The sequence below is a fragment of the Salvelinus alpinus genome, chromosome 2 (assembly GCF_045679555.1).
Source record: "Salvelinus alpinus chromosome 2, SLU_Salpinus.1, whole genome shotgun sequence".
Taxonomy (NCBI): domain Eukaryota; kingdom Metazoa; phylum Chordata; class Actinopteri; order Salmoniformes; family Salmonidae; genus Salvelinus; species Salvelinus alpinus.
The window spans coordinates 7,538,604-7,610,692 of record NC_092087.1 but is presented as its reverse complement, the minus strand read 5'-3'; the positions used below and the strand labels follow the sequence as shown (position 1 = coordinate 7,610,692).

The following is a 72,089-nucleotide window of genomic DNA, read 5'->3' as shown; positions in this document are numbered from 1 at the left end:
GTAAGGTCTACTACACCTGTTGTATTCAGCATTTCACTGTAAGGTCTACTACACCTGTTGTATTCAGCATTTCACTGTAAGGTCTACTACACCTGTTGTATTCAGCATTTCACTGTGAGGTCTACTACACCTGTTGTATTCAGCATTTCACTGTAAGGTCTACTACACCTGTTGTATTCAGCATTTCACTGTAAGGTCTACTACACCTGTTGTATTCAGCATGTCACTGTGAGGTCTACTACACCTGTTGTATTCAGCATTTCACTGTAAGGTCTACTACACCTGTTGTATTCAGCATGTCACTGTGAGGTCTACTACACCTGTTGTATTCAGCATTTCACTGTAAGGTCTACTACACCTGTTGTATTCAGCATTTCACTGTAAGGTCTACTACACCTGTTGTATTCAGCATGTCACTGTGAGGTCTACTACACCTGTTGTATTCAGCATTTCACTGTAAGGTCTACTACACCTGTTGTATTCAGCATTTCACTGTAAGGTCTACTACACCTGTTGTATTCAGCATTTCACTGTAAGGTCTACTACACCTGTTGTATTCAGCATGTCACTGTGAGGTCTACTACACCTGTTGTATTCAGCATTTCACTGTAAGGTCTACTACACCTGTTGTATTCAGCATTTCACTGTAAGGTCTACTACACCTGTTGTATTCAGCATTTCACTGTAAGGTCTACTACACCTGTTGTATTCAGCATGTCACTGTGAGGTCTACTACACCTGTTGTATTCAGCATGTCACTGTGAGGTCTACTACACCTGTTGTATTCAGCATTTCACTGTAAGGTCTACTACACCTGTTGTATTCAGCATTTCACTGTAAGGTCTACTACACCTGTTGTATTCAGCATTTCACTGTGAGGTCTACTACACCTGTTGTATTCAGCATTTCACTGTGAGGTCTACTACACCTGTTGTATTCAGCATTTCACTGTAAGGTCTACTACACCTGTTGTATTCAGCATTTCACTGTAAGGTCTACTACACCTGTTGTATTCAGCATTTCATTATAAGGTCTACTACACCTGTTGTATTCAGCATTTCACTGTAAGGTCTACTACACTTGTTGTATTCAGCATTTCACTGTAAGGTCTACTACACCTGTTGTATTCAGCATTTCACTGTAAGGTCTACTACACCTGTTGTATTCAGCATTTCACTGTATGGTCTACTACACCTGTTGTATTCAGCATTTCACTGTAAGGTCTACTACAGCTGTTGTATTCAGCATTTCACTGTAAGGTCTACTACACCTGTTGTATTCAGCATTTCACTGTAAGGTCTACTACACCTGTTGTATTCAGTATTTCACTGTATGGTCTACTACACCTGTTGTATTCAGCATTTCACTGTAAGGTCTACTACACCTGTTGTATTCAGCATTTCACTGTGAGGTCTACCTACACCTGTTGTATTCAGTATTTCACTGTAAGGTCTACTACACCAGTTGTATTCAGCATTTCACTGTAAGGTCTACTACACCTGTTGTATTCAGCATTTCACTGTAAGGTCTACTACACCTGTTGTATTCAGCATTTCACTGTAAGGTCTACTACACCTGTTGTATTCAGCATTTCACTGTAAGGTCTACTACACCTGTTGTATTCGGCATTTCACTGTAAGGTCTACTACACCTGTTGTATTCAGCATTTCACTGTAAGGTCTACTACACCTGTTGTATTCAGCATTTCACTGTAAGGTCTACTACACCTGTTGTATTCAGCATTTCACTGTAAGGTCTACTACACCTGTTGTATTCAGCATTTCACTGTAAGGTCTACTACACCTGTTGTATTCAGCATTTCACTGTGAGGTCTACTACACCTGTTGTATTCAGCATTTCACTGTAAGGTCTACTACACCTGTTGTATTCAGCATTTCACTGTAAGGTCTACTACACCTGTTGTATTCAGCATGTCACTGTGAGGTCTACTACACCTGTTGTATTCAGCATTTCACTGTAAGGTCTACTACACCTGTTGTATTCAGCATGTCACTGTGAGGTCTACTACACCTGTTGTATTCAGCATTTCACTGTAAGGTCTACTACACCTGTTGTATTCAGCATTTCACTGTAAGGTCTACTACACCTGTTGTATTCAGCATGTCACTGTGAGGTCTACTACACCTGTTGTATTCAGCATTTCACTGTAAGGTCTACTACACCTGTTGTATTCAGCATTTCACTGTAAGGTCTACTACACCTGTTGTATTCAGCATTTCACTGTAAGGTCTACTACACCTGTTGTATTCAGCATGTCACTGTGAGGTCTACTACACCTGTTGTATTCAGCATTTCACTGTAAGGTCTACTACACCTGTTGTATTCAGCATTTCACTGTAAGGTCTACTACACCTGTTGTATTCAGCATTTCACTGTAAGGTCTACTACACCTGTTGTATTCAGCATGTCACTGTGAGGTCTACTACACCTGTTGTATTCAGCATGTCACTGTGAGGTCTACTACACCTGTTGTATTCAGCATTTCACTGTAAGGTCTACTACACCTGTTGTATTCAGCATTTCACTGTAAGGTCTACCTGTTGTATTCGGCGCATGTACCAAATCAAATTTGATGTGACCTGACTTAATAAGGACAATATATGGTGTGAAACTTTTCTTCTTAGGTAAATCATCATGTCACAAACCCATTGACTGAAAAGGAACGTAATATCTGATAATGATTTGGGCTGACACTGTTAAAAGCTCCAATCTGGGAATTGTTTTTTGCCCCGACACTTGTTTTCGGTATGACGTTGAGGGATGGGGGAAAGAGAAAAATGTAACACCTCTCAAATTCCCAGATTGAATGTTTAATAAAAATCAATAAATTAAAAGTTTTTTCTTCTTAGAGAAAGTGTTGACAAGTCATCTCGTCACAAACCCTTTGACCAAAGTGTGATTGATGTGAGGATAGTGTGACAACCCGGCTGTTCAGGAGGCACAACACTCTGCATGAGTAACAGGACAATAACTCATTCAATGCAAATCAACTTCAAGATTAGAAAACAAATTGGGAGCAGACAAACTTTCAGACAAACTCATTTTAGTCACGCGCAGCACGGCGTGGACGCTCCTCTAAGGGTCATGATTATATGGTGACGGGACAGAGAGACTTTTCTGCATTAGCACTGCTGTTAACAGTACACAGTTGTAACAAGACAGACAGTACATCAGGAGGGTAATAACGTTTTGGAATCACACTTTAAAAAAAAAAAGCGATGGCCCTGCCTGAGACCTGTAAGCCCAAAGGTCGCCCCAACACACCGTTGAGGATGTTCTCTTGATCTAAATGGTTAAGACGGTGAAGTCGTAAGCGAGTACAAGACCAGCCAGAAGAGGACTGGCCACCCCTCATAGCCTGGTTCCTCTCTAGGTTTCTTCCTAGGTTTTGGCCTTTCTAGGGAGTTTTTCCTAGCCACCGTGCTTCTACACCTGCATTGCTTGCTGTTTGGAGGTTTTAGGCTGGGTTTCTGTACATCACTTTGAGATATCAGCTGATGTACGAAGGGCTATATAAAATAAACTTGATTTGATTTGAGTGACACTAACTAGCGCACTCGGAGAAAATGCTAGCAAGGCCAATGTGACGGTGAAGCATAACTTAAGCTTACATCATTTTAGGTTACGTAACTTTAGGTTACACGATGTGGCGGTGAAGACACGCTAGTCACCAAGGGGAACATTTCACACACACACACACACACACACACACACACACACACACACACACACACACACACACACACACACCTCAAAATGTAGCTGCATATGTGCCGATTCAAGTTGTTGTTTCTGAGGTAAAACGCTCACAGATTAGTATGAGCACTGCCATCATTAGCTTAATAACAGCTTGAAAACACTCATCTCTGAATTATAGCATTATGTGGATGCTGCTGGGAAAAGCACAATACAAAGAGAATCATCCTTAAACCCACACCAAGATAAACAGATTTCTACTAGGATTTGTTATGAGATGATAGTGTGTGACCCAGATTTTAGCTGCCGATCCACAGACTTCCTTTCCACCTTCCTCCCGCCAGAAGGGAGAGAGCTAACTATCTAACTGTGTTACATTACATTTACATTTAAGTCATTTAGCAGACGCTCTTATCCAGAGCGACTGTTGAGGTAATGATAAGAATTAGATTGGATGCCGTGTTTGGGTTAACAACATACATCAACATCATGTGTAGTTGATCAGATGATGTGTGGTATTAACTAAAACACTTATTCCCAGTGGTTCACCATATGAACTGTGGCTCTGGTGTAAACAGAAAGGCTACAGCCGGACTAAAAAAATATATCTACCAACAAAAAAATCTACCGTTATTTTCTAAAGACAATCCTGTATGCCTCTGCTCCTACTCCTACTCCATATTAACCAGACTCAGGGCTACGGAACAGAGTGAGTGTGTGTGTGTGTGTGTGTGTGTGTGTGTGTGTGTGTGTGTGTGTGTGTGTGTGTGTGTGTGTGTGTGTGTGTGTGTGTGTGTGTGTGTGTGTGTGTGTAGCGTCACAGGATGGATAACATTTCAGCTGACATGTCTGCCGAGAAAGAAACTCGAGGAAACCCAGCCTGTGCTAATACCTTTGTGTGAAGGCAGGCATTTAAGTAGAATAACACCATAGAGAAAGTAGAAGGGAGAGGAGGGAATGTATTTGGATGAGTGCAGACCCAGGAAAGCTACCTGACATTATCTCCGTTAGATTAGTTCAACGGTTGGAGCAGCCGACTGGAGAGATTAACTCAACACAGAACGTGTGTGAATCGACAGAGCAGGGTCGACTTAAGAGAAGGAAGCTAAGCTTGGTACCTTTGTAAAAACCTAATAACTCCAGTGGAGGCTGGTGGGAAGAGCTATAGGAGGACGGGCTCATTGTAATAGCTGGAATTGAATCGATGGAACGGAGTCAAACATGTATGTTTCCATATCGTTGACCCGTTCCAATAATACCGTTCCAGCCATTTACAAATGAGCCAGTCCTCCTATAGCTCCTCCCACCAGCCTCCACTGTCCTCCACACAGCTGAAATGACCTGCGCTGCCCGTGACAATGTTGCTTCTCGGACTGAGTCTGTATAGTGTGTGCTGAGTCTGAATCAAACGTGTGTCTAGGATACAGCTCCAGACTGGCTAGCTACAGGATCACAACACAGCAATCATTCCAGACAGCAAGTGTGTTACCGACGTCGTGTAGCAAACCAGACCTATGTAGACTACACCTCCATAGCTGACCTGTGTGTGTGTGTGTGTGTGTGTGTGTGTAGACTACACCTCCATAGCTGACCTGTGTGTGTGTGTGTGTAGACTCACTGCAGGTCCATAGCTGACCTGTGTGTGTGTGTAGACTCACGGCAGGTCCATAGCTGACCTGTGTGTGTGTGTAGACTCACGGCAGGTCCATAGCTGACCTGTGTGTGTGTGTAGACTCACGGCAGGTCCATAGCTGACCTGTGTGTGTGTGTGTGTGTAGACTCACTGCAGGTCCATAGCTGACCTGTGTGTGTGTGTAGACTCACGGCAGGTCCATAGCTGACCTGTGTGTGTGTGTAGACTCACTGCAGGTCCATAGCTGACCTGTGTGTGTGTGTAGACTCACTGCAGTTCCATAGCTGACCTGTGTGTGTGTGTAGACTCACTGCAGGTCCATAGCTGACCTGTGTGTGTGTGTAGACTCACTGCAGGTCCATAGCTGACCTGTGTGTGTGTGTAGACTCACGGCAGGTCCATAGCTGACCTGTGTGTGTGTGTGTGTGTGTAGACTCACTGCAGGTCCATAGCTGACCTGTGTGTGTGTGTAGACTCACGGCAGGTCCATAGCTGACCTGTGTGTGTGTGTGTAGACTCACGGCAGGTCCATAGCTGACCTGTGTGTGTGTGTAGACTCACTGCAGGTCCATAGCTGACCTGTGTGTGTGTGTAGACTCACTGCAGGTCCATAGCTGACCTGTGTGTGTGTGTAGACTCACTGCAGGTCCATAGCTGACCTGTGTGTGTGTGTGTAGACTCACGGCAGGTCCATAGCTGACCTGTGTGTGTGTGTGTAGACTCACGGCAGGTCCATAGCTGACCTGTGTGTGTGTGTGTGTAGACTCACGGCAGGTCCATAGCTGACCTGTGTGTGTGTAGACTCACTACAGGTCCATAGCTGACCTGTGTGTGTGTGTGTGTAGACTCACGGCAGGTCCATAGCTGACCTGTGTGTGTGTGTAGACTCACGGCAGGTCCATAGCTGACCTGTGTGTGTGTGTGTAGACTCACTGCAGGTCCATAGCTGACCTGTGTGTGTGTGTGTAGACTCACGGCAGGTCCATAGCTGACCTGTGTGTGTGTGTGTAGACTCACGGCAGGTCCATAGCTGACCTGTGTGTGTGTGTAGACTCACGGCAGGTCCATAGCTGACCTGTGTGTGTGTGTGTGTGTGTAGACTCACTGCAGGTCCATAGCTGACCTGTGTGTGTGTGTGTAGACTCACGGCAGGTCCATAGCTGACCTGTGTGTGTGTAGACTCACTACAGGTCCATAGCTGACCTGTGTGTGTGTGTAGACTCACGGCAGGTCCATAGCTGACCTGTGTGTGTGTGTGTAGACTCACTGCAGGTCCATAGCTGACCTGTGTGTGTGTGTGTAGACTCACGGCAGGTCCATAGCTGACCTGTGTGTGTGTGTGTGTGTGTAGACTCACGGCAGGTCCATAGCTGACCTGTGTGTGTGTGTGTGTGTAGACTCACTGCAGGTCCATAGCTGACCTGTGTGTGTGTGTAGACTCACGGCAGGTCCATAGCTGACCTGTGTGTGTGTGTAGACTCACGGCAGGTCCATAGCTGACCTGTGTGTGTGTGTAGACTCACGGCAGGTCCATAGCTGACCTGTGTGTGTGTGTAGACTCACGGCAGGTCCATAGCTGACCTGTGTGTGTGTGTTGTGTGTGTAGACTCACGGCAGGTCCATAGCTGACCTGTGTATGTGTCTAGACTCACTACAGGTCCATAGCTGACCTGTGTGTGTGTGTAGACTCACGTCAGGTCCATAGTTGCATGGATCTCAGCAAAGCAAGCGTGCACGTTAACACAGTGTCTGGATCCGTCTGTGTGTAAGTGTCAGTGGGCTGAATTATTGTGGATAGTAGCATGCACGATGGGGTTAACAGCCTCCGTGTTCTCCGTGTGTGACAACACAGCTGTAAGGCAGCAGAGGCCAGAGCTAGCACGGTGTCCTACCATCAGCACCACTGTACTAGACCCACATGCATTTCGCTACACCCGCAATAACATCTGCTAAACACGTGTATGTGACCAATAACATGGTATTTAATTTAGACCCACTGAACATGAAGGACACACACACAGTACATACTTATGATGGGCTACACCCCCACACACACACACCCCCACACACACCCCCACACACACACCCCCACACACACACCCCCACACACACCCCTAAAGAGATCATCATACAGAGACATGACATTTCCATGTGTGCTGCAGTGCAACTTCAGGACAAAACTGTACAAAAACAGGACAGAACTGTACAAAAACAGGACAAAACTGTACAAAAACAGGACAAAACTGCATAAAAACAGGACAAAACTGTACAAAAACAGGAGAAAACTGTACAAAAACAGGACAAAACTGTACAAAAACAGGACAAAACTGTACAAAAACAGGACAAAACTGTACAAAAACAGGACAAAACTGTATAAAAACAGGACAAAACTGTACAAAAACAGGAGAAAACGTTACAAAAACAGGACAAAACTGTACAAAAACAGGACAAAACTGTACAAAAACAGGACAAAACTGTACAAAAACAGGACAAAACTGTATAAAAACAGGACAAAACTGTACAAAAACAGTAAATGGATGAATGCTATTGGTTGTTTTAAAGAATCATCCAATAAAAGCGATGTAACTGCCCGGCACAGCGAAATCCTTCTTCCTGCAGGATAATAGCTTGAATTGATTAGAGAGGATGTGCTTGTGAAGAATTCTCCCATGTTCGGTATATATTGGTTTCCGTTCTAAACCCGAGTAGCAATCAGACGAGGGGAGATTGCCTGAGAGAGGCAGTCTTTGTGACAATAGGCACACACGTGTCTGTGTGTGTGTGTGTGTGTGTGTGTGTGTGTGTGTGTGTGTGTGTGTGTGTGTGTGTGTGTGTGTGTGTGTGTGTGTGTGTGTGTGTGTGTGTGTGTGTCTGTGTGTCTGTGTGTGTGTGTGTGTGTCTGTGTGTGTGTGTGTATGTGTCTGTGTGTGTCTGTGTGTGTGTGTGTGTGTGTGTGTGTGTGTGTTGTGTGTCTGTGTGTGTGTGTGTGTCACAAATATCTCTATAACCTCTCAAAGTGGCACTACTACAGAGTTTCACTACTACAGAGTTTCACTACTACAGAGTTTCCTTGTATCTCTCCTTTCAAATAATGGATGGCCTGGTCCTATGAGAAGTGTGTTCAGAACTTTATCCTGGTCCTATGAGAAGTGTGTTCAGAACATTATCCTGGTCCTATGAGAAGTGTGTTCAGAACTCTATCCTGGTCCTATGAGAAGTGTGTTCAGAACTTTATCCTGGTCCAATGAGAAGTGTGTTCAGAACTTTATCCTGGTCCTATGAGAAGTGTGTTCAGAACATTATCCTGGTCCTATGAGAAGTGTGTTCAGAACTCTATCCTGGTCCTATGAGAAGTGTGTTCAGAACTTTATCCTGGTCCTATGAGAAGTGTGTTCAGAACATTATCCTGGTCCTATGAGAAGTGTGTTCAGAACTTTATCCTGGTCCTATGAGAAGTGTGTTCAGAACTTTATCCTGGTCCTATGAGAAGTTTGTTCAGAACTTTATCCTGGTCCTATGAGAAGTGTGTTCAGAACATTATCCTGGTCCTATGAGAAGTTTGTTCAGAACTTTATCCTGGTCCTATGAGAAGTTTGTTCAGAACATTATCCTGGTCCTATGAGAAGTTTGTTCAGAACATTATCCTGGTCCTATGAGAAGTGTGTTCAGAACATTATCCTGGTCCTATGAGAAGTTTGTTCAGAACTTTATCCTGGTCCTATGAGAAGTTTGTTCAGAACTTTATCCTGGTCTTATGAGAAGTGTGTTCTCTAAAACATCTGAGAGGGCCTTGCTTACCTCAAGGATCATCCTGGCCATGCCTCAGTATTCAATGAATCAACAAACAAAGCCTTGTAGTCATTCACACCGCTGAGTAAACTAAACGTATAGTCCGGTAGTAGTTGTCATCCCCAAGAGACGGAAATGTCTGCAGCAGGCCTTTCCTGCCTCCGAGGTTCCTTTACTAGACTACTGCAGCAGGCGTTTCCTGCCTCTGAGGTTCCTTTACTAGACTACTGCAGCAGGCGTTTCCTGCCTCCGAGGTTCCTTTACTAGACTACTGCAGCAGGCGTTTCCTGCCTCCGAGGTTCCTTTACTAGACTACTGCAGCAGGCGTTTCCTGCCTCCGAGGTTCCTTTACTAGACTACTGCAGCAGGCGTTTCCTGCCTCCGAGGTTCCTTTACTAGACTACTGCAGCAGGCGTTTCCTGCCTCCGAGGTTCCTTTACTAGACTACTGCAGCAGGCGTTTCCTGCCTCCGAGGTTCCTTTACTAGACTACTGCAGCAGGCGTTTCCTGCCTCCGAGGTTCCTTTACTAGACTACTGCAGCAGGCGTTTCCTGCCTCCGAGGTTCCTTTACTAGACTACGAAACACACAGACACGACCCCGCCACACCCTACGGTGCATTGTCAGCGTATCATTCCCCTAGCTGGGTCCTCGTTTGTTACACCACCAAAAACGGCCCTCCACTGGGTGTGTGTGTGTCCCCTGAGAGGAGAAAAACTTCTCCCCATAATGTAAATGACAGATCTTTACTGTCGATGCCTAACAGGGACTGTGATTGGCTCTGCTGAAGAGTGGCTGCACACACACACACACACACATTTACATTACATTTAAGTCATTTAGCAGACGCTCTTATCCAGAGCGACTTACAAATTGGTGCATTCACCTTATGATATCCAGTGGAACAACCACTTTACAATAGTGCATCTAACTCTTTTAAGGGGGGGGGGGGGGGTTAGAAGGATTACTTTATCCTATCCTAGGTATTCCTTAAAGAGGTGGGGTTTCAGGTGTCTCCGGAAGGTGGTGATTGACTCCGCTGACCTGGCGTCGTGAGGGAGTTTGTTCCACCATTGGGGTGCCAGAGCAGCGAACAGTTTTGACTGGGCTGAGCGGGAACTGTACTTCCTCAGAGGTAGGGAGGCGAGCAGGCCAGAGGTGGATGAACGCAGTGCCCTTGTTTGGGTGTAGGGCCTGATCAGAGCCTGAAGGTACGGAGGTGCCGTTCCCCTCACAGCTCCGTAGGCAAGCACCATGGTCTTGTAGCGGATGCGAGCTTCAACTGGAAGCCAGTGGAGAGAGCGGAGGAGCGGGGTGACGTGAGAGAACTTTGGAAAGTTGAACACCAGACGGGCTGCGGCGTTCTGGATGAGTTGTAGGGGTTTAATGGCACAGGCAGGGAGCCCAGCCAACAGCGAGTTGCAGTAATCCAGACGGGAGATGACAAGTGCCTGGATTAGGACCTGCGCCGCTTCCTGCGTGAGGCAGGGTCGTACTCTGCGAATGTTGTAGAGCATGAACCTACAGGAACGGGTCACCGCCTTGATGTTAGTTGAGAACGACAGGGTGTTGTCCAGGATCACGCCAAGGTTCTTAGCACTCTGGGAGGAGGACCCAATGGAGTTGTCAACCGTGATGGCGAGATCATGGAACGGGCAGTCCTTCCCCGGGAGGAAGAGCAGCTCCGTCTTGCCGAGGTTCAGCTTGAGGTGGTGATCCGTCATCCACACTGATATGTCTGCCAGACATGCAGAGATGCGATTCACCACCTGGTTATCAGAGGGGGGAAAGGAGAAGATTAATTGTGTGTCGTCTGCATAGCAATGATAGGAGAGACCATGTGAGGATATGACAGAGCCAAGTGACTTGGTGTATAGCGAGAATAGGAGAGGGCCTAGAACAGAGCCCTGGGGGACACCAGTGGTGAGAGCACGTGGTGCGGAGACAGATTCTCGCCACGCCACCTGGTAGGAGCGACCTGTCAGGTAGGACGCAATCCAAGCGTGGGCCGCGCCGGAGATGCCCAGCTCGGAGAGGGTGGAGAGGAGGTTCTGATGGTTCACAGTATCAAAGGCAGCCGATAGGTCTAGAAGGATGAGAGCAGAGGAGAGAGAGTTAGCTTTAGCAGTGCGGAGCGCCTCCGTGACACAGAGAAGAGCAGTCTCAGTTGAATGACTAGTCTTGAAACCTGACTGATTTGGATCAAGAAGGTCATTCTGAGAGAGATAGCAGGAGAGCTGGCCAAGGACGGCACGTTCAAGAGTTTTGGAGAGAAAAGAAAGAAGGGATACTGGTCTGTAGTTGTTGACATCGGAGGGATCGAGTGTAGGTTTTTTCAGAAGGGGTGCAACTCTCGCTCTCTTGAAGACGGAAGGGACGTAGCCAGCGGTCAAGGATGAGTTGATGAGCGAGGTGAGGTAAGGGAGAAGGTCTCCGGAAATGGTCTGGAGAAGAGAGGAGGGGATAGGGTCAAGCGGGCAGGTTGTTGGGCGGCCGGCCGTCACAAGACGCGAGATTTCATCTGGAGAGAGAGGGGAGAAAGAGGTCAAAGCACAGGGTAGGGCAGTGTGAGCAGAACCAGCGGTGTCGTTTGACTTAGCAAACGAGGATCGGATGTCGTCGACCTTCTTTTCAAAATGGTTGACGAAGTCATCAGCAGAGAGGGAGGAGGGGGGAGGAGGGGGAGGAGGATTCAGGAGGGAGGAGAAGGTGGCAAAGAGCTTCCTAGGGTTAGAGGCAGATGCTTGGAATTTAGAGTGGTAGAAATTGGCTTTAGCAGCAGAGACAGAAGAGGAGAATGTAGAGAGGAGGGAGTGAAAGGATGCCAGGTCCGCAGGGAGGCGAGTTTTCCTCCATTTCCGCTCGGCTGCCCGGAGCCCTGTTCTGTGAGCTCGCAATGAGTCGTCGAGCCACGGAGCAGGAGGGGAGGACCGAGCCGGCCTGGAGGATAGGGGACATAGAGAATCAAAGGATGCAGAAAGGGAGGAGAGGAGGGTTGAGGAGGCAGAATCAGGAGATAGGTTGGAGAAGGTTTGAGCAGAGGGAAGAGATGATAGGATGGAAGAGGAGAGAGTAGCGGGGGAGAGAGAGCGAAGGTTGGGACGGCGCGATACCATCCGAGTAGGGGCAGTGTGGGAAGTGTTGGATGAGAGCGAGAGGGAAAAGGATACAAGGTAGTGGTCGGAGACTTGGAGGGGAGTTGCAATGAGATTAGTGGAAGAACAGCATCTAGTAAAGATGAGGTCAAGCGTATTGCCTGCCTTGTGAGTAGGGGGGGAAGGTGAGAGGGTGAGGTCAAAAGAGGAGAGGAGTGGAAAGAAGGAGGCAGAGAGGAATGAGTCAAAGGTAGACGTGGGGAGGTTAAAGTCACCCAGAACTGTGAGAGGTGAGCCATCCTCAGGAAAGGAACTTATCAGGGCGTCAAGCTCATTGATGAACTCTCCAAGGGAACCTGGAGGGCGATAACACACCCACCAACAGCGTGTGTATGAACACTTGTCTTAACACACACACGCACACCTGATGAATGGCTATGAACACTTGTCTTAACACACACACACACACACACCAACAGCGTGTGTATGAACACTTGTCTTAACACACACACGCACACCTGATGAATGGCTATGGACACTTGTCTTAACTTTTAACCTCCCACTCAACTCAGCTCGCAGGAAACAGCACCCCACTGACAGACAAGACAGATGACTGCTGGGGGTTTTTCTGTTTCTTCAGGAGGACAACTAGCCCCATAGCAAGATAGCATCTTTCAACAGCAGCTATGAAGAGTCAACCACTAGGACGAAATGACTGTAGTTCTGTCTCAAACAACAACAAAGCTTCTTCTTATGGGCCAATGGCTGTAGAGAAATGTATACAGATGCAACTCAGGTAGAATTACATTCCTAGCATATTGTACACCGTGTTCTGTTCTACCCTCTAAAGAGCAATAGCGGTGCGGATCTAGTAACAGAAGGAACAGATAGGTGGAGGAACAGTCTCCCCGGTACTCATGGGACCAGAGCTCTAAGAGGAGAGTTCTGGGTAGGTATTCCAGGACCATATGGTCTACCCAAAGCCTTGTGCAAATACAGTCACATAGGAACAGGAGGTCTGCCCGGTGCACATGGGAGTGGAGGTCTAGGAATCTCAGTAGACTGTAGTTCTGGGACTAAAGGCCCTGGCTCTAGGACATCCAGCAGGGTCGTAGGGTCACCCTGGCTCTAGGACATCCAGCAGGGTCGTAGGGCCACCCTGGCTCTAGGACATCCAGCAGGGTCGTAGGGCCACCCTGGCTCTAGGACATCCAGCAGGGTCGTAGGGTCACCCTGGCTCTAGGACATCCAGCAGGGTCGTAGGGTCACCCTGGATCTAGGACATCCAGCAGGGTCGTAGGGTCACCCTGGCTCTAGGACATCCAGCATGGTCGTAGGGTCACCCTGGCTCTAGGACATCCAGCAGGGTCGTAGGGTCACCCTGGCTCTAGGACATCCAGCAGGGTCGTAGGGTCACCCTGGCTCTAGGACATCCAGCAGGGTCGTAGGGCCACCCTGGCTCTAGGACATCCAGCAGGGTCGTAGGGTCACCCTGGCTCTAGGACATCCAGCAGGGTCGTAGGGTCACCCTGGCTCTAGGACATCCAGCAGGGTCATAGGGTTACCCTGGCTCTAGGACATCCAGCAGGGTCGTAGGGTCACCCTGGCTCTAGGACATCCAGCAGGGTCGTAGGGTCACCCTGGCTCTAGGACATCCAGCAGGGTCGTAGGGTCACCCTGGCTCTAGGACATACAGCAGGGTCGTAGGGTCACCCTGGCTCTAGGACATCCAGCAGGGTCGTAGGGTCACCCTGGCTCTAGGACATCCAGCAGGGTCGTAGGGTCACCCTGGCTCTAGGACATACAGCAGGGTCGTAGGGTCACCCTGGCTCTAGGACATCCAGCAGGGTCGTAGGGTCACCCTGGCTCTAGGACATCCAGCAGGGTCGTAGGGTCACTAGACCCACAGAGCGAAAGAGTCTCTCTCTGCATCTCTCTCACACACACTACATTTTCCTGACAGAGATCTAACTGCATAAATATGAGTCCTGTATTTTCATGTCAGACTTTCATCTCTTCCATCGGTCCAGTCAGTCTTATCTTTGCATGTCAAAGCAGGGAAACGTGAGTCATAGACAGATACCTATCTACTGTTGACTTACTACTGTACATAAAGGTACGTGCGTATTACACGGAAAATTGAATTAGTTATCCTGTGGATCAGAGTGCTGCATTATTCTCAGCACACATTAAGCCTGCCTGCCACAGTGTGTACCTACATACAGTGGGGAGAACAAGTATTTGATACACTGCCGATTTTGCAGGTTTTCCTACTTACAAAGCATGTAGAGGTCTGTCATTTTTATCATAGGTACACTTCAACTGTGAGAGACGGAATCTAAAACAAAAAATCTAGAAAATCACATTGTATGATTTTTAAATAATTAATTTGCATTTTATTGCATGACATAAGTATTTGATCACCTACCAACCAGTAAGAATTCCGGCTCTCACAGACCTGTTAGTTTTTCTTTAAGAATCCCTCCTGTTCTCCACTCATTACCTGTATTAACTGCACCTGTTTGAACTCGTTACCTGTATAAAAGACACCTGTCCACACACTCAATCAAACAGATTCCAACCTCTCCACAATGGCCAAGACCAGAGAGCTGTGTAAGGACATCAGGGATAAAATTGTAGACCTGCACAAGGCTGGGATGGGCTACAGGACAATAGGCAAGCAGCTTGGTGAGAAGGAAACAACTGTTGGCGCAATTATTAGAAAATGGAAGAAGTTCAAGATGATGGTCAATCACCCTCGGTCTGGGGCTCCATGCAAGATTTCACCTCGTGGGGCATCAATGATCATGAGGAAGGTGAGGGATCAGCCCAGAACTACACGGCAGGACCTGGTCAATGACCTGAAGAGAGCTGGGACCACAGTCTCAAAGAAAACCATTAGTAACACACTACGCCGTCATGGATTAAAATCCTGCAGCGCACGCAAGGTCCCCCTGCTTAAGCCAGTGCATGTCCAGGCCCGTCTGAAGTTTGCCAATGACCATCTGGATGATCCAGAGGAGGAATGGGAGAAGGTCATGTGGTCTGATGAGACAAAAATATAGCTTTTTGGTCTAAACTCCACTCGCCGTGTTTGGAGGAAGAAGAAGGATGAGTACAACCCCAAGAATACCATCCCAACCGTGAAGCATGGAGGTGGAAACATCATTCTTTGGGGATGCTTTTCTGCAAAGGGGACAGGACGACTGCACCGTATTGAGGGGAGGATGGATGGGGCCATGTATCGCGAGATCTTGGCCAACAACCTCCTTCCCTCAGTAAGAGCATTGAAGATGGGTCGTGGCTGGGTCTTCCAGCATGACAACGACACGAAGCACACAGCCATGGCAACTAAGGAGTGGCTCCGTAAGAAGCATCTCAAGGTCCTGGAGTGGCCTAGCCAGTCTCCAGACCTGAACCCAATAGAAAATCTTTGGAGGGAGCTGAAAGTCCGTATTGCCCAGCGACAGCCCCGAAACCTGAAGGATCTGGAGAAGATCTGTAGGGAGGAGTGGGCCAAAATCCCTGCTGCAGTGTGTGCAAACCTAGTCAAGAACTACAGGAAACGTATGATCTCTGTAATTGCAAACAAAGGTTTCTGTACCAAATATTAAGTTCTGCTTTTCTGATGTATCAAATACTTATGTCATGCAATAAAATGCAAATTAATTACTTAAAAATCATACAATGTGATTTTCTGGATTTTTGTTTTAGATTCCATCTCTCATAGTTGAAGTGTACCTATGATAAAAAATTACAGACCTCTACATGCTTTGTAAGTAGGAAAACCTGCAAAATCGGCAGTGTATCAAATACTTGTTCTCCCCACTGTATGTCCTAGGACTAAAAAGTGTTTTAATGGCTTAGGATAAATACAGCAGGCACAATGGCCTGCAGAGAGACACAGAGAGACACAGAGAGACACAGAGGCAGAGAGAGGCAGAGAGACACAGAGGCAGAGGCCCAAACAGAGACAGAGAGACACAGAGAGAAGGAAAAGTAGAGGCATAGAGACACAGAGAGACACAGAGGCAGAGGCCCAAACAGAGACAGAGAGACACAGACAGACACAGAGACAGAGACCCAAACAGAGACAGAGAGACACAGACAGACACAGAGGCAGAGACCCAAACAGAGACAGAGAGACAGACAGACACAGAGACAGAGACACAGAGGCAGAGACCCAAACAGAGACAGAGAGACACAGACAGACACAGAGGCAGAGACCCAAACAGAGACAGAGAGACAGACAGACACAGAGACAGAGACCCAAACAGAGACAGAGAGAGAAGGAAAAGTAGAGGCATAGAGACATGATGCTCTGAGTCCTCCAATCACATTATCACCCTCTAATGAGTGCTCCATGCGGACTAGCCCTAAACAGAGTGCTCCATGCGGACTAGCCCTAAACAGAGTGCTCCACATGGACTAACCCTAAACAGAGTGATCTACATGGACTAACCCTAAACAGAGTGTTCCACATGGACTAGCCCTAAACAGAGTGCTCCACATGGACTAGCCCTAAACAGAGTGATCTACATGGACTAACCCTAAACAGAGTGTTCCACATGGACTAGCCCTAAACAGAGTGCTCCACATGGACTAGCCCTAAACAGAGTGCTCCATGCGGACTAGCCCTAAACAGAGTGCTCCACGTGGACTAGCCCTAAACAGAGTGATCTACATGGACTAACCCTAAACAGAGTGATCCACATGGACTAGCCCTAAACAGAGTGATCCACATGGACTAGCCCTAAAGAGTGCTCCACATGGACTAACCCTAAACAGAGTGCTCCACATGGACTAGCCCTAAACAGAGTGTTCCACATGGACTAGCCCTAAACAGAGTGCTCCACATGGACTAACCCTAAACAGAGTGCTCCACATGGACTAGCCCTAAACAGAGTGATCTACATGGACTAACCCTAAACAGAGTGTTCCACATGGACTAACCCTAAACAGAGTGATCTACATGGACTAGCCCTAAACAGAGTGATCTACATGGACTAGCCCTAAACAGAGTGCTCCACATGGACTAACCCTAAACAGAGTGCTCCACATGGACTAGCCCTAAACAGAGTGATCTACATGGACTAGCCCTAAACAGAGTGATCTACATGGACTAACCCTAAACAGAGTGATCTACATGGACTAACCCTAAACAGAGTGATCTACATGGACTAACCCTAAACAGAGTGTTCCACATGGACTAGCCCTAAACAGAGTGCTCCACATGGACTAGCCCTAAACAGAGTGTTCCACATGGACTAGCCCTAAACAGAGTGCTCCACATGGACTAACCCTAAACAGAGTGCTCCACATGGACTAGCCCTAAACAGAGTGATCTACATGGACTAGCCCTAAACAGAGTGCTCCACATGGACTAGCCCTAAACAGAGTGCTCCACATGGACTAACCCTAAACAGAGTGTTCCACATGGATTAGCCCTAAACAGAGTGTTCCACATGGACTAGCCCTAAACAGAGTGATCTACATGGACTAGCCCTAAACAGAGTGATCTACATGGACTAGCCCTAAACAGAGTGATCCACATGGACTAGCCCTAAACAGAGTGATCTACATGGACTAACCCTAAAGAGTGATCCACATGGACTAACCCTAAACAGAGTGATCCACGTGGACTAGCCCTAAACAGAGTGCTCCACATGGACTAGCCCTAAAGAGAGTGCTCCACATGGACTAGCCCTAAACAGAGTGCTCCACATGGACTAACCCTAAACAGAGTGATCTACATGGACTAACCCTAAACAGAGTGTTCCACATGGACTAGCCCTAAACAGAGTGCTCCACATGGACTAGCCCTAAACAGAGTGTTCCACATGGACTAGCCCTAAACAGAGTGTTCCACATGGACTAGCCCTAAACAGAGTGCTCCACATGGACTAGCCCTAAACAGAGTGATCTACATGGACTAACCCTAAACAGAGTGATCTACATGGACTAGCCCTAAACAGAGTGTTCCACATGGACTAGCCCTAAACAGAGTGATCTACATGGACTAACCCTAAACAGAGTGATCTACATGGACTAGCCCTAAACAGAGTGATCTACATGGACTAGCCCTAAACAGAGTGCTCCACATGGACTAACCCTAAACAGAGTGCTCCACATGGACTAACCCTAAACAGAGTGATCTACATGGACTAGCCCTAAACAGAGTGATCTACATGGACTAGCCCTAAACAGAGTGCTCCACATGGACTAACCCTAAACAGAGTGATCTACATGGACTAGCCCTAAACAGAGTGATCTACATGGACTAGCCCTAAACAGAGTGCTCCACGTGGACTAACCCTAAACAGAGTGCTCCACATGGACTAGCCCTAAACAGAGTGATCTACATGGACTAACCCTAAACAGAGTGTTCCACATGGACTAACCCTAAACAGAGTGATCTACATGGACTAGCCCTAAACAGAGTGATCTACATGGACTAGCCCTAAACAGAGTGCTCCACATGGACTAACCCTAAACAGAGTGCTCCACATGGACTAGCCCTAAACAGAGTGATCTACATGGACTAGCCCTAAACAGAGTGATCTACATGGACTAACCCTAAACAGAGTGTTCCACATGGACTAGCCCTAAACAGAGTGCTCCACATGGACTAACCCTAAACAGAGTGCTCCACATGGACTAGCCCTAAACAGAGTGATCTACATGGACTAGCCCTAAACAGAGTGCTCCACATGGACTAACCCTAAACAGAGTGCTCCACATGGACTAGCCCTAAACAGAGTGCTCCACATGGACTAACCCTAAACAGAGTGTTCCACATGGACTAGCCCTAAACAGAGTGTTCCACATGGACTAGCCCTAAACAGAGTGATCTACATGGACTAGCCCTAAACAGAGTGCTCCACATGGACTAACCCTAAACAGAGTGATCTACATGGACTAGCCCTAAACAGAGTGCTCCACATGGACTAACCCTAAACAGAGTGCTCCACATGGACTAACCCTAAACAGAGTGATCTACATGGACTAGCCCTAAACAGAGTGATCTACATGGACTAGCCCTAAACAGAGTGCTCCACATGGACTAACCCTAAACAGAGTGATCTACATGGACTAGCCCTAAACAGAGTGATCTACATGGACTAGCCCTAAACAGAGTGCTCCACGTGGACTAACCCTAAACAGAGTGCTCCACATGGACTAGCCCTAAACAGAGTGATCTACATGGACTAACCCTAAACAGAGTGTTCCACATGGACTAACCCTAAACAGAGTGATCTACATGGACTAGCCCTAAACAGAGTGATCTACATGGACTAGCCCTAAACAGAGTGCTCCACATGGACTAACCCTAAACAGAGTGCTCCACATGGACTAGCCCTAAACAGAGTGATCTACATGGACTAGCCCTAAACAGAGTGCTCCACATGGACTAACCCTAAACAGAGTGATCTACATGGACTAGCCCTAAACAGAGTGATCTACATGGACTAGCCCTAAACAGAGTGATCTACATGGACTAACCCTAAACAGAGTGCTCCACATGGACTAGCCCTAAACAGAGTGCTCCACATGGACACATTACCATTCATTTAGGCTGATATGACGACAATATATATACAGTCAGAGTCAAAGGCTTGGACACCTACTCATTGCAGGGTATTTATTTTTACTATTTTCTACATTGTAGAATATTCGTTAAGACATCAAAACTATGAAATAACACATGATCATGTAGTAACCAAAACAGTGTTGCTTAATATGTACTTGGTCTTTTCCCAAATAGGGCTATCTTCTGTACACCCCCCCACCTTGTCACAACACAACTGATTGGCTCAAACGCATTAAGGAAAGAAATTCCACAAATGAACTTAGGCACACCTGTTAAATGAAAAGCATTCCTGGTGAATACCTCATGAAGCTGGTTGAGAGAATGCCAAGAGTGTGCAAAGCTGTCATCAAGGCAAAGGTTGGCTATAAAAAAAAAATGGATTTGTTTCACACTTTTTTGGTTACTACATGTGTTATTTCATAGTTTTGATGTCTTCACTATTATTCTACAATGTAGGAAATAGTACAACTAAAGAAAAACACTGCAATGAGTAGGTGTGTCCAAACGTTTTACTTGTACGGTGTATATACACACAGCATTCTAAAAGTATTCAGACCCCTTCACTTTTGCCACATTTCGTTACGTTACAGCCTTACTCAACAACAACAAAAATAGCTGTGCAGTGAAACTTCCCATCCAACCTGACAGAGCTTGAGAAGAAATGGGAAAAACTCCCCAAATACAGGTGTGCCAAAACTTGTAGCGTCATACTCAAGAAGAGTCGAGGCTGCAGTCGCTGACAAAGGTGCTTCAACAAAGTACTGAGGAAAGGGGCTGACCTTCTGTAAATGTGATATAATTTTTTTATTTTACATTTTTACTAAACCCGTCTTTGCTTTGTCATTATGGGGTATTGTGTGTAGATTAAGTAGTTTTTTCTCCTCATCAATCAATTTTAGAATAAAGGCTGTAACGAAATGTGATAAGGGGTCTGAATACTTTCCGAATGTCCTGTATATACAGTCCAAATTTGAGATTTTCGGTTTCTACACCGTGTCTTTGTGAGATGCAGAGTAGGTGAATGGATGATCTCTGCATGTGTGGTTCCCACCGTGAAGCATGGAGGAGGAGGTGTGATGGTGTGGGGGTGCTTTGCTGGTGACACTGTCAGTGATTTATTTTGAATTAAAGGCACACTTAACCAGCATGGCTACCACAACATTCTGCAGTGATACGCCATCCCATCTGGTTTGCGCTTAGTTTAGAATCTCAAATATTTTGATTTGTTCAACACTTTTTGGGGTTTTCTACATGACTCCATATGGTGTTACTTCATAGTTGATGTCTTCACTATTATTCTACAATGTAGAAAATAGTAAAAAATAAAGAAAAACCCTGGAATGAGTCGGTGTGTCCAAACTTTTGACTGGTACTGTGTATAATCACAAAGCACCACTACACACGCCATGTGCACTTAACTTGAGAACCTTAAATAAAAAGAATACCAGAGTATTTTAACCAACCAGAGTATTTAGAATATACAGTGCCATGGAAAGTATTCAGACCCCTTGACTTTTTCCACTTTGTTAGGTTACAGCCTTATTCTAAAATGTATCAAATCTACACATTACCCAATAATAACAAAGCAAAAGCAGGTTTTTAAAAATGTTTGCAAATGTATTAAAAAAAACAGATTTCACATTTACATAAGTATTCAGACCCTTTACTCAGTACTTCATTGAAGCACCTTTGGCAGCGATTACAGCCTCAATTCTTCTTGGGTATGACGCTACAAGCTTGGCACACCAGTATTTGGGAAGTTTCTCCCATTCTTCTCTGTAGAGCCTCTCAAGCTCTGTCAGGTTGGATGGGGAGCGTTGCTGCACAGCGAATTTCAGGTCTCTCCAGAGATGTTTGATCGGGTTCAAGTTCGGGCTCTGGCTGGGCCACTCAATGACATTCAGGGACTCATGCTGTGGGGATGTTTTTCAGCAGCAGGGACTGGGGGACTTGTCAGGATTGAGGAAAAGATGAACAGAGCAAAGTACAGAGAGATCCTTGATGAAAACCTGCTCCAAAGCACTCAGGACCTCGGAAAGTGAACCTTCTCCCCAGTCTAACAGGACACAACCCTAAGCACACAGCCAAGACAATGCAGAATTGGCTTCGGGACAAGATGCTGCCACCACCATGCTTCACCGTAGGGATGGTACCTGGTTTCCTCCAGACATGATGCTTGGCATTCCAGCCAAAGAGTTCAATCTTGGTTTAATCAGACAAGAGAATCTTGTTTCTCATGGTCTGAGGCCTTTAGGTGCCTTTTGGCAAACTCCAAGCGGGCTGTCATGTGCCTTTTACTGAGTGGCTTCCGTCTGGCCACTCTACCATAAAGGCCTGATTGATGGAGTGCTGCAGAGATGGTTGTCCTTTTGGAAGGTTCTCCCATCTCCACAGAGGAACTCCAGAGCTCTGTCAGTGACCATCAGGTTTTTGGTCACCTCCCTGACAAAAGCCCTTCTCCCCCCATTACTCAGTTTGGTCGGCTGGCCAGCTCTAGGAAGAGTCTTGGTGGTTCCAAACTTCTTCCATTTAAGAATTATGGAGGCCACTGTGTTCTTGGGGACCTTCCAAGCTGTTGAAATGTTTTGGTACTCTTCCCCAGATGTGTGATAGACACACTCCTTTCTCGGAGCTCTACGGACAATTCCTTCAACCTCATGGTTTGTTTTTTTCTCTGACATGCACTGTCAACTGTGGGACCTTATATAGACAGGTGTGTGCCTTTCCAAATCATGTGCAATCAATTTCATTTACCACAGGTGGACTCCAATCAAGTTGTAGAAACATTGTAGAAAACAGGACGCACATGAGCTCAACTTTGAGTCTCATAGTAAAGGGTCTGAATACTTATGTAAATAAGGTATCGTTTTTTTTATACATTTGAAAACATTTCTAAAAAACAGTTTTTGCTTTGTCATTATGGGGTATTGTGATGTCATTATGGGGTATTGTGATGTCATTATGGGGTATTGTGATGTCATTATGGGGTATTGTGATGTCATTATGGGGTATTGTGATGTCATTATGGGGTATTGTGATGTCATTATGGGGTATTGTGTGTAGATTGGTGAGGATATATTTTTTTGTTTATCCCCAAAAAAATTAAAGGCTGTAACATAAAATGTGGAAAAAGTCAAGGGGTCCTAATACTTTCCAAAGGCACTGTACATGTTGCCTTCATCAGCACATAGGAATGGAAACGTGTCATCGAGCACGACTACACACCACGTACACGTGTGCTCTTTGAGTAGTCTACATGTAGTCTATAACCCATAGAATATTTTGTCATTACCTCATTTATAAGCACAGCAGAAGGAAAGGAGAAAGAAAATGAAGTGTAAAATAAAATAAAATGTCTGCTTTTACTGAGCGATCATGCATGCCAACAGTGATCAGTCAGACATGACAGTCCCAAGCTGTGGTGTTATAGTACAAACCCATGTTGGGGGGGCTGCAATGCCCTCAGGGTAGTCAGGGCAACACGCACACACAAATGCACATACACACGCTTGAAACATACACACAAACGCTTGAAACATGTGCATGCATGCACACACACACACCATCTGTACAATAAACTGTTTGGAAAGCTCCATCTCACACAAACTACACAGCCGTGAGTACACAGACTACACAGCCGTGAGTACACAGACTACACAGCCGTGAGTACACAGACTACACAGCCGTGAGTACACAGCCGTGAGTACACATCCGTGCGTACACAGCCGTGAGTACACAGCCGTGAGTACACAGCCGTGAGTATACAGACGTGAGTATACAGACGTGAGTACACAGACGTGAGTACACAGCAGTGAGTACACAGCCGTGAGTACACAGACGTGAGTACACAGACGTGAGTACACAGACGTGAGTACACAGACTACACAGCCGTGAGTACACAGCCGTGAGTACACAGACTCCACAGCCAGTAATTAACACCTAAAAACACATAATAGTGTCAGCGTGTTATAGTGCAATTATGTTAATGTTCCCTGCAGGGATGAATGTACCGCCATAATTACTCTAGCATACACTCACGAATCTACGGACACGATTATCCGAATCATTCACACATGTTCATCAATATTATATTTTATAAAAATGGCATATTTAGTAGCATATTTAGAGAGCTTGATAAACGGAGTGTGAAACCGGGCAATAACAAAAGTGCATAGCTTTATTTTCACATTAAAACACTAACTCTTGGGTTGCATCCCTATGTGAGCCCTTAAAGTAGTACACTAAAGATAGGAAGCAGCCTTGGTATACAGACAATCTGGGTTACTTGAAAGGGGAAAGGGGGGATACCTAGTCAGTTGTATAACTGAATGCCTTCAACTGAAATGTCTCTTCCACATTTAACCCAACCCCTATGAATCAGAGAGGTGCGGGGGGGGGGGGGGCTGCATTAAATCGACGAAACCCAGGGAACAGTGGGTTAACGGCCTTGCTCAGGGGCAGAACAACAGATTTTTTTTTTACTTGCCAGCTCTGGGATTCGATCCAGCAACTTTTCAGTTACTGGCCCAACGCTCTAACCACTAGGCTACCTGCCACCCAATTTAGTTGTGTGTGTGTGTGTGTGTGTGTGTGTGTGTGTGTGTGTGTGTGTGTGTGTGTGTGTGTGTGTGTGTGTGTGTGTGTGTGTGTGTGTGTGTGTGTGTGTGTGTGTGTGTGTGTGTGTGTGTGTGTGTGTGTGTGTGTGTGTGTGTGTGTGTGTGTGTGTTTTTTATTTCACCTTTATTTAACCAGGTAGGCTAGTTGAGAACAAGTTCTCATTTGCAACTGCGACCTGGCCAAGATAAAGCATAGCAGTGTGAACAGACAACACAGAGTTACACATGGAGTAAACAATAAACAAGTCAGTAACATGGTAGAAAAAAAGAGAATCTATATACAATGTGTGCAAAAGGCATGAGGTAGGCAATAAATCGAATAATTACAATTTAGCAGATTAACACTGGAGTGATAAATCATCAGATGATCATGTGCAAGAAGAGATACTGGTGTGCAAAAGAGCAGAAAAGTAAATAAATAAAAGCAGTATGGGGGGTGAGGTAGGTAAATTGGGTGGGTAGTTTACAGATGGACTATGTACAGCTGCAGCGATCGGTTAGCTGCTCGGATAGCAGATTTTTAAAGTTGTTGAGGGAGATAAAAGTCTCCAACTTCAGAGATTTTTGCAATTCGTTCCAGTCGCAGGCAGCAGAGAACTGGAAGGAAAGGCGTCCAAATGAGGTTTTAGCTTTAGGGATGATCAGTGAGATACACCTGCTGGAGCGCGTGCTGCGGGTGGGTGTAGCCATCGTGACCAGTGAACTGAGATAAGGCGGCACTTTACCTAGCATAGCCTTGTAGATGACCTGGAGCCAGTGGGTCTGACGACGAACATGTAGCGAGGGCCAGCCGACTAGGGCATACAGGTCGCAGTGGTGGGTCGTATAAGGTGCTTTAGTAATAAAACGAATGGCACTGTGATAAACTGCATCCAGTTTGCTGAGTAGAGTGTTGGAAGCTATTTTGTAGATGACATCGCCGAAGTCGAGGATCGGTAGGATAGTCAGTTTTACTAGGGTAAGTTTGGCGGCGTGAGTGAAGGAGGCTTTGTTGCGGAATAGAAAGCCGATTCTTGATTTGATTTTGGATTGGAGATGTTTGATATGAGTCTGGAAGGAGAGTTTGCAGTCTAGCCAGACACCTAGGTACTTATAGATGTCCACATATTCTAGGTCGGAACCGTCCAGGGTGGTGATGCTAGTCGGGCGTGCGGGTGCAGGCAGCGAACGGTTGAAAAGCATGCATTTGGTTTTACTAGCGTTTAAGAGCAGTTGGAGGCCACGGAAGGAGTGTTGTATGGCATTGAAGCTCGTTTGGAGGTTAGATAGCACAGTGTCCAAGGAAGGGCCGGAAGTATATAGAATGGTGTCGTCTGCGTAGAGGTGGATCAGGGAATCGCCCGCAGCAAGAGCAACATCATTGATGTATACAGAGAAAAGAGTCGGCCCGAGAATTGAACCCTGTGGTACCCCCATAGAGACTGCCAGAGGACCGGACAACATGCCCTCCGATTTGACACACTGAACTCTGTCTGCAAAGTAGTTGGTGAACCAGGCAAGGCAGTCATTAGAAAAACCGAGGCTACTGAGTCTGCCGATAAGAATATGGTGATTGACAGAGTCGAAAGCCTTGGCCAGGTCGATGAAGACGGCTGCACAGTAATGTCTTTTATCGATGGCGGTTATGATATCGTTTAGTACCTTGAGCGTGGCTGAGGTGCACCCGTGACCGGCTCGGAAACCGGATTGCACAGCGGAGAAGGTACGGTGGGATTCGAGATGGTCAGTGATCTGTTTGTTGACTTGGCTTTCGAAGACCTTAGATAGGCAGGGCAGGATGGATATAGGTCTGTAACAGTTTGGGTCCAGGGTGTCTCCCCCTTTGAAGAGGGGGATGACCGCGGCAGCTTTCCAATCCTTGGGGATCTCAGATGATACGAAGGAGAGGTTGAACAGGCTGGTAATAGGGGGTGCGACAATGGCGGCGGACAGTTTCAGAAATAGGGGGTCCAGATTGTCAAGCCCAGCTGATTTGTATGGGTCCAGGTTTTCCAGCTCTTTCAGAACATCTGCTATCTGGATTTGGGTAAAGGAGAAGCTGGGGAGGCTTGGGCGAGTAGCAGCGGGGGGGGCGGGGCTGTTGGCCAAGGTTGGAGTCGCCAGGAGGAAGGCATGGCCAGCCATTGAGAAATGCTTGTTGAAGTCTTCGATTATCACGGATTTATCGGTGGTGACCGTGTTACCTAGCCTCAGTGCAGTGGGCAGCTGGGAGGAGGTGCTCTTGTTCTCCATGGACTTTACAGTATCCCAGAACTTTTTGGAGTTAGAGCTACAGGATGCGAATTTCTGCTTGAAAAAGCTGGCCTTTGCTTTCCTGACTGACTGCGTGTATTGGTTCCTGACTTCCCTGAACAGTTGCATATCGCGGGGGCTCTTCGATGCTATTGCAGTTCGCCACAGGATGTTTTTGTGCTGGTCGAGGGCAGTCAGGTCTGGAGTGAACCAAGGGCTATATCTGTTCTTGGTTCTGCATTTTTTGAACGGAGCATGCTTGTCTAATATGGTGAGGAAGTAACATTTAAATAATGACCAGGCATCCTCAACTGACGGGATGAGGTCAATATCCTTCCAGGGTACCCGGGCCAGGTCGATTAGAAAGGCCTGCTCGCAGAAGTGTTTTAGGGAGCGTTTGACAGTGATGAGGGGGGTCGTTTGACCGCGGACCCGTGGCGGATACAGGCAATGAGGCAGTGATCGCTGAGATCTTGATTGAAGACAGCAGAGGTGTATTTGGAGGGCAGGTTGGTCAGGATAATGTCTATTAGGGTGCCCATGTTTACGGATTTAGGGTTGTACCTGGTGGGTTCCTTGATGATTTGTGTGAGATTGAGGGCATCAAGCTTGGATTGTAGGACTGCCGGGGTGTTAAGCATATCCCAGTTTAGGTCACCTAACAGAACAAACTCTGAAGCTAGATGGGGAGCGATCAATTCACAGATGGTGTCCAGGGCACAGCTGGGAGCTGAGGGGGGTCGGTAGCAGGCGGCAACAGTGAGAGACTTATTTCTGGAGAGATTAATTTTTAAAATTAGAAGTTCGAACTGTTTGGGCATAGACCTGGAAAGTATGACAGAACTTTGCAGGCTATCTCTGCAGTAGATTGCAACTCCTCCCCCTTTGGCAGTTCTATCTTGACGGAAAGTGTTATAGTTGGGTATGGAAATCTCAGAATTTTTGGTGGCCTTCCTAAGCCAGGATTCGGACACGGCAAGGACATCAGGATTGGCAGAGTGTGCTAAAGCGGTGAGTAAGGCAAACTTAGGGAGGAGGCTTCTGATGTTGACATGCATGAGGCCAAGGCTTTTTCGATCACAGAAGTCAACAAATGAGGGTGACTGGGGACATGCAGGGCCTGGGTTTACCTCCACATCACCCGAGGAACAGAGGAGTAGTAGGATGAGGGTGCGGCTAAAGGCTATCAAAACTGGTCGCCTAGAGCGTTGGGGACAAAGAATAAAAGGAGCAGATTTATGGGCGTGGTAGAATAGATTCTGGGCATAATGTGCAGACAAGGGTATGGTGGGGCGCGGGTACAACGGAGGCAAGCCCAGGCACTGGGTGATGATAAGAGAGGTTGTATCTCTGGACATGCTGGTCTCAATGGGTGAGGTCACCGCATGTGTGGGGGGTGGGACAAAGGAGGTAACAGAGGTACGGAGAGTGGAACTACAGGGTCCATTGCAAACCAAAACAATGATAATGATAACTAGCCTGAACAACAGTATGCAAGGCATATTGATATTTGAGAGAGACATACAATAAGGCATAAAGTGATTGCAGGTCTTGATTGGGAGAGCTAGCTAAAACAACAGGTAAGATAACAGCAGCAATAACAGGGTGCTAGTCTAACACAGCAACAACAGGTAAAAATGGCGACGACTAGGCAGAGAGGGTCGGATTAACTACACACAGATCCTGAGTTAAAGCACAGAGCCGACAGATAAAACACAAATAAACAGAATGGAGTACCGTGAATTAATGGACAGTCAAGCATGCATCAGCTATGTAGCCAAGTGATCATAGTGTCCAGGGGGCAGCCGTAGATGGAGCAGGGAGGCCTCCACTAAGCTAGCACGCGGCGTTTAAAGTTAGTAGCCCGGGGGGTGGTCTGCTCAGACGGAGGGGGTCTGCTCAGACGTGGTCGTGTCGACAGAGAATCCAAGCCGGATGGCGAAAGAGAGGTTGTGAATCGTAGAATTGTGTTTGCTAACTGGTGCTAGCTTCGTGGCAGTGGCGCTAGCTGCGCTAGCTGCAAGCTAGCTGTGAGGATCAGAAGTAGTGGCTCAGGGATTACGGCAGGAATCCGGCGTTGTTGTCGAGAGACAGTCCGATGCTGGTAAATTGGTGAGTAATATCCAGGCTAATAACAGGGCTGGTGTCTGTGCAGAAGGTAAAAGCTACTAGCAGCGGCAAAGAAATGGCTAAATTAGCTTGTAGCTGATTTAGACCAGTTGTGATGGATTGGCAGGGCTCTGTTTCGGCAAAAAAAGGTCCAGTCCAATTGGCAAAAGAGGTATTGTAGCCCAAGAATTCGCTGGTAGACCTCTTCGGCTAGCCGGCAGATGGGCCTAGCTCGAGGCTAGCTCAAGGCTAACTGGTGCTTGCTTCGGGACAGAGGTGTTAGCCAGTAGTAGCCACTCGGTTGCAGCTAGCTAGCTGTGATGATACGGTGTAATTGTCCAGAGCTTGCGTCAGGAATCCGGTGATGTGGTAGAGAAAAAGCAGTCCTATATGCTCTGGGTTGATATCGCGCTTGCAGACTGGCAGGTATTGGCCCGGTATTGAAGCTGGCTGTGTCCGAGTTAAGGGCGAAGACCGCAGCAGTGGCTAACTGACTACTAGCTAGTAGCTAGTTATCTGGCTAGCTTCTGATTGGGGTTACGGTTCTAAAGTATAAAAAAAAATAGCAGGTCCGTACCACATTGGGTGAGGCGGAATGTAGGAATGTATATTCAGTTCCTAGACGGAAAGTGAAATTAAAATATATACGAAATGTATACGAAAAATACGAAGACTATTTACACGGGACAAGACAAGACAAAGACACGTCCTACTGCTACGCCATCTTGGATTCAGCAGTGTATCAGGGAGGGGGAACTAATGAAGTACATCTTCTCTTGTAATATCGAGCACATGAGTTTATAGAATCGTAATAGTATGTTTACAACATCATTGGGATGGAGAAGTGCCTGGAGAAATAACCTGCCGTGAAAATCTGCACAGTAGTTAACCTCCCTTTACTCTGTCTTGTAGCCAGACTACCATCCTGGTTTACCCGGCCCCCCACCCACCAACCCCCGGCCTGAACATAAGATCACGACACCTTCAGACAGTCCCCCACCTCTTGGCTCGGATTAGAAAGTACACTTAAAACGCACACACACACACACACACCAAAATGTGAAGTTTTATAGCGAACCTCATTCTATTTCTATACATTTTGCAATGAGGCTGATAGAATTTTGCATTTTTAAAGCTAATTTCCTGCTATTCTACATGTTTTTCCATGAGGCTGAGAGAACACGTAGCAGTTCAACAACTAATTTCCTGATTTTCAAAAAAAAACATTTGGCATGGTTTCTTACCTGTTCATATAGTATCTTGGTTTACAGACAAGATACTGGGACTGATTACCTGTTACCGGTCTTTCCTCAACTGAACCAGTTGGCTTCCCTGCATTCCTCCCATGATAATATTTATGCAGAGGCACAAGATAAAAGGTCGGGTTGAGCCTCTCCCTTTAAAATCCCACCTCTGACTCCAAATGCATTGCAAACTAGTAGGAGAGTTCAGGTGACCTACTGTATGCCTGGCTGGCACATAAACCCAAACATACAGTGATAGCAAAAGTTATTTCTCCAGTAATTCAAATGTATACTCATTGTCACGTCACATCCTTTAGAGGTAAAGCACTGCTACGGCACATCTACTGTAGCCCACGAAGTAACAGTGTTTCAGACTAAAATCCACGGACTCCATACATGTGCATAATGACAACTTATTGTAAAGTAGCCTAATTAGACTACAGAGTGAGTTGGAATTCTGCCAAGTCGAATAGACACACACACATCTGACCCAGAACCAGTTGACTACGGAACCACACAATCTGTGAACCCAAGGCTAGGCTACAGAACCAGTCATAATGAAAAACACATATTGTAACAACACAGCTGTAGCAAGAGGAAAGCGGGAACTAAAATCATAAAGACACGTGCTGCTATGAGCGGCGCGCAGCTTCCTAGTAGCGTTTGATTCCAGCCTGATACGACATCAAAACGACCCCTCATTTCATTCAACACAGCTTCCAATATTGTGCCTAAATATCTAAGATCATAAAGAAATGACAAACCTCAGCATCACAAGCAACATCGCCTTTTGCTTGGTTTTCATAATACAAAAACCCTCGGTCTTACCTTGTTCGTTCATTCTCTGCAGACATAAAGTCAGTTTTATTCTCCAGCCCGGCATGTTGGTAAAGATGAAAGCTGTCTCTGAACAGAGATAATGATGTTGTAATAAGGCAAACGATGATGACGGAGGAGAACGGTCGTAAACGGCTACTTCTCTTCGGATTATGTGTCAGCGAGCGCCGCAGTAAGTGTCTCTTTTCGGCACTTCAGAGAGAGTGCGAGTCCCGGGAAGTGTTAGCAAAAAAACATACCCTAAGCAGATGGACGTTGGTCCTTTTTGGCAACCTGCGCTCAGGGGTAGACGTAACATGGTAAACGTAAAACACATTTCACTCCATTTGATGATATGCTACAGTGCCTTGCAAAAGAATTCACCCCCTTGGCTTTTTTCTATTTTGTTTCATTACAACCTGTCATTTGGTTTCATGTAATGTAAATACACAAAATGGTCCAAATTGGTGAAGTGAAATGAAAAAAATTACTTGTTTAAAAAAATATATTATAATTACAAACGGAAAAGTGGTGCGTGCATATGTATTTCCCCCCTTTGCTATGAAGGCCCTAAATAAGATCTGGTGCAACCAATGACCTTCAGAAGTCACATAATTAGTTAAATAAAGTCCACCTGTGTGCAATCTAAGTGTTACACATGGAATAAATAAACGTACAGTCAGTAACACAATAGAAAAAATATATATACAGTGTGTGCAAATGACGTAAGATAAGGGAGGTAAAGGAGGAATTGGCTTTGGGGGTGACCAGTGAGATATACCTCCTGGAGCGCGTGCTGCTATGGTGACCAGTGAGATATACCTCCTGGAGCGCGTGCTACGGGTGGGTGCTGCTATGGTGACCAGTGAGCTGAGACAAGGCAGGGCTTTACCTAGCAAAGACTTATAGATGACCTGGAGCCAGTGGGTTTTGCAACGAATATGAAGCGAGGGCCAGCCAACGAGAGCATACAGGTCGCAGTGGTGGGGAGTATATGGGGCTTTGGTGACAAAACAGATGGGACTGTGATAGACTGCATCCAATTTGCTGAGTAGAGTGTTGGAGGCTATTTTGTAAATAACATCGCCGAAGTCAAGGATCGGTAGGATAGTCAGTTTTACGAGGGTATGTTTGGCAGCATGAGTGAAGGATGCTTTGTTACGAAATAGGAAGCCGATTCTAGATTTACAGTCTAACCAGACACCTAGGTATTTGTAGTTGTCCATATATTCTAAGTCAGAACCGTCCAGAGTAGTGATGCTGGACAGGCGGGCAGATACGGACAGCGATCGGTTGAATAGCATGCATTTAGTTTTACTTGCATTTAAGGTCCAGAGCTTGCGGCAGGAATCCGGTGATGTAGTGGAAAAGAGCAGTCAGATATGCTCAGGGCTGGTATCGCTCTGTGCAGACCGGCAGGTATTATCCGGGCTATCCAGGCTAAAGCGGCAGGAGTCTGAGCTAAAGGTAAAAACCGCTAGCAGAGGCTAACAATGACTAAATAGCTAGTAGCTAATTAGCTGGCTAGCTTCTGATCGAGGTTCCAGTTATAAGGTCTAAAGAAAATTGCTGATCGGTACCACATTGATTGAGGCGGGCTGCAGGAATGTATATATTTATTTCGAAAATGGAAAAAAAGAGATTGAAATGTATACAAAAACCCCCAGAAAAAGACAATATTTACATGGGACGAAAACGAACACGTCTTACTTCTACGCCATCTTGGATACTCAGCTGGCCCCTCCCTGGACTTTGTGTTAAATGACAAGTATTCCCAAACTGGGGATTTGGAATTCTGCCAAGTCGAATAGACACACACACCACACAAATCTGACAAAGTCGTCTGGGGTAAATAAAAAATGTAATAAAAATTGTTTCAATTTTTTTTGTTGTAATTTAAAAAAACATTTTCAAACAGTCCATTTATATTTTCCAACGGGGCTATACATTTGGGTGATGTTTTTTTCTTGCCTGAGTAGCCTTGTTCCACTGCCAAAAATAAAATTAAACCATCTAGTGTTCAGCGAAATAACAACACAATGTCAAATACAGGTAGCCTAGTCAAATAATGAACGTCCAATCACATTAACCGTTACTCTCTCGCGGGAATTCCACTAGCGGTCCGTATGTAGCCAAACGTAGCTGCTGCTCATGTTGGTGTCTGTACTGATGGCGCTAAAGCCATGACAGGGAGACATAGTGGAGTGGTAACGCGCGTGCAAGTTGCTCCCGACGCCACTTGGGTACACTGCAGCATCCGCCGAGAGGCTCTTCCTGCCAAGGGAATGCCTGACAGCTTGAAAGACGTTTTGGACACTACAGTGAAAATGGTTAACTTTGTTAAAGCAAGGCCCCTGAACTCTCGTGTATTTTCTGCACTATTCAATGATATGGGCAGCGACCATGTAACGCTTTTACAACATACAGAAGTGCGCTGGTTATTAAGGGGCAAAGTATTGACACGTTTTTTGAATTGAGAGACGAGCTTAAAGTTTTCTTTACTGACCATAATTTTCACTTGTCTGACCGCTTGCATGATGATGAGTTTCTCACACGACTGGTCTATCTGGGTGATGTATTTCATCGAAATTGCAGCAAGTGGTTCTGTGAACATTTTATTTAATCAGAAGCCACTGCCATATTTCTGGATTGGGCTGCGCTCAGAGTATCCTGCCTTGGCAAATCGCGCTGTTAAGACACTGATGCCCTTTGCAACCACATACTGTACCTATGTGAGAGTGGATTCTCGGCCCTCACTAGCATGAAAACTAAATACAGGCACAGACTGTGTGTGGAAGATGATTTAAGACTGAGACTCTCTCCAATACAACCAAACATTGCAGAGTTATGTGCATCCTTTCAAGTACACCCTTCTCATTAACCTGTGGTGAATTATTCACAATTTTCGATGAACAAATAAGGTTTTATATGTAAGATGGTTAAATAAAGAGCAAAATGATTGATTATTATTATATTATTATTTGTGCCCTGGTCCTATAAGAGCTCTTTGTCACTTCCCCCGAGCCGGGTTGTGACAAAAACTCACACTCATTCTTATGTTTAATAAATGTATCGTATAGTGTGTGTGTGTGGCAGGCTTACAATGATGGCAAAAAAACAACATTTGAGAGTGCGCTGACCCTGGTGCTAGAGGGGGTACACTGACCCTGGTGCTAGAGGGGGTACACAGCTGACCCTGGTGTTAGAGGGGGTACACAGCTGACCCTGGTGTTAGAGGGGGTACACAGCTGGAGGTTGAATGTTTGAAGAGGTACGGGACTATAAACATTTTGGGAACCACTGCTCTACAACAAAGCTTTCTTAGTGTCCAACAAGCTTTCTCTACCCTTAACCTTGTTCTGAACACCTCCAAAACAAAGGTCATGTGGTTTGGTAAGAAGAATGCCCCTCCTCCCACAGGTGTTATTACTACCTCTGAGGGTTTAGAGCTCGAGGTAGATTGCTACTGTAGTGGAATGTTACTGTAGTTGAATGTTACTGTTGTTGAATGTTACTGTAGTGGAATGCTACTGTAGTGGAATGCTACTGTAGTTGAATGTTACTGTAGTTGAATGTTACTGTAGTGGAATGCTACTGTAGTGGAATGATACTGTAGTTGAATTTTACTGTAGTGGAATGTTACTGTAGTGGAATGCTACTGTAGTTGAATGTTACTGTAGTTGAATGTTACTGTAGTGGAATGCTACTGTAGTTGAATGTTACTGTAGTGGAATGTTACTGTAGTGGAATGCTACTGTAGTTGAATGTTACTGTAGTGGAATGTTACTGTAGTGGAATGCTACTGTAGTGGAATGATACTGTAGTTGAATTTTACTGTAGTGGAATGCTACTGTAGTTGAATGTTACTGTAGTTGAATGTTACTGTAGTGGAATGCTACTGTAGTTGAATGTTACTGTAGTTGAATGTTACTGTAGTTGAATGCTACTGTAGTTGAATGTTACTGTAGTTGAATGCTACTGTAGTGGAATGTGACTGTAGTGGAATGCTACTGTAGTTGAATGTTACTGTAGTTGAATGTTACTGTAGTTGAATGCTACTGTAGTTGAATGTTACTGTAGTTGAATGTTACTGTAGTGGAATGCTACTGTAGTTGAATGTTACTGTAGTTGAATGTTACTGTAGTTGAATGCTACTGTAGTTGAATGTTACTGTATGTTGTATTTGTGAATCTCTGAGCAATGTTCTATTGATTCCCAGGGTCACTTCAGGGGTCATTGCAGGGTCATTGCGGGGCTGCAACTGGATGTATCTCATTCAAGCAGGCAGAAATACAGCCTGTATGACACGTTTTGCATCATATTTTTTGTTGTTGTTGTGAAGTTTGTTATTCGTGGCCATAAGTGAGCAGCACATATAGACACCGCTTGAGAAGCAGAGAGAGACAGAGAGCATCACACACCGCTTGAGAAGCAGAGAGACAGAGAGCATCACACACCGCTTGAGAAGCAGAGAGAGACAGAGCATCACACACCGCTTGGGAAGCAGAGAGACAGAGAGCATCACACACCGCTTGAGAAGCAGAGACTTGCGCCGCTGCCTGCATGTCTCAGAACAGGAACGCTCGGGGTCAGAGAGTCTCCGTTGATAGGCTACTCGGTTTGACATCTCACTGGCTACAGTAGCGGAGGAGGCAGACTCCTCAACAGCCCATCTGTCTGATCCCAACACTTTTAAGCTCGTGATTTTCTCAAACATGACAATGCTTATGGCATTATAAAATGGCAGAAAATGGTTAATTAGGATGCATCTATTTAGTTGAATATTCTGTATATACTACTCTCTCTCTCTCTCTTACCCACACACTTTGAGATGGCACTGCTGAACATGTTACCTCAGTTGCAGTTCCAATCGTCCTCAGAGAGCTGAATGATGATGATGATGGTGGTGATGAAGATGGTGATGGTTGCAGTGATGAGGATGATGATAGTGATGGGGATGATGATGGTAGTGGTGATGATAGTGATGGGGATGATGATGATGGTGATAGTGATGAGGATGATGGTAGTGATGATGATGATGATGGTGATAGTGATGGGGATGATGATGGTGATAGTGATGGGGATGATGATGGTGGTAGTGATGATTATGGTACAGGTGATGATGGTGGTCGTAGTGATGATGATGGTAGTGATGATGATCAAATCAAATTTTATTTGTCACATGCGCCGAAAACAACAGGTGTAGGTAGACCTTACAGTGAAATGCTTACAAGCCGTTAACCAACTATGTAGTTTTAAGAAAATACCAACAAAAAAAGGTAAGAGATAAGAATAACAAATAATTAAAGAGCTGCAGTAAATAACAATAGCGGGGCTATATACAGGGGGTACCGGTACAGAGTCAATGTGGAGGCTATATACAGGGGGCACCGGTGTCGAGGTAATGTGGAGGCTATATACAGGGGGCACCGGTGTCGAGGAAATTGAGGTAATATGTACATGTAGGTAGAGTTATTAAAGTGGCAATGCATAGATAATAACATAGAGAAGGGGGGCGGGGCAATGCAAATAGTCTGGGTAATCATTGGATTAGCTGTTCAGGAGTCTTATGGATTGGGGGTAGAAGCTGTTTAGAAGCCTCTTGGACCTAGACTTGGAGCTCCGGTACCGCTTGCCGTGCGGTAGCAGAGAGAACAGTCTATGACTAGGGTGGCTGGAGTCTCTGACAATTTTTAGGGCCTTCCTCTGACACCGCCTGGTATAGAGGTCCTGGATGGCAGGAAGCTTGGCCCCAGTGATGTATTGGGCCGTGCGCACTACCCTCCATAGTGCCTTGCGGTCGGAGGCCAAGCAGTTGCCATACCAGGCGGTGATGCAACCAGTCAGGATGCTCTCGATGGTGCAGCTGTAAAACCTTTTGAGGATCTGAGGACCCATGCCAAATCTTTTCAGTCTCCTGAGGGGAAATAGGTTTAGTCATGCCCTCTTCATAACTGTCTTGGTGTGCTTGGACAATGTTAGTTTGTTGTGGACGCCAAGGAACTTGAAGCTCTCAACCTGCTCCACTACAGCCCCGTCGATGAGAATGGGGCCGTGCTCAGTCATCCTTTTTCTTGTGGTCCACAATCATCTCCTTTGTCTTGATCACGTTGAGGGAGAGGTTGTTGTCCTGGCACCACACGGTCAGGTCTCTGACCTCCTCCCTATAGGCTGGCTCATCGTTGTCGTTGTGTCATCGGCAAACTTAATGATGGTGATGGAGTCGTGCCTGACCGTGCAGTCATGAGTGAACAGGGAGTACAGGAGAGGACTGAGCACGCACCCCTGAGGGGCCCCCGTGTTGAGGATCAGCGTGGCGGATGTGTTGTTACCTACCCTTACCACCTGGGGGTGGCCCGTCAGGAAGTCCAGGATCCAGTTGCAGAGGGAGGTGTTTAGTCCCAGGGTCCTTATCTTAGTGATGAGCTTTGAGGGCACTATGGTGTTGAACGCTGAGCTGTAGTCAATGAATAGCATTCTCACATAGGTGTTCCTTTTGTCAGGTGGGAAATGTTAGTGTGGAGTGCAATAGAGATTGCATCATCAGTGGATCTGTTGGTGCAGTATGCAGATTAGAGTGGGTCTAGGGTTTCTAGGATAATTGTGTTGATGTGAGCCATGACCAGCCTTTCAAAGCATTTCATGGCTACAGACCTGAGTGCTACGGGTCGGTACTCATTTAGGCAGGTTACTTTAGTGTTCTTGGACACATGGACTATGGTGGTCTGCTTGAAACATGTTGGTATTACAGACTCAGACAGAGAGAGGTTGAAAATGTCAGTGAAGACACTTGCCAGTTGGTCAGCACATGCTCGGAGTACACGTCCTGGTAATCCGTCTGGCCCAGCGGCCTTGTGAATGTTGACCTGTTTAAAGGTCTTCCATCGGCTGCGGAGAGCGTGATCACACAGTCGTCCGGAACAGCTGATGCTATTTAGCTCGACTGGTAGGTTCGTGTCACTGGACAGCTCTCGGCTGTGCTTCCCTTTGTAGTCTGTAATAGTTTGCAAACCCTGCCACATCCGACAAGCGTTGGAGCCGGTGTAGTACGATTCGATCTTAGTCCTGTATTGATGCTTTGCTTGTTTGCAAATGTTGCCTGTAATCTATGGCTTCTGGTTGGGGTATGTACGTACGGTCACTGTTGAGACGACGTACTCAATGCACTTATTGATAAAGCCAGTTGCTGATGTGGTGTACTCAACGCCATAGGAAAAATCCCGGAACATATTCCAGTCTGTGCTAGCAAAACAGTCCTGTAACTTAGCATCTGCTTCATCTGACCACTTTTTTATAGACCGAGTCACTGGTGCTTTCTGCTTTAATTTTTGCTTGTAAGCAGGAATCAGGAGGATAGAGTTATGGTCAGATTTGCCAAATGGCACCTCTCTAGGTGTTCCTTGGTGTTTCTTTGGCATCTCTCTTGGTGTTTCTTTGGCATCTCTCTAGGTGTTTCTTTGGCATCTCTCTAGGTGTTTCTTTGGCATCTCTCTAGGTGTTTCTTTGGCATCTCTCTAGGTGTTTCTTTGGCATCTCTCTAGGTGTTTCTTTGGCATCTCTCTAGGTGTTTCTTTGGCATCTCTCTAGGTGTTTCTTTGGCATCTCTCTAGGTGTTTCTTTGGCATCTCTCTAGGTGTTTCTTTGGCATCTCTCTAGGTGTTTCTTTGGCATCTCTCTAGGTGTTTCTTTGGCATCTCTCTTGGTGTTTCTTTGGCATCTCTCTAGGTGTTTCTTTGGCATCTCTCTAGGTGTTTCTTTGGCATCTCTCTAGGTGTTTCTTTGGCATCTCTCTAGGTGTTTCTTTGGCATCTCTCTAGGTGTTTCTTTGGCATCTCTCTAGGTGTTTCTTTGGCATCTCTCTAGGTGTTTCTTTGGCATCTCTCTTGGTGTTTCTTTGGTGCCCTCTTTTCCTTTTGCCTTTGGTGGTTTTAGCAGAGAACATTCCTGGTGATGGTGGAGTGCCTTTCGGAGGATGTGGCCAATCTCCATCATCAGCTCCGGATCTCCTCATCCACAGAAACCTTGTTGGTGCACTCCCACAGGTCCATGTTGCTGACCTTGAGTGCCTTCCTGCCCGACTACATTGCTGACGCATCCCAGATCTTACAACGCCTGGATAGGTATTTTACATATCAGCTAACCACATCATGTTATAGCAATCTGGTGCCTGACAGCACAGTCTTTGACGTGGCACACAACCATTGGTTGATGCAATGTAATGGGACCACGACCAATGAGGGGATTCAATTAAGGTGGCCTGGTTACCCGGCCAGTTTTCACCTGGCTGTCTCCCGGGTATGAGCCGTGTGCCTCACTCAAAGCTGATGGTGAATCAGTCTCAAAACAAAGTGAGGTATGTCAGGCAAGTGTAGTTATGATTTAAGATTTAGAGTTTAAGTTTAAGGGTTTGCTCTCGATAAAATCCCAAATGTGTGCGTTACCTGCCTTGCCCATGAAAACCAGTTTGAAAATTCAAACATATTTTATGGAAAAGACATGTTCCTGAACAATACCATGCTGCCTTGTTGAAAATCACCAGGAGGAGCAGATTACTGTTCGCGTTTTGTCAAGGGCGCTCCTCCCTCACCATTTTCCCCCCAGTTACGACACGGGCCATAACTCGGTGCACCCAGGTTTCAGCATAATCAAACTCCCACAGTGTCTGACCATCTGATGCAGGGATGGGCAACTCCAGTTCTTAGAGGGCCTGATTGGTATCACAGGTTCTCAGCGCTAGCTAACACACCTGACAAAACTAATTGTATTGTAAACTGGAGACGATGATTAGTTGATTACTGGAGTCAGGTGTGTATCAGCTGGGGTAATAGTGTGTCACCAATCAAGCCCCTGAACACTGGAGTTTCCCATCCCTGTTAGGATCTGTTATAGACAAATATGGCCTTTGGCGTGGAATAAATAGCCGAGCCAGAAGCGAGACAATCCACTCGCTGTTATTTTCTGGTTCAATTGTAGTCAAATGAACTAAGCAGACCAAAGCCAGAGAGCCAACCTGTTAAGCTGACAGGAACAGGCAATTTTATTCCCCAATGGTAAACGGCCTGAGTGAACTACGTTAATTTATCCAACATCTTCCGCTGAGCTATAAAGATTTTCCCTTTGAAGTTATTTTTTTAATCATTTGAAAAGATAAAAATGTAACATTCTCGCTTTTAACAATCAATTGGAAAATCTCAACAGTTTCATATTTGACAAGCAAGTATAAATCTTTGTCTGAGCAGGTTTAAAGCTGTTTTGCTGCAATGTTCACCATTTAATATTCTAATTTCAACCTCCATTTGCATAATTTTGCATTAAACGAGTATCATTAAAACAAACTAGTAAAAATAACACTTCATTATTTAATAATTTATTAACACCTTGAAGTTCAGGAGCTGCGGAAACCTGGAGTTTCATGACAACCATGCATGGATCACATCTCAAATGGCATACTAGTCCCTAAATAAAGGCCAAAACCTATTTGCGAAACATGGCCAAAAGTAGTGCACTATATAGTGAATAGGGCTCTGGTCTAAAGTAGTGCACTATATAGGGAATAGGGTGCCATTTGGGACTCAATCCTGTGTTTTACTGAGCCAACAAAACAAATTGGATCAATTTATAGAATAACTATTTAAGCTGGATCATCGGAGACGATGACACCTTAAACAGTCTGTAAAAAAATGTCATAAAATATGGTCCGTTACAAAGAGCGAAAAGGGCTGCTCCTGAGTTTAACAGGCAGTAGTTAGCCCAGATCTGGCACCAGGCTAGGTGGTAGTTAGCCCAGATCTGGGACTAGGTGGTAGTTAGCCCAGATATGGGACCAGGCTAGGCGGTAGTTAGCCCAGATCTGGGACTAGGCTAGGTGGTAGTTAGCCCAGATCTGGGACTAGGCTAGGAGGTAGTTAGCCCAGATCTGGGACTAGGCTAGGTGGTAGTTAGCCCAGATATGGGACCAGGCTAGGAGGTAGTTAGCCCAGATATGGGACCAGGCTAGGTGGTAGTTAGCCCAGATCTGGGACTAGGCTAGGAGGTAGTTAGCCCAGATCTGGGACTAGGCTAGGTGGTAGTTAGCCCAGATCTGGGACTAGGCTAGGTGGTAGTTAGCCCAGATCTGGGACTAGGTGGTAGTTAGCCCAGATCTAGGACTAGGCTGGGTGGTAGTTAGCCCAGATCTGGGACTAGATCTGGGACTAGGTGGTAGTTAGCCCGGATCTGGGACTAGGCTAGGTGGTAGTTAGCCCAGATCTGGGACTAGGCTAGGATGGGACTAGGCTAGGTGGTAGTTAGCCCAGATATGGGACCAGGCTAGGAGGTAGTTAGCCCAGATCTGGGACTAGGCTAGGAGGTAGTTAGCCCAGATCTGGGACTAGGCTAGGTGGTAGTTAGCCCAGATCTGGGACTAGGTGGTAGTTAGCCCAGATCTAGGACTAGGCTGGGTGGTAGTTAGCCCAGATCTGGGACTAGGTGGTAGTTAGCCCAGATCTGGGACTAGGCTAGGTGGTAGTTAGCCCAGATCTGGGACTAGGCTAGGTGGTAGTTAGCCCAGATCTGGGACTAGGCTAGGAGGTAGTTAGCCCAGATCTGGGACTAGGCTAGGTGGTAGTTAGCCCAGATCTGGGACTAGGCTAGGTGGTAGTTAGCCCAGATCTGGGACTAGGCTAGGTGGTAGTAGTCTCTGGAGTAGTAGCCCATTCATTCTCTGTGGGGGTAGGAGGAGGCGTAGAATGTTCTCCTGTGCCTGGATCACTGTTCCCTCGCCGCTCCATCAGTGATGGTTGATACGGCTCCCTGGCCCGCCCGCAGACTCCTTCCACAGAGTCACCTAGAGACGGGCAACGACAGTCACAATTAAAGACAAACAAGGGGATCATTTGTGACAGCACTGAGTCGCTGTGGATAAAAGCTTCTGCTAAGTGGGCGTGAATTATACATATAGCTGCAGATCAAAATGTTACCCATTTCTGGCATTTCACCAACAAAATCACTGCTGGGAACAAAGAGTTGCTTTCATATTTTCGCTTTCAACATTTGTGACATTGAAAAAGGTTTATTTATTCAGCCCACTAGTGAACGAGTAAACAATTCACCTCTGACCTTGGTGTCTTGGTGTGTGTGTGTCTGTGTGTGTGTGTACTGACCTTAGTATCTTGGTGTGTGTGTGTGTACTGACCTTGGTGTCTTGGTGTGTGTGTGTGTGTGTGTGTGTGTGTGTGTGTGTGTGTGTGTGTGTGTGTGTGTGTGTGTGTGCTGACCTTGTTGTCTTGGTGTGTGTGTGTGTGCTGACCTTAGTATCTTGGTGTGTGTGTGTGTACTGACCTTAGTATCTTAGTGTGTGTGTGTACTGACCTTGGTGTCTTGGTGTGTGTGTGTGTGTGTGTGTGTGCTGACCTTGTTGTCCCCTCCGGACACAGCCAGGATGTTTCCAGTGATGGACCAGCTGACATGCCAAACCACATCGTTGAACTTGTGAAGCAGTTTAGCCGTCCACGTGTTGCCTGAAGGGCCGTCACACGTCCAGATGAAGACCCTGCCGTCCTGCACACAGACAGCAAGAGAGAGTTTTTGTTATGAGATAAATGTCTTAGCCACACTAGCAGACAAGACCACAACAAAAACGGTTTTATTTTAAACTGCCGTCCACGAGGGTCCCAACAGACCTTACAAGATTATAGAACGCGGTCGTGTATTCAGCTCCATTTAAATTCAGGAAGTGACATTTATTTAAGGGAGAAAACCTCTCTATTCTAAATAAAACATCCACTTTTTCAAATTGTTGGAATTGACAGAATGAACTAAACTGGAATTGACCTTCAGCAGTTTGTTGGTCACATGAGATGAGCCTGAATCAAACACCAACACTGTTTTTCTCTGATAGCAGTAGAGGCGTACCTGAGAGCAGCTAGCGATGGTGCTGCTGGGTAGTCCTATGGAGGGAGCCCAGCCTACATCTCTGACCCAATCACTGTGAGCCTCCAGCTTCTGGTCTTCCTTCCATTGGCCATCCTCCTCTCTAAGAAAGAAGACATACAAAACCTGTCTAGCAGCCATTTAATATTACAATTCTTCACTTACCATAGGAACCTATTTGGGAACACTTTCCATGAAGTGGCTCACACAATTATGGCTATAAGAGATGTTCCGGCAAGTAAGTGAATATTTTCTGTGATTTTATAGAACTATAGTGGTGTTGTGCATAAAACTTTAAAAGAGAAGACCCCTTGACTTACTTCCGGAGCTTGACCAGGTTGTCACAGCCTCCTGAGACAAACCTCTTGATGCAGTTGGGTTTTCAGACCTGACGGCTGGTCTATCGTACTACCTGGCACCACCGCTGGAGCCCAGCTCACTGCATTACAGCCAATCTGACAGGACAGACGATTGGGTTGTTACAACACACAGTCACATTGACAGACTGCTTAAAAAGCCTGTTCATACGACTACAACATGTCGAACAATTAAAATGTCAACTACTTCAGTCTGAAGCATTCAGGTTTATTCATACGAACACAGGATACGGTCACGAGAAAAGAAATCTGTAGGGTTTTAACGTCAGACCACACGGTGAAAAAGTACATGAATTTAAACCCGTAAACGTTGTTCTCACTGTGTATGCACTGCTGATCTTCTTTATGTTCCACTGTTGATCCCCACAGCAGGTGACCAATGAGATGGCTCCGTCTGAGCTGCCACAGGCCAGGATCAGACCAAAGTCATATGGACCCCAGCACACTGAATTCACTGGAGACACATAAATGGGATAAATAAGTAATAAGGCCTGAGGAGGTGTGGTATATGACCAATATACCAGGGTTACGGCCTGGTCTTTACGCACGACACAACGCGGAGTGCCTGGATACAGCCCTTAGCCGTGGTATATTGGCCATATACCACAAACCCCCGAGGTGCCTTATTGCTATTATAAACTGGTTACCAACGTAATTATACCAGTAAATAGTACTTTTTTTTGTCATACCCGTGGTATACGGTCTGATATACCACGGCATTCAGCCAATCAGCATTCAGGCCTCGTACCACCCGATTTATAACAACCAATAACATACAACAAAATTCACAGATCTTTAACATGTGAACTCAACTGGTATATTTCCCAGAAGAATACATTATTGTCCATTTTCTTTACAGTCCACAGAAATGCATATTTTGCTTGCCTTTTAACCTAATCCCCTGAGATCTACACACCCCCAAAAGGAGTCGGAAGCACAGGGTCAAGGGTCAGCCAAGGTTCCGTGCCCCTTGGAGCAATTAAGGGTTAAGTGGTTACAGGAGAGGTTCTCACCTGAGGAGTCGTGTCCAGTGTACCGGTACTCGTACATTTTGTCCCAAGTACCGTTCTCCTCCTCCCAGATGATCACCTTCCTGTCGTAGGAACACGAGGCCAGGATGTTGCCGTACACGGGGTGAGCCCAGGCCACCTGCCACACAGGACCCTTGTGACTGTGGAGAGAGAGAGACAATTATAAAACAACCACATTATACGTCCATGTGAGTTTGAAAATGTGAAAAAAAAGTTCCAACATCACAATCACATGTTTTCCTACTAAGCTGACAATTGGTAGAAATCGTCCCCTCAATCCACACACTGGTGAAAATTAATATATATAACTAGGTTAAATAACTAATCAAAGATAAGAACTGTAATCAAAGAACAACTACAATGGATCTGAAATCATTTAGGTCACACTTACCCTCTCAAATCCGCCACAAGGATCTGTCCTCCATTTTTCCCATGGAAGATCTTGACAGACCTGTCAGAAGAGCAGGTGGCCAGCTAGGTGCCGTAGTAATCCATCCGGGCATCATGCTTTACACACAACAGACCACATCAAGACAGATCAAAGGTCGCAGTCATATCAAATCAGTCAAGGTATAGTGAGTAGTAGACAAGGCATAGCTAGACACAATCAATTCAGAGGATAGTTTGTTGCATAACAGTCGAGTGAGGAACACTTGATAAAGACTTACAGGGCAATGGAATTAACTTAATACACAACTCATTCAAAATCAAATCAATGACACTCAGTCAACCATCTTAGCTACACTGAACAAAAATATAAAACGGAACATGTAAAGTGCTGGTCCCATGTTTCATGAGCTGAAATAAAATGTCCCAGAAATTCCACCGGCACAAAAAGCTTATTTCTCTCAAATTGTGTTCACAAATTTTGTTGACATCCCTGTTAATGAGCATTTCTCATTTGCCAAGATAATCCTTCCACCTGACAAATGTGTCATATCAAGAAGCTTATTAAACAATGTGATCATTACACAGGTACACCTTGTGCTGGGAACAATAAAACACCACCCTAAAATGTGCAGTTTTGTCACACAACACAATGCCACAGATGTCTCACGTTTTGAAGGAGCGTGCAATTGGCATGCTGACTGCAGGATTATCCACCAGAGCTGTTGCCAGAGAATTAAATGTTCATTTTTCTACATCGTTTTAGAGAATTTGGCAGTACGGCCAACCGGCCTCACAACCGCAGACCACGTGTAACCACGCCAGCCCAGGACCTCCACATCCGGCTTCTTCACCTGCGGTATCATCTGAGACCAGCCACCCAGACAGCTAATGAAACTGTGGGTTTGCACAACCGAAGAATTTCTGCCCAAACTGTCACAAACAGTCTCGGGGAAGCTAATCTTCCTACCCGTCGTCCTCACAAGGGTCTTGACTTGGCTGCAGTCATAACCGACTTCAGTGGGAAAATGCTCACCTTCGATGGCCACTGGAACGCTGGAGATGTGTGCTCTTCACAGATGAATTCCGGTTTCAACCGGGCAGAAGGTAGACAGCGTGTATGGCGTCGTGTGGGCGAGCGGTTTGCGGATGTCAACGTTGTGAACAGAGTGCCCCACGCGGGTGGTGGGGTTATGGTATGGGCAGGCATGAGCTACCGACAACAAACACAATTGCATTTTATCGATGGTAATTTGAATGCACAGAGATACCGTGACGAGATACTGAGGTCCATTGTCGTGCCATTCATCATCTCATGTTTCAGCATGAAAAATGCTGGGCCCCATGTCACAAGAATCTTTACACAATTCCATGGCCTGCATTCTCACCAGACATGTCACCCATTGAGCATGTTTGGGATGCTCTGGATTGACGTGTACGACAGTGTGTTCCAGTTTCTGACAGTATCCAGCAACATCACACAGCCATTGAAGAGGAGTGGGACAACATTCCACAGGCCGCAATCAACAGCCTGATCAACTCTATGCGAAGGAGATGTCGTGCCGCATGAGGCAAATAATGGGAACAACAGACAGTGACTGGGTTTCTGATCCATGCCCATGCCTTTTTTTTTAAGGTATCTGTGACCAACAGATATATCTCTGTTCCCAGCAGTGGAGGAAGAAGCTATAGGAGGCTGGACTCGTTGTAATGGCTGGAATGGAATTAATAGAACAGAGTCAAACATGTGGTTTCCATGTTTGATACCGTTCCATTTCAGCCATTAATTAGCCTATCCTCGTATAGCTCCCCCCACCAGCCTCCACTGATCCCCAGTCATGTGAAATCCATAGAGTACTGACTGATTTCCTTATATGAACTGTAACTGTTCAGTGTAGTTAGCTAATATTGCTGGCTGTCACAGAGTTCACAGTTCATTGATGAGGAACTTGACTCACGATCATGTCCTCATGGGAGGTGTTGATGACGGAAACCTATATGACAAGACAAACAGAAGGGATGATCAGATAGCTGGAACGCCACATTCTTCAGTGTTACATGAGCTGCTAACTAAATTACAGAGAACGCATACGATAGTTTACGAAAGATTGGAACAGATATAACCGTATATTTAGTGGTCCAGCTAATTAAATACTAGTAAACAACATAAATCTCTGTGAAAAAGACACTTGTAAACTTTTGCAACTTGGCAAGCTAGCGTTAGTTACCAACCGGTGACTGGCTATCTCACTACTGTTAACTGATGTTTGAACGAACCAGAAATGTTCCGCTACTTACCACAATTGATTAGTATTGTAATACTTTTTGTTGTTGTCGCTAAACAGAGGAATAGCACTCCAAATCGTGTAACCCTGTTAACAATTGATCTCGGTTTTGATATATCATCAAGAATTGTTTTCTGATCCGACGTGGCAACAAATATTAGCATCTCCCCAGCAACACTAAAAAAATACTTCCGGTTCACGGAGTTTCGTAAATGTTCAAAATAAATGCCCCACACGTTTTAGTAAAAAAAACATCTCATTAACCTTTATTTATTCATTGGTGTATGACAAATTATTCTCTAAACATAAACAAACTCACCTGTTCTGTGTTCTAGGTACTCTAGTGAGTAAACTCGACCCTGAACTTATTTAAGCTTACCATAACAAAGGGGTTGAATACTTATTGACTCAAGATATTTCAGCTTTTCATTTTTAATGATTTTGTAAAAATGTCTGAAAACGTAATTCCACTTTGACATTATGGGGTATTGTGTGTAGGCCAGTGACACAAAATCTCAATTTAATCCATTTAAAATGTAGGGTGAGAGAACTTTTTGAAGGCGCTGTATCTCCTGTAACGCTATTAAAAATGTGCCGTTGTAACTATCTCTGTTGTTATCATCTGTGCATAGTCACTTTAATAACTTTACCTACATATTACCTCGACTACCCGGCGCCCCTGCACATTGACTCTGTACCCCCCTGTATATAGTGTAATGAAACAGCGGGGAGCAGGTCTCGAACCCTCGACCTTCTAGCCCGAGGTCCGGCGCGCTATCGACTGTGCCGCAAAAGCATGCTCAAGCGGCAGAGTCGATTTCCGCGCTTATAAACCCAGGGTCGTTACACTACTCCCTCCTTTCAAAGAGCGCGTCCTCGCGCTAGCTTGCGACTTTACGTCTTACAGGAACGCGCTCACCGGCCAAGCACACGCACTGTCGTGGATGCGAGGTCCGATCACTTCTGACACCAGTGTAATGAAACAGCGGGGAGCAGGTCTCGAACCCTCGACCTTCTAGCCCGAGGTCCGGCGCGCTATCGACTGTGCCGCAAAAGCATGCTCAAGCGGCAGAGTCGATTTCCGCGCTTATAAACCCAGGGTCGTTACACTAGTCTCTCTATTGTTATTTTACTGCTGCTCTTTCTTTACTTGTCCCTTTTATTTCTTATCCGTATTTTTTTAAAACTGCATTGTTGGTTAAGGGCTCGTCAGTAAGCATTTCACTGTTGTATTCGGCGCATGTGACTAATACGATTTGATTTGATTTGACAGCCAGCCTCTAATTACTATAGTTGACTGGGTGTCATTGATTTGATTTTGAACGGGTCGTTTATTATCTTAATTCCATTGCCCTGTAAAACTGTATCTAGCTATGCCTAGTCTACTACTAACTGTACCTTGACTGATTTGATATGACTGCAACCTTTGATCTGTATTGACGTGGTCTGTTATGTCTTAAGCATGATGCCCAGATGGATTAATTCCTATCATACACATAGCGTTAACTGTGGACTTTTATTTTTGAAGGTAAAATCTGAAAAACCGGATCCAGCTCAAAGACAGTACCAAAGACAGTACAATATGAAGATAGGCACACACTTTTCTACTTCAACTATTTGCACATTGTTATAACACTGTACATAGCCATAATATGACATTTGAAATGTCTCTATTCTTTTGAAACGTATTATTATTGAGAACTTGTTCTCAACTTGCCTACCTGGTTAAATAAAGGTGAAATAAAAAATAAATAAAAATTATTATTATCTATTTTACTTGCTTTGGCAATGTAACATATGCTTCCCATGCCAATAAAGCCCATTGAATTGAACTGCTTCTCCGATCACTCTTGTAGGCGATGCCATGGCGCAACCCAGTTGCTCATTAATTATGTACTATATTTACGAATTAGCACAATGTTTTTATGTCCTACTAACGAGAGACTGGGTTGCATGGCGACGTTGGCTAGCTAAACTCATGCGTAGAATCAAGTCATCGGTTCTAACGGTCGTCTCGCTACGCACCGCGCGTATTTTGATATAAAGTTGTTTTTTGACGAAAATGAAAACGTGTCAGTTTGTCACTTTCAAGAGGTTGGAGTAATAACATGTTCAACTACTTAAGACACTGACTCGAATATAGATTGTGCCATTAGATTTCGAGAAAATGTACAACTTAAGGAAGAAAAACCTTTCCGTGCGCTGGTTCCTGATTGGTTCCACCAGGTGTCAGTATAAACTACGAATTCATTCTCGACTCACTCATAACACGGTCGTGCCTATTTATAACGAACCCTGAGTGTCATGTTTCCCAGTTTGTTCTTGTCCAAAGTTAGCTCGTCACTATTGCCACCCTGTCTCTCGCCATGTTCTCCGGCTGAAACTTCTGCTACACTCTTTCAAAGTTATTCATTCAACTTTTATCATATATAAATTAACTGTAATTGGTAGTCAAGATGTCGAATATCTCCTACCATATCTCCAATCTGTTGGAGAAAATGACATCTACTGACAAAGACTTTCGGTAAGAAGGCCGAGTGATTTGCAATGCATGTTTGCGTGTGGGATGACAGTAATAATATGGGCTATCAACAATGACTGTCATTTTGTTTGTGTGTCAGTCTGCCACTAAGTATTTTTGCCTACGTTTATTACTAATGACTTTAAAACTGGCCTATAACGTATCTCACCTATTCAAATGATATGCTTAGTGTAGATTAGGCTATTATTACAAATTAAATGCATAACTATAATAACGTCAAGGTTATGATAAAATAAATTATTCCTCCTTTCACTAAAGTGGGTCCAACAATAATAATTATGATAATTGAATGACAGGTGTTATAGGGAGAGCCATGAAAATAAGAGGTAGAATAGAATACACAGTTGAAGTCAGAAGTTTACATACACTTAGGTTGGAGTCATTAAAACTCGTTTTTCAACCACTCCACAAATTTCTTGTTAACAAACTATAGTTTTGGCAAGTCGGTTAGGACATCTACTTTGTGCATGACACAAGTCATTTTTCCAACAATTGTTTACAGACAGATTATCTCACTTATAAGTCACTGTATCAAAATTCCAGTGGGTCAGAAGTTGACATACACTAAATTGACTGTGCCTTTAAACAGCTTGGAAAATTCCCGAAAAATGATGTCATGGCTTTAGAAGCTTCTGATAGGCTAATTGACATAATTTGAGTCAATTGGAGGTGTACCTGTGGATGTATTTCAAGGCCTACCTTCAAACTCAGTGCCTCTTTGCTTGACATCATGGGAAAATCAAAAGAAATCAGCCAAGACCTCAGAAAAAGGTACATCATTGGGAGCAATTTCCAAATGCCTGAAGGTGCCACGTTCATTTGTACAAACAATAGTATGCAAGTATAAACACCATGGGACCACGCAGCTGTCATACCGCTCAGGAAGGAGACGCATTCTGTCTCCTAGAGATGAACGTACTTTGGTGCAAAAAGTGCAAATCCCAGAACAACAGCAAAGGACCTTGTGAAGATGCTGGAGGAAACAGGTAGAAAATAATCTATATCCACAGTAAAACGAGTCCTATATCGACATAACCTGAAAGGCCGCTCAGCAAGGAAGAAGCCACTGCTCCAAAACCGCCATAAAAAAGCCAGACTACGGTTTGCAGCTGCACATGGGGACAAAGATCGTACTTTTTGGAGAAATATCCTCTGGTCTGATGAAACAAAAATATAACTGTTTGGCCATAATGACCATCATGTTGTGGGGGTGCAGGAGGGAGTGGTGAACTTCACCTAAATAGATGGCATCATGAGGAAGACATTTTTTTTGATATATTGAAGCCACATCTCAAGACATCAGTCAGGAAGTTAACGCTTGGTCGCAAATGGGTCTTCCAAATGGACATTGACCCCAAGCATACTTCCAAAGTTGTGGCAAAATGGCTTAAGGACAGCAAAGTCAAGGTATTGGAGTGGCCATCACAAAGCCCTGACCTCAATCCTATAGAAAATTTGTGGCCAGAACTGAAAAAGCGCGTGCGAGCAAGGAGTCCTACAAACCTGACTCAGTTACACCAGCTCTGTCAGGAGGAATGGGCCAAAATGCACCCAACTTATTTTTGGAAGCTTGTGGAAGGCTACCCAAAACGTTTGACCCAAATTAAACTATTTAAAGGCAATGCTACCTAATACTAATTGAGTATACATAAACTTCTGACCCACTGGGAATGTGATGAAAGAAATAAAAGCTGAATTCTCTCTACTATTATTCTGACATTTCACATTCTTAAAATAAAGTGGTGATCCTAACTGACCTAAGACGGAATTTTTTACTAGGATTAAATGTCAGGAATTGTGAAAAACTGAGTTTAAATGTATTTGGCTAAGGTGTATGTAAACTTCCGACTTCAAATGTACACTGCTCAAAAAAATAAAGGGAACACTTAAACAACAGAATGTAACTCCAAGTCAATCACACTTCTGTGAAATCAAACTGTCCACTTAGGAAGCAACACTGATTGACAATAAATTTCACATGCTGTTGTGCAAATGGAATAGACAACAGGTGGAAATTATAGGCAATTAGCAAGACACCCCCAATAAAGGAGTGGTTCTGCAGGTGGTGACCACAGACCACTTTTCAGTTCCTATGCTTCCTGGCTGATGTTTTGGTCACTTTTGAATGCTGGCGGTGCTTTCACTCTAGTGGTAGCATGAGACGGAGTCTACAACCCACACAAGTGGCTCAGGTAGTGCAGCTCATCCAGGATGGCACATCAATGCGAGCTGTGGCAAGAAGGTTTGCTGTGTCTGTCAGCGTAGTGTCCAGAGCATGGAGGCGCTACCAGGAGACAAGCCAGTACATCAGGAGACGTGGAGGAGGCCGTAGGAGGGCAACAACCCAGCAGCAGGACCGCTACCTCCGCCTTTGTGCAAGGAGGAGCACTGCCAGAGCCCTGCAAAATTACCTCCAGCAGGCCACAAATGTGCATGTGTCTGCTCAAACGGTCAGAAACAGACTCCATGAGGGTGGTATGAGGGCCCGACGTCCACAGGTGGGGGTTGTGCTTACAGCCCAACACCGTGCAGGACGTTTGGCATTTGCCAGAGAACACCAAGATTGGCAAATTCGCGACTGGCGCCCTGTGCTCTTCACAGATGAAAGCAGGTTCACACTGAGCACATGAGCACGTGACAGACGTGACAGAGTCTGGAGACGCCGTGGAGAACGTTCTGCTGCCTGCAACATCCTCCAGCATGACCGGTTTGGCGGTGGGTCAGTCATGGTGTGGGGTGGCATTTCTTTGGGGGGCCGCACAGCCCTCCATGTGCTCGCCAGAGGTAGCCTGACTGCCATTAGGTACCGAGATGAGATCCTCAGACCCCTTGTGAGACCATATGCTGGTGCGGTTGGCCCTGGGTTCCTCCTAATGCAAGACAATGCTAGACCTCATGTGGCTGGAGTGTGTCAGCAGTTCCTGCAAGAGGAAGGCATTGATGCTATGGACTGGCCCGCCCGTTCCCCAGACCTGAATCCAATTGAGCACATCTGGGACATCATGTCTCGCTCCATCCACCAACGCCACGTTGCACCACAGACTGTCCAGGAGTTGGCGGATGCTTTAGTCCAGGTCTGGGAGGAGATCCCTCAGGAGACCATCCGCCACCTCTAAGGAGCATGCCCAGGCGTTGTAGGGAGGTCATACAGGCACGTGGAGGCCACACACACTACTGAGCCTCATTTTGACTTGTTTTAAGGACATTACATCAAGGTTGGATCAGCCTGTAGTGTGGTTTTCCACTTTAATTTTGAGTGTGACTCCAAATCCAGACCTCCATGGGTTGATAAATTTGATTTCCATTGATAATTCTTGTGTGATTTTTTTGTCAGCACATTCAACTATGTAAAGAAAAAAGTATTTAATAAGAATATTTCATTCATTCAGATCTAGGATGTGTTATTTTAGTGTTCCCTTTATTTTTTTGAGCAGTGTATATATACTGTATATTGTTCATTTTGTGAGATCCAAAACAGATAGTGGACTCATTTCCTCCACGTTCATGGCCATAATTGGACTAGTAACCGAAAGGTTGCAAGATCGAATCCCCGAGCTGACAAGGTACAAATCTGTCGTTCTGCCCCTGAACAAGGCAGTTAACCCACTGTTCCTAGGCCGTCATTGTAAATAAGAATTTGTTCTTAACTGACTTGCCTAGTAAAATAAAGGTAAAATAAAATAATAATAATATAGTAATACTGTCTAAAATACATTACAATACAAAAGATAACTTTGTTACTAGAATAACGGTCATGTTGGACTCATCTTTTCATCCAGCTTCATGGCCACCAATGACCTGATGATGGAGCTTCAGAAGGACTCTATCAAGTTGGATGAAGACAGCGAGAAGAAGGTGGTCACCATGCTTCTGAAGCTACTGGAAGATAAGAATGGAGAGGTGCAGAATCTGGCTGTCAAGTGGTAGGCTAATGTTGGCATGTCTCTCTTTATAATAACCATTGTGTTTGTAAAGTGTTAAAATACACAAGGCATCACCACTCGGGCGTCTGAGTGGCGCAGCGGTCTAAGGCACTGCATATCAGTGCTAGAGGTGTCTCTACAGACCCTGGTTCGATTCCAGGCTGTATCACAACCGGCCGTGATGGGGTGGCGCACAATTGGCCCAGTGTCATCCGGGTTGGGGTTTGGCCGTCATTGTAAATAAGAATTAGTTCTTTAACTGACTTGCTTAGTTTAAATAAAGGTGAAATAAAATCTCCTGTGTGTCACAAGGTATTTCAGATTTTTTTTTAAAGTCATAGACATGTTGATTATGAAGTCTTTGTCAAGGAGCACTTGCAGATATTTAAAAAAAAATATTCTTTTTCAAACAGTTAGTAGGGTAATAATTTGTGTCTCTCTGCTGCAGTCTGGGTCCCTTGGTGAGCAAGGTGAAAGAGTACCAGGTGGAGATCATGGTGGATATTCTCTGCTCTAACATGATGTCAGACAAGGAACAACTCAGAGACATCTCCAGTATGGGTCTGAAGACAGTCATCGCTGAGCTGCCTCCATGCTCCGCAGGTATCAGTCTCTTTTGTTGTTGTTGTACAAGCTACACCACAGTATGGTTCTCCTCCTCGGAGGAGGAACTCTGAAATGGAAACTGTACATTGAGAGTTTATTATATTATGTCAGCTAACCATGTAGCGAATTGGATTGGTGAAAGCAATGACTGGAGGAAGTGTTCACCATTGTTAAATCCATGACAGGTGCCCAATCCCGAAATGCACCCTTAAACCTTAGGTTTTAGGGCTTAGTGGTCCATTTGGGATTGGGCCAGGTAGTGTAGCCTACACGTGCACACTTCAGTAGAAGGGTAGAGAATCTGAACGCAGAAAACTATACAGTTCTAGAATTCCTCTTTTTACTTTGAATGACCAGGTCAGAGCCTGACTGCCAACGTGTGTAAGAAGATCACATCTCAGTTGATAGGAGCCATGGGGAAACAGGAGGATGTTTCTGTTCAGCTAGAGGCCTTGGACATCCTGTCGGACATGTTGGGAAGGTAAGTACTGCTTTTCTAGAGTGTTATAAAACATGATTTTTTTTTTAAGCAGAAGACTCCATAATGACCAGTAATTATCCTATACAGATCTGGATCAAATACAGGTCAATTCTAGTATTGAAGTGTTTTTAATTACATTTAGAGTTTTGGGACTGCCACTGGTTCCATTGTACTTGAGAAATCAAGCACAGCTCAGATATTTGAAAGAATGTTACATAATGTTGTTGACTCAAATCTGATCCTGTACCCTCTCTGTTCAACCTTATAGGTTGAGTGGTACGTTGATCAGCTTCCATGCATCCATCCTGACCAGCCTGCTCCCCCAGCTGACCAGCCCCCGTATGGCTGTGAGGAAGAGGGCTATCATGGCCCTGGGTCACCTGGTGCCCAGCTGCAGCACGACTCTCTTCACCCAGCTCACTGAGCACCTGCTGGCTGAGCTAGGCCGAGGACAGCAGACCTCCACCACACGCACCTACATCCAGTGTCTGGCCACCGTCAGCCGCCAGGGAGGGCATCGAGTCGGTGAGGCAGCTAGCTAGCCTTAGCATGGGGTGAGGTGATGTTCAACAGGCAGGAGAGGGCATCGAGTCGGTGAGGCAGCTAGCTAGCCTTAGCATGGGGTGAGGTGATGTTCAACAGGGTAGAGGGTGAGGTGATGTTCAACAGGGCAGAGGGTAGGGTGAGGTGCTGTTCAACAGGGTACAGGGTAGGGTGAGGTGCTGTTCAACAGGGTAGAGGGTGAGGTGCTGTTCAACAGGGTAGAGGGTGAGGTGATGTTCAACAGGGCAGAGGGTAGGGTGAGGTGCTGTTCAACAGGGTACAGGGTAGGGTGAGGTGCTGTTCAACAGGGTAGAGGGTGAGGTGATGTTCAACAGGGCAGAGGGTAGGGTGAGGTGCTGTTCAACAGGGTACAGGGTAGGGTGAGGTGCTGTTCAACAGGGTACAGGGTAGGGTGAGGTGCTGTTCAACAGGGTAGAGGGTGAGGTGATGTTCAACAGGGCAGAGGGTAGGGTGAGGTGCTGTTCAACAGGGTACAGGGTAGGGTGAGGTGCTGTTCAACAGGGTACAGGGTAGGGTGAGGTGCTGTTCAACAGGGTAGAGGGTGAGGTGATGTTCAACAGGGTACAGGGTAGGGTGAGGTGCTGTTCAACAGGGTAGAGGGTGAGGTGATGTTCAACAGGGTACAGGGTGAGGTGGGCTGGGGATCAGTTTCTTTAAGCTTGATTGTTGAATTATAGTGTTTTTTATTAGAGTTCTGGAAATGAAATGACATCCAAGTCATTGTTTTTACTAAACCATCTTGATATCTGTCACGTGGTTGCAAATAGAGATTGTTGAACTTTTATTCACCAGAGAGCAGCATTGTATTGGACAGTCTGGTAAGTGGTTGTGGTATTGCTCCTGTTCCAGGTGAGCACCTAGAGAAGATCATCCCCATGGTGATGACGTTCTGCAGTGTGGAGGATGATGAACTCAGGGAGTACTGCTTCCAGGCCTTTGAAGCCTTTGTCCGCAGGTAAAAAAAACTCTAGTGAATCAATCAATCTCTCTCTCTCAGTGTCTCTCTGTGTCTCTCTCTCTCTCTCTGTCTCTCTCTCTCTCTCTCTCTCTCTCTCTCTCTCTCTCTCTCTCTCTCTCTCTCTCTCTCTCTCTCTCTGTGTCTCTCTGTCTCTCTCTCTCTCAGTGTCTCTCTGTGTCTCTCTCTCTCTGTCTCTCTCTCTCTCAGTGTCTCTCTGTCTCTCTCTCTCTCAGTGTCTCTCTGTGTCTCTCTCTCTCTGTCTCTCTCTCTCTCAGTGTCTCTCTGTCTCTCTCTCTCAGTGTCTCTCTGTGTCTCTCTCTCTCTGTGTCTCTCTCTCTCTGTCTCTCTCTCTCTCAGTGTCTCTCTGTCTCTCTCTCTCAGTGTCTCTCTGTGTCTCTCTCTCTCTGTGTCTCTCTGTCTCTCTGTCTCTCTCTGTCTCTGTCTCTCTCTCTCTGTCTCTCTCGCTCTCTCTTCTTGACGTTTCTCTTGTGATTTATTCCACCCATTACTAGCTAACCAGAGCCCACACAAGATTAGATACAGATGGAAAACAGACCCATAACTACTAAATAAGTTAAATAGTTGATCTGTTATTTCTATATAAGATGCCCCAAGGAGATGTCCCCTCACATATCCACGGTGATCAAGCTGTGTCTGAGGTACATCACCTATGACCCCAACTACAACTATGATGTGGATGAGGACGGGGATGAGGACGGGGATGAGTCCATGGACACAGAGGACGGAGAGGATGAGGACCAAGGTACTCAAACTATCAACAAACCTATCAACAGCAACTATGCTGATATGCAATTATTAAATAGAGTTAGGGTCAGGGTCAGATTTTGGGTTAGGGTCAGGTTTGGGGTTAGAGTTAGGGTCAGGTTTGGGGTTAGGGTCAGGTTTGGGGTTAGGGTCAGGTTTGGGATTAGGGTTAGGGTCAGGTTTGGGGTTAGGGTTAGGGTCAGGTTTGGGGTTAGAGTTAGGGTCAGGTTTGGGATCAGGGTTAGAGTTAGGGTCAGGTTTGGGATCAGGGTTAGAGTTAGGGTCAGGTTTGGGGTTAGAGTTAGGGTCAGGGTCAGGTTTGGGGTTAGAGTTAGGGTCAGGTTTGGGATCAGGGTTAGAGTTAGGGTCAGGTTTGGGATTAGGGTCAGGTTTGGGGTTAGAGTTAGGGTCAGGTTTGGGATCAGGGTTAGAGTTAGGGTCAGGTTTGGGGTTAGGGTCAGGTTTGGCGTTAGGGTCAGGTTTGGGATTAGGGTCAGGTTTGGGGTTGGGGTTAGGGTCAGGTTTGGGGTTAGGGTTAGGGTCAGGTTTGGGGTTAGAGTTAGGGTCAGGTTTGGGGTTAGAGTTAGGGTCAGGGTCAGGTTTGGGGTTAGAGTTAGGGTCAGGTTTGGGATCAGGGTTAGAGTTAGGGTCAGGTTTGGGATTAGGGTCAGGTTTGGGGTTAGAGTTAGGGTCAGGTTTGGGATCAGGGTTAGAGTTAGGGTCAGGTTTGGGGTTAGGGTCAGGTTTGGCGTTAGGGTCAGGTTTGGGATTAGGGTCAGGTTTGGGGTTGGGGTTAGGGTCAGGTTTGGGGTTAGGGTTAGGGTCAGGTTTGGGGTTAGAGTTAGGGTCAGGTTTGGGGTTAGAGTTAGGGTCAGGGTAAAAGACATTACTGTGCAGCCGTCTTCATCGACCTGGCCAAGGCTTTCGACTCTGTCAATCACCATATTCTTATCGGCAGACTCAGTAGCCTCGGTTTTTCTAATGACTGCCTTGCCTGGTTCACCAACTACTTTGCAGACAGAGTTCAGTGTGTCAAATCGGAGGGCATGTTGTCCGGTCCTCTGGCAGTCTCTATGGGGGTACCACAGGGTTCAATTCTCGGGCCGACTCTTTTCTCTGTATACATCAATGATGTTGCTCTTGCTGCGGGCGATTCCCTGATCCACCTCTACGCAGACGACACCATTCTATATACTTCCGGCCCTTCCTTGGACACTGTGCTATCTAACCTCCAAACGAGCTTCAATGCCATACAACACTCCTTCCGTGGCCTCCAACTGCTCTTAAATACTAGTAAAACCAAATGCATGCTTTTCAACCGTTCGCTGCCTGCCCCCGCACGCCCGACTAGCATCACCACCCTGGACGGTTCCGACCTAGAATATGTGGACATCTATAAGTACCTAGGTGTCTGGCTAGACTGCAAACTCTCCTTCCAGACTCATATCAAACATATCCAATCCAAAATCAAATCAAGAATCGGCTTTCTATTCCGCAACAAAGCCTCCTTCACTCACGCCGCCAAACTTACCCTAGTAAAACTGACTATCCTACCGATCCTCGACTTCGGCGATGTCATCTACAAAATAGCTTCCAATACTCTACTCAGCAAACTGGATGCAGTTTATCACAGTGCCATTCGTTTTGTTACTAAAGCACCTTATACGACCCACCACTGCGACCTGTATGCCCTAGTCGGCTGGCCCTCGCTACATGTTCGTCGTCAGACCCACTGGCTCCAGGTCATCTACAAGGCTATGCTAGGTAAAGTGCCGCCTTATCTCAGTTCACTGGTCACGATGGCTACACCCACCCGCAGCACGCGCTCCAGCAGGTGTATCTCACTGATCATCCCTAAAGCCAAAACCTCATTTGGACGCCTTTCCTTCCAGTTCTCTGCTGCCTGCGACTGGAACGAATTGCAAAAATCTCTGAAGTTGGAGACTTTTATCTCCCTCAACAACTTTAAAAATCTGCTATCCGAGCAGCTAACCGATCGCTGCAGCTGTACATAGTCCATCTGTAAACTACCCACCCAATTTACCTACCTCACCCCCCATACTGCTTTTATTTATTTACTTTTCTGCTCTTTTGCACACCAGTATCTCTTCTTGCACATGATCATCTGATGATTTATCACTCCAGTGTTAATCTGCTAAATTGTAATTATTCGATTTATTGCCTACCTCATGCCTTTTGCACACATTGTATATAGATTCTCTTTTTTTTTTCTACCATGTTATTGACTTGTTTATTGTTTACTCCATGTGTAACTCTGTGTTGTTGTCTGTTCACACTGCTATGCTTTATCTTGGCCAGGTCGCAGTTGCAAATGAGAACTTGTTCTCAACTAGCCTACCTGGTTAAATAAAGGTGAAATAAAAAAAAAAAATAAAAGGGTCAGGTTTGGGATCAGGGTCAGGTTTGGGGTTAGAGTTAGGGTCAGGTTTGGGGTTAGAATTAGGGTCAGGTTTGGGATCAGGGTTAGAGTTTGGGTCAGGTTTGGGGTTAGAGTTAGGGTCAGGTTTGGGATTAGGGTCAGGTTTGGGGTTAGGGTTAGGGTCAGGTTTGGGGTTAGGGTCAGGTTTGGGGTTAGGGTCAGGTTTGGGGTTAGGGTCAGGTTTGGGGTTAGAGTTAGGGTCAGGTTTGGGGTTAGAGTTAGGGTCAGGTTTGGGGTTAGAGTTAGGGTCAGGTTTGGGGTTAGAGTTAGGGTCAGGTTTGGGATCAGGGTTAGAGTTAGGGTCAGGTTTGGGATTAGGGTCAGGTTTGGGGTTAGGTTTAGGGTCAGGGTTAGGGTTAGGGTAAGGGTCAGGTTTGGGATTAGAGTCAGGTTAGAGTTAGGGTCAGGGTTAGGGTTAGGTTTGGGATTAGGGTTAGGGTCAGGTTAGAGTTAGGGTCAGGGTTAGAGTTAGGGTCAGGGTCAGGTTTGGGGTAAGGTTAGGGTAAGGTAAGGGTTAGGGTAAGGTAAGGGTTAGGGTTAGGGTTAAGGTAAGGGTTAGGGTTAAGGTTAGGGTTAAGGTAAGGGTTAGGGTTAGGGTAAGGTAAGGGTTAGGGTTAAGGTAAGGGTTAAGGTTAGGGTCAGGGTAAGGTAAGGGTTAGGGTTAAGGTAAGGGTTAGGGTAATGGAATTTCTTTGGAATTGAAATGCAATCTATTGGACATGAATTGTAATATGGTATGCGTGTATGGACATTGGAACAAAGTCAACGTTCTTTTCCCGTGCAGAGTCAGATGACGAGTACAGTGACGATGACGACATGAGCTGGAAGGTACGCAGGTCGTCTGTGAAGTGTCTGGAGGCTGTGATCAGCACCAGGAGAGACCTGCTCGTGGAGCTGTATGGGTCAGTAGCTCCAACCCTGCTGGCTCGGTTTAAAGAGAGGGAGGAGAACGTCAAGACAGACATCTTTGTAGCCTTCGTTGCCTTACTCAAACAGACCAGGCCTTCTCAGGGCCCCATCACCACAGCAGCAGAGCCTGGAGTCAAAGAAGACCCAGCCATCACTCTGCTCAAGAAACAGGTCATTTGTTTTGCTTTTTGTTGTTGTTTTTGTAGTTGTTTTTCTAACCATTATTCAACCACGTTAGTCTCATGGGGATAAAATGCCTTTTAAAGTGGGTCCTCATCCAAGACCGCAGCAGGGCATACAGTAATACAATATTGTGTATATCACAATACAGAGATCACAAGGTGAATTAGGAGACATATTTCAGTACGTTTTTTTTGTGAGCTTTCATTCGTTTGAGGTGTTTCTCAGTGCTTTATTTGTTGTTTCCCAGGTCCCCACAGTAGTGAAGGCTCTCCACAAGCAGCTGAAGGAGAAGAGCATGAAGTCTAGACAGGGCTGTTTCAGTTTGCTGACAGAGCTGGCCAACGTACTGCCAGGAGCCCTGGGAAAACACATACCATCTCTCATCCCTGGTAATCTCACTCACAGACTCACATACCAGCCCTCATCCCTGGTAACCTCACTCACACCCTCACATACCAGCTGTCATCTCTGGTAACCTCACTCACAGGCTCACATACCACCTCTCATCTCTGGTAACCTCACTCACACCTTCACATACCACCTCTCATCCCTAGTAACCTCACTCACACCCTCACATACCATCTCTCATCCCTGGTACCCTCACTCACCACCTCTAATCCCTGGTAACCTCACTCACACCCTCACATACCATCTCTCATCCCTGGTACCCTCACTCACCACCTCTAATCCCTGGTAACCTCACTCACACCCTCACATACCATCTCTCATCCCTGGTAACCTCACTCACACCCTCACATACCACCTCTCATCCCTGGTAATCTCACTCACCACCTCTAATCCCTGGTAACCTCACACACACCCTCACATACCACCTCTCATCCCTGGTAACCTCACTCACACCCTCACATACCGTCTCTCATCCCTGGTAATCTCACTCACAGGCTCACAAACCACCTCTCATCCCTAGTAACCTCACTCACACCCTCACATACCACCTCTCATCCCTGGTAACCTCACTCACACCCTCACATACCACCTCTCATCCCTGGTAACCTCACTCACACCCTCACATACCATCTCTCATCCCTGGTAACCTCAATCACACCCTCACATACCAACTCTCATCCCTGGTAACCTCACTCACACCCTCACATACCACCTCTCATCCCTGGTAACCTCACTCACACCCTCACATACCACCTCTCATCCCTGGTAACCTCACTCACACCCTCACATACCATCTCTCATCCCTGGTAACCTCAATCACACCCTCACATACCACCTCTCATCCCTGGTAACCTCACTCACACCCTCACATACCATCTCTCATCTCTGGTAACCTCACTCACAGGCTCACATACCATCTCTCATCTCTGGTAACCTCACTCACAGGCTCACATACCACCTCTCATCTCTGGTAACCTCACTCACAGGCTCACATACCACCTCTAATCCCTGGTAACCTCACTCACACACTCACATACCACCTCTCATCCCTGGTAACCTCACTCACACGTTCACTTACCCACAGCTTCTTATTTAAATTACTACATTCCTTTGTTCATTTCTGGGGCCAGTAGTTTTTCCATTACAAATAGGATTTTATTTCAATCCCCATTGGCTGGTGCAAAAGCAGCAGCTACTCTTCCCGGGGTCCACAGTAAACAAAAATCATGACAGATTACAGGACAATAATAGACAAGAACAGCTCAATAACAGAGCTACATAACATTTTAAATAATATTGACCATCTGTTGAGTGACCAGCAGGGCCTCGGAGGTGATGTTATAGAAGGGGTCCTCCACACACTGCACCACCGGAGGCAGAATAACCTTCATGTGAGGCTGGAAAACAGCAGGAGGATGGCTGCACAGGAGGACGTTGAGGAAAGAGAGGGCATCGATCATGTGACCTGGCCAGGAAAAACTCAGGGCCTACTGTAGTTATAGGCTACAAAAAGTGTTCATTTCTTCTCTGTAGTTAGTCGAAGGACCAGTACTATTTCCCGTTCTAGCCACGTGGTCAGGAAAACTCCTGTCCCTAATAGTATAGTACTATAACTTAAAAGGAAATAATGTTGGAATGGTTATTGTTACAATGTCCAAAAAGTAATCTTGATATTCATATTCACCTTTTCTCTGGCATCTCTCTTTTCAGGTATAGTCCACTCCCTTACAGACAAGTCTACCTCGTCCAACATGAAGATCGATGCCCTCTCTTTCCTCAACGTCCTCCTGTGCAGCCATCCTCCTGCCGTTTTCCAGCCTCACATGAAGGTTATTCTGCCTCCGGTGGTGCAGTGTGTGGCGGACCCCTTCTATAAGATCACCTCCGAGGCCCTGCTGGTCACTCAGCAGATGGTTAAGATCATACACCCGTTAGGAGGTAGGTACTGTAGCCCAGAGGTTAGAGAGGTGGATCAGTAATCTAAAGGTTGCTGGTTCAAGTCCTGGGCCAGGAAGATGAAATAGTGGGGACTGAACTGTCTACTGGTGTCAGATCATTGTGTTTCTGGGGTTGGGATGAAAGGTAGAATAAGAAATTCCGTTCCAAATAAAAGTATCTATTCTACTCTAGACAAACTACCCGCCTTCGACGTCAAGCCCTACGTGAAGGATGTGTTCTCTGCCACTCTGAAGAGGCTGAAGGCTGCAGACATTGACCAGGAAGTGAAGGAGAGGGCCATTTCCTGTATGGGTCACATCGTGTGTCACCTAGGAGACCAGCTGGGTGGTGACCTCCAGCCGACACTGCAGATCTTCCTGGAGAGACTGAAGAACGAGATCACCAGGTAGGTAGCCTAGTGTGTAGCAGGTACACATCCCTGCTCCAACTGTAAAAAGAATCTGGTGTAGGGTGGGAAGTGAACCTGCAACAGGACAGTTACTGGCATCAGTATCCCAATACCATCTTGTGCCATTGAGCAAGCCACTCAACCCCCTAAACTGCACTGTGGCTGACTCTTTCCTCCAAGTGCCTTGTGGGTTTATGTGTATATTGGGGGGATAAGACAAAAGGTATCTCCATGACAACAATCTTATCCAGAGAGTCTTTGTATCTCTTCAATAATGGCTTCTGTGACAACATGTGCTGCATCATTGAGGGCTATCTCTGTTTCAAAGTAGTCCAATTCTTCTCCATAACAGGCTGACAGCGGTGAAGACTCTGACTCTCATCGCCACATCGCCCCTCAGGATCGACCTCCGACCTTTACTCACTGAGGGCATCCCCATCCTAGGCTCCTTCCTCAGGAAGAACCAGCGCGCCCTCAAGCTGAGCACACTGACTGCCCTCAACATGATCGTTATGAACTACAGCGACAGCCTGAAGCCGGCCATGATCGAGGCTGTGCTCAACGAGCTACCTGCCCTGATCGAGGAGAACGACATGCACATATCCCAGGTGGCGGTGATGCTTCTCACCTGTATAGCTAAGGTCTGCCCCTCCTCCCTGTCCAAGATCGGGAACACCGTCTTACCTGGTGTGTTTCATCTGGTTCATTCCCCGTTGCTGCAAGGAGGGGCTCTGTCGGCCATCTTGGAGTTCTTCAAGGCCCTGGTGGTCACTAAGGCTGGGAACATGGGATACAACGACCTCTTGAAAGCTCTCACCGGTCCTTTCCACGGCTCAGGGAAGGCTACAGACCCCACACCCATGCACAGACAGTCTTACTACTCTGTGGCCAGGTAGGAGTAGTGGTTTGTTCGATTGATTGATTGATTGATTGATTAAGTGGACAGATAAAGAGGATAGATATAAGTGATATACCTATAGTGTCCTGTAGAGGCATGGGAAACACAAAATTTGGTTTTAATTTTTTCTGTTTTATATTGTCTCATGTTTGGCCAGGTGTGTAGCTGCTCTATCCTCCGTGTGCCCTAAAGAAGCATCCGGAATGGTCACCAGCTTCATCCAAGAAGTCAAGAACCCCAAGTGTTCCGAGTCCGTCAGAATCCTGTCCTTCCTGTGTCTGGGGGAGGTGGGGCGTACCATGAACCTGGGGGGTCAGAAGGAGCTAAAGACCGTGATCCTGGAGGCTTTCTCCTCTCCCAACGAGGAAGTCAAGTCAGCCGCTTCCTGTGCTCTGGGGAACATCTGTGTGGGCAACCTGGAGGAGTACCTTCCCTTTATGCTGAAGGAGATAGATAGCCAGCCTAAGAGAAGGTACCTGCTGTTACACAGCCTCAAAGAGGTGATCAGCGCCTTCTCGGCGGAGAGCTTGTTGGCCCACGTCGAGGATATCTGGGCTCTTCTCTTTAAGAACCGCGAGTGTGCCGAAGAGGGGACGAGGAATGTGGTGGCGGAGTGTCTGGGGAAACTCACCATGGTCAACCCGGCTCAGCTCCTGCCCAGGCTCAAACAACAGCTTTCCTCAGGGTCTCCTGTGGCCCGCAGTACTGTGGTCACCGCTGTTAAGTTCACCATCGTTGATCAGCCTGTACCTATAGATTCACTACTCAAAGGATGCATAGGTAAGATGTCAAAGTGACTCAACATATACATTTTTTTTTTTTTTACACTGGTTATATGATTCAACCGTAGTGTACTTCTTTGTGTTAAAGCCACATCTGGTTAAAAATAGTGCACTGTATGGAGAAATGCGGTGTCATTTAAAATGCACCCACAACATGCAAAAATGTCCAGGGTTGTATTCATTCAAGTAATGGGACAATGGAGAAAGAAATAATAAATTACAACGGGAAAAAATGTGTGTTTGCCTCCCAGTTTCAGTTAGATTTCTTCCATTTGGTTCTTAATGATCATCGCCTTGTTCTCTATGCCAGGTGACTTCCTGAAGACTCTGCAGGACAAAGACCCGAATGTACGTCGTGTGGCCTTGGTGATGTTCAACTCAGCGGCCCACAACAAACCTTCTCTGATCCGCGGTCTGCTAGCCTCAGTACTGCCTAGCCTCTACAACGAGACACAGATCAGGAAGGACCTTATCAGAGAGGTAGTGTGTGTGTGTGTGTGTGTGTGTGTGTGTGTGTGTGTGTGTGTGTGTGTGTGTGTGTGTGTGTGTGTGTGTGTGTGTGTGTGTGTGTGTGTGTGTGTGTGTGTGTGTGTGTGTGTGTGTGTGTGTGTGTGTGTGTGTGTCTGTGGGAGTCTGTTTGAGTGTGTGGACAGGTGTCTTTTATACAGGTAACGAGTTCAAACAGGTGCAGTTAATACAGGTAATGAGTGGAGAACAGGAGGGCTTCTTAAAGAAAAACGAACAGGTCTGTGAGAGCCGGAATTCTTACTGGTTGGTAGGTGATCAAATACATGTCATGCAATAAAATGTAAATTAATTACTTAAAAATCATACAATGTGATTTTCTGGATTTCTGTTTTAGATTCCGTCTCTCACAGTTGAAGTGTACCTATGATAAAAATTACAGACCTCTACATGCTTTGTAAGTAGGAAAACCTGCAAAATCGGCAGTGTATCCAATACTTGTTCTCCCCATTGTATTTGATGTTTCCCAAGTTAAGCCCTGGGTAGCTGCAGGAACAGGGTTGGATAGCCCATGGTATACAGAGTTTGGGCGGAATATCACCTGTCGTGTGGGGAGAAGCAGCATGCTCCTCAAACATTGGTTGATGTGTGGAGTGAAATAACTAGCTGTTATTGGCAGAGAGGTTTGGAACTATTTTTCTTATTGGTCTATCAAGTAATTTACCGCCTGGTGATGTCACCAAAACTCTATCCCACAGCAACGAGCAGATATTTCAGGCGGACTTTTCAAACCTCTCTTACACTAAAAGAGCGTTATCATCATGTTCACAGTATTATACCAACCTCATAGTGTGGAAATATACACTGAGTGGACACAACATTAGGAACACCTTCCTAATATTGAGTTGTTCCTCCTTTTGCCCTCAACAGCCTCAGTTTGTCAGGGCATGGACTCTACAAAGTGTCAAAAGCGTTCGACAGGGAATGCTGGTCCATGTTGACTCCAGTGCTTCCCGAAATGTGTCAAGTTGGCTGGATGTCAAATCAAATCAAATGTATTTATAAAGCCCTTCTTACATCAGCTGATATCTCAAAGTGCTGTACAGAAACCCAGACTAAAACCCCAAACAGCAAGCAATGCAGGTGTAAAAGCACGGTGGCTAGGAAAAACTCCCTAGAAAGGCCAAAACCTAGGAAGAAACCTAGAGGAACCAGGCTATGAGGGGTGGCCAGTCCTCTTCTGGCTGTGCCGGGTGGAGATTATAACAGAACATGGCCAAGATGATCAAATGTTCATAAATGACCAGCATGGTCAAATAATAATAATCACAGTAGTTGTCGAGGGTGCAACAAGTCAGAACCTCAGGAGTAAATGTCAGTTGGCTTTTCTTACCCGATCATTGAGAGTATCTCTACCGCTCCTGCTGTCTCTAGAGAGTTGAAAACAGCAGGTCTGGGACAGGTAGCACGTCCGGTGAACAGGTCAGGGTTCCATAGCCGCAGGCAGAACAGTTGAAACTGGAGCAGCAGCACGGCCAGGTGGACTGGGGACAGCAAGGAGTCATCATGCCAGGTAGTCCTGAGAAATGGTCCTAGGGCTCAGGTCCTCCGAGAGAGAGAAAGAAAGAGAGAAAGAGAGAATTAGAGAGATCATACTTAAATTCACACAGGACACCGGATAAGACAGGAGAAGTACTCCAGAAATAACAGACTGACCCTAGCCCCCCGACATATAAACTACTACAGCATAAATACTGGAGGCTGAGACAGGAGGGGTCAGGAGACACTGTGGCCCCATCCGATGATACCCCCGGACAGGGCCAAACAGGCAGGATATAACCCCACCCACTTTGCCAAAGCACAGCCCCCACACCACTAGAGGGATACCTTCAACCACCAACTTACCATCCTGAGACGAGGCCGAGTATAGCCCACAAAGATCTCCGCCACGGCACAACCCAAGGGGGGGTGCCAACCCATGTCCTTTGGGTGGTGGACCATTCTTGAAAAGCCCAGCAACGTTGCAGTTCTTTAAACACTTAAACCGGTGCGCCTGGCACCTACTACCATAACCCGTTCAAAGGCACTTAAATCTTTTGTCTTGCCAATTCTGAATGACACACAGACACAATCCATGTCTCGAGGCTTAAGAATCCTTCTTTAAAAGGAAATCTACACTGATTGAAGTGGATTTAACAAGTGACATCAATAAGGGATCGCTTATCGCATAGCTTTCACCTGGATTCACTTGGTCAGTCTATGTCATGTAAAGAGCAGGTGTTCCTAATGTTTTGCACACTCAATGTATAAAACACAGTAAAATCACAAACACGTTTGGTGTTAGCCAAAAGGCATGTGAGAGATGCCCCAAACATATGGAAGAAGGAACTCTGGTCAGATGAAACTAAAATGTAGCTTTTTGGCCATCAAGGAAAACGCTATGTCTGGCACAAACCCAACACCTCTCATCACCCTGAGAACACCATCCCCACAGTGAAGCATGGTGGTGGCAGCATCATGCTGTGGGGATGTTTTTCATTGGCAGGGACTTGGAAACTGGTCAGAATTGAAGGAATGATGGATGGTGCTAAATACAGAGAAATTCTTGAGGGAAACCTGTTTCAGTCTTCCAGAGATTTGAGACTGGGACGGATGTTCACCTTCCAGCAGGAAAATTACCCTAAGCTGCTAAAGCAACACACGAGTGGTTTAAGGGGAAACATTTACATGTCTTGGAATGGCCTAGTCAAAGCCCAGACCTCAATCCAATTGAGAATCTGTGGTATGAATTAACGATTGCTGTACACCAGCGGAACCCATCCAACTTGAAAGAGCTGGAGCAATTTTGACTTGAAGAATGGGTAAAAATCCCAGTGGCTAAATGTGCCAAGCTTATAGAGACAAACCCCAAAAGACTTGCAGCTGTAATTGCTGCAAAAGGTGGATCTACAATGTATTGACTTGAGGGATAATTTTTTTTTGTCTTATTTCTTGCTTGTTTCACAAGAAAATATATTTGTATCTTCAAAGTGGTAGGCATGTTGTGTAAATCAAATGATACAAACCCCCCCCCAAAAAATCAATTTTAATTCCAGGTTGTAAGGCAACAAAATAGGAAAAATGCAAAGGGGGCTGAATACTTGTATGTATTTTTATAAATCCCCTGTATTGACTGTGTTGAACACTCTGTCTATGTCAGGTGGAGATGGGTCCGTTCAAGCACACAGTGGACGATGGTCTGGACGTGAGAAAGGCAGCGTTTGAGTGCATGTATACCTTACTGGACAGCTGTCTGGACTGCTTGGACATCTTCGAGTTCCTCGACCGCGTAGAAGAAGGTCTTAAAGACCACTACGACATCAGAGTAAGACTGCACACAAACTAACTTCCTCAAGGCCTTTGCAATCCCTAAAACATGGTACTAGTGTGTTGGGGGCACTCTTAAACCGGACAAATGATGCTTAAAGTACACAGGCAACGTAATGGTTTTCGATGAGAGCAGTGCGTTGTTAGGGACCCGGGGAGGGCCACGCTGTCTGTCAGAAAAGTTGTGGGAGGTTAAATCTAAATTTTAAATCACCCAGAACTCCGTTTTGTTACGAGAGACCAACTTTGATGCAATGAGAGATTTGTCAACCAATGCCTGAGGTGCATAAAGATGTACTTACCGCCTCATTTGCTAAGTTCTCCGTATTGTACAGTGTTCTCCATTACTCTTGTTTTGTATCGGCATTAGCATTCTATATATGACCCCCAATTCTAACTCCAAGACGGTGGCAATTTGAAAACATGAACAAGTAGATTGTGCTGTTTTAAAAAGGCACATTGAACCATGTCGCTCCAAATTCCGTGGCTCGTGCTCAAACTGAATTCCTCCATTTTTATGCACGTCCGGCATGGAACACGGATAGAATGTCTCTCCCATCTTATTTCTCTAAAATGTCTTCCTGCCTGTCCCCCCCAGATGTTGACATTTATCATGCTGGCCAGACTCTGCTCTCTGTGTCCCAATGCTGTGGTCCAGAGACTGGACAGACTGATCGAACCTCTCAGGGTTACCTGCACCACTAAGGTAAGGAGACTTATGACATGGCAGTCCACACAAGCCTCAAATAATTAAAAGCGAGGGCCTACCCGAGTGGCGCAGTGGTCTAAGGCAGTGCTAGCTGTGTCACTAGAGATTCTGGGTTCGAGTCCAGGCTCTGTCGCAGCCGGCCGCGACCAGGAGATCCATGGGGCGGCGCACAATTGGCCCAGCGTCGTCTGAGTTAGGGGAGGGTTTGGCCGGCAGGGAAGTTCTTGTCCCATCGCGCACTAGTGACTCCTGTGGCGAGCCGAGCGCAGTGCACACTGACACGGTCGCCAGGTGTACGATGTTTCCTCCGACACATTGGTGTGGTTGGCTTCCGGGTTAAGTGGGCATTGTGTCAAGAAGCAGTGCGGCTTTGGTTGGGTCGTGTTTCGGAGGACGCATGGCTCTCGACCTTCGCCTCTCCCGAGTCCGTACGAGAGTTGCAGCGATGAGACAAGACTGTAACTACCAATTGGATACCACGAAATTGGGGGTAAAAAAAGTTAAGAAAAATAATAATAATTAAAAGCGGCCCGCCACGTACAGCTTACCGTAACAAAGTGGTTGAATACAAGACAGCTTTCTATTTTTTTTGTTAATTTGTAAAAATGTCAAAAAACGTCATTCCACTTTGACATTATGGGGTATTTATTGTGTGTAGGCCAGTGACACAAAATCACAATTTAATTCATTTTAAATGTAACAACAAAATTAGGAAAAATTAAAGAGGTGTGATACATTCTGAAGGCACTACAGTTACTACCCGTTAGTTAATTTAACCTGTTAGTTCAGTACTGCAAACACATAGTTATTACCCGTTAGTTAATTTAACCTGTTAGTTTAGAGCTGCGAACATAGTTATTACCCGTTAGTTAATTTAACCTGTTAGTTCAGTACTGCAAACACATAGTTATTACCCGTTAGTTAATTTAACCTGTTAGTTCAGTACTGCAAACACATAGTTATTACCCGTTAGTTAATTTAACCTGTTAGTTTAGTGCTGCGAACATAGTTATTACCCGTTAGTTAATTTAACCTGTTAGTTTAAAGCTGCAAACACATAGTTACTACCCGTTAGTTAATTTAACCTGTTAGTTTAGAGCTGCAAACATAGTTACTACCCGTTAGTTAATTTAACCTGTTAGTTTAGAGCTGCGAACATAGTTAATGTTAGTTAATTTAACCTGTTAGTTCAGTGCTGCGAACACATAGCTCTGTGTACAATAGTGTTTGACATGATATTTGAATGACTACCTCATCTGTGTACCCCACACATAAAATGATCTGTAAGGTCTGCTAACCTCCCCCCGTTATTGTAATGGTGAGAGGTTAGCATGTCCTGGGGGTACGATATTTGTTTGTCTGTAACTTTCTCACTCATCATTATTCACGATTCATTCATGGGTTATCCGTAACCATGGTAACCATCCACATTAATGTAGACGTGTTTAGAGACATTCTATTGTTATTTACAATAAAAAAAAAGTGACTCCAAAATGACACAAATCATTGTATCATTTCAAATCAAAAGTGCTGGAGTACAGAAACAAATGACGTGTCACTGTCCCAACACTTTGAGCTCACTGTATTTACGTTAACATCGCCAATAAAAGATGAGTGTGCTTACACAATATTTGCTTCTTCTATCGTCGTCGCAGGTGAAGGCGGGGTCAGTGAAGCAGGAGTTTGAGAAGCAGGAGGAGCTGCGTCGTTCAGCGATGAGGGCCGTGGCTGCCTTGCTCTCTATCAGCGAGGTGGAGAAGAGCCCTGCCATGGCCGACTTCGCCAACCAGATACGCACCAACGCAGAGATGGCCTCCATCTTAGAGAGCATCCAGGGAGACACGCGCTCCAGCACGGTGGAAAGCATGGACACCAGTTAGAACTAACCGATGCGGAGGGGACACCCTCCCAGGATAATTTGAGGGTTATTCTTTAAAATAGAACAGAAACCGAAGCCAATGCCCAGCATGTTTGGCTAGATGCAAATTGTATGACTGTCATAGGCCGTATTCACTGCCACTGAAATCATTCATATTCTGCCTTGAAAGTTGAGTTGAAAACGTGCCTTATTGACTAGTCAGGATGTCGTAGGGCCTTAATCAATGCCAAGTATTCCTCCGCCTTAATCAATGCCAAGTATTCCTCCGCCTTAATCAATGCCAAGTATTCCTCCGCCTTAAAAATCAACGTTGATATGAAAACGTGTCTTCTGATCATTGAGGTCATACTTTATTCAAAGGACTTTAAGGCCAGTGGTATTCAGTGCCATGTTGGTAGGGCTGTGACATTGATACAGTATTCTCCATGAATACATTGCAAATAAACAAACGTTTTGTTCATTTAACTGTGCATCATCTAGTGTGTAAAATGTAAGACTTGCATAATGCATTACAGACCCCCCACTAATATACAGGGAATTCGGGGAACGTTTTCAGATTCCTTGACTTTTTCCACATTTTGTTACGTTTCAGCCTTATTCTGAAATGGATTAAATAGCTGTTTCCCCCTCATCAATCTACACACAATACCCCATAATGACAAGGCAAAAAGTTTTTTAATACATTTTTACAAAACAATAAAAAATAATCTTAAATATGACATTTACATAAGTATTCAGACCCTTTACTCAGTACTTTGTTGGAGCACCTTTAGCAGTGATTACAGCCTTGAGTCTTCTTGGGTATGACGCTACAAGCTTGGCACACCTGTATTTGGGGAGTTTCTCCCATTCTTCTCTGCAGATCCTCACAAGCTCTGTCAGGTTGGATGGGGAGCGTCGCTGCACAGCTATTTTCAGGTCTCTCCAGAGATGTTAGATCAGGTTCAAGTCCGGGCTCTGGCTGGGCCACTCAAGGACATTCAGACACTTGTCCCAAAGCCACTCCTGCGTTGTCTTGGCTGTGTGCTTAAGG

The 72,089-nt window shown here is 45.7% G+C and overlaps 1 protein-coding gene and 1 pseudogene across 1 annotated transcript; one reads left to right on the top strand and one right to left on the bottom strand.

Moving 5' to 3' along the window:
• Window positions 1-39,839: 39,839 nt before the first annotated feature.
• On the bottom strand, window positions 39,840-48,697 carry LOC139568826 (protein SEC13 homolog; annotated as a pseudogene).
• Window positions 48,698-49,175: 478 nt separating this feature from the next.
• cand2 (cullin-associated and neddylation-dissociated 2 (putative)) lies at window positions 49,176-71,521 on the top strand. The gene is made up of 17 exons (XM_071365441.1): window positions 49,176-49,355; window positions 53,153-53,296; window positions 53,745-53,899; window positions 54,260-54,383; window positions 54,652-54,908; window positions 55,797-55,902; window positions 56,511-56,668; window positions 59,895-60,190; window positions 60,450-60,591; window positions 62,321-62,548; window positions 62,741-62,954; window positions 63,310-63,849; window positions 64,013-64,635; window positions 64,948-65,117; window positions 68,302-68,466; window positions 69,067-69,174; window positions 70,833-71,521. Exons 1-17 carry the CDS (start codon window positions 49,288-49,290, stop codon window positions 71,055-71,057), a joined length of 3,723 nt encoding a protein of 1,240 aa, XP_071221542.1. The 5' UTR covers window positions 49,176-49,287; the 3' UTR covers window positions 71,058-71,521.
• The last annotated feature ends 568 nt before the right edge of the window (window positions 71,522-72,089 follow it).

Bases quoted from the DNA above. Each gene is read 5' to 3' on its own strand.
- cand2 (XM_071365441.1), top strand. From the start codon at position 49,288: ATGTCGAATATCTCCTACCATATCTCCAATCTGTTGGAGAAAATGACA. The intron at 60,592-62,320 runs GTAATCTCACTC...CTCTCTTTTCAG, and splicing joins CATACCATCTCTCATCCCTG to GTATAGTCCACTCCCTTACA. The intron at 65,118-68,301 runs GTAGTGTGTGTG...TGTCTATGTCAG, and splicing joins GGAAGGACCTTATCAGAGAG to GTGGAGATGGGTCCGTTCAA.